Source organism: Nicotiana tabacum, chromosome 3 (genome assembly GCF_000715075.1).
Source record: "Nicotiana tabacum cultivar K326 chromosome 3, ASM71507v2, whole genome shotgun sequence".
Classification (NCBI taxonomy): domain Eukaryota; kingdom Viridiplantae; phylum Streptophyta; class Magnoliopsida; order Solanales; family Solanaceae; genus Nicotiana; species Nicotiana tabacum.
The window spans coordinates 203,553,131-203,625,219 of NC_134082.1; the positions used below are offsets into that span (position 1 = coordinate 203,553,131).

Sequence of the window (72,089 nt, forward strand, 5' to 3'; positions counted from 1 at the left end):
CATATCCTCACAGCTACTACACTTCATCGCGATGTAGTTGGTGACCCTTTTGACTCGCTCTCTTATGACGCCCTTCTCTTGCAACAAACGCCCAATTTGTTCGGTTCTGGCTTCCAAAGTTCGTTCGGCTACCTGGTTCTCCTCTTGGAGTTGTTGCAAGTCTCTTTCTAGCCGTGCTATTAAGGCGTAACGGTGTTCTCTTTCAGGCTTAAAATTTTTGGCTTGTTTAGCCATTTCACCCTCGAGGTTGTCAATTGCCTTTTTCCCAACCTGTGACCCCTTTTTCATATCTTTCTTTCATCTGTTGGACGAAAGCTGCATGCCCTTAGGCGCTTTTAGCCAACCTCGCCCGTGTTTTTGCAAGTTCAGACTCAACTTTCTACAGGTCATCTTCATAGTCACGTACCTTTTGAGTAAGGTTATAAATGATCCTTTCATCTTTCATGCTTCGGCCTAGGTTCTCAGCTTCAATTTTCAACTGTCGAACCTGAGCTCTGAGGGATTCGTTTTCTTGCACCAATCTTCTCCTTTCACCTTCGGCCTCTTGTGCATGCAAATCATTGTTGAAGGTAAACATTTCTCAACTCTTCTCGTAGACCATGGATGATGGCTTTATATTCCTTTTCCTTCTCCCCCCAAGCTAACCTCTCCTGAATTTTATCATCAAATGATTGAACATGAGGCCTTTTTACGGGCCTTTCGGGCTCTGGCTCATTGTTTACATAAGACATTTTCTCAAACCAAGCAGCATAATTTGGATCTACTTCCCCCTTGGCGATGTCTGGTACCTGGGTTCCATTTTTTAGATACCGATAGCTACTCCAATCCTGTTGAACTACAGCCTCGGGAAATGTAGCTTCTGGATGTAACTCTATGACCTGGGTGCTTAGATCTTCATCTTTAGGCACAATCTGATACCTTCCCAATTGCCTCAAGACCCTCTGCGGTGCATATGGCTGGATACTCCTCACACCCATTAACCTTAGGTAGCCTTTGGTAGAAGTCATATAGATGGCTTCTGTCCTTGGGAGCCATCCTATAGTCCACTCGACCTGACCTACGTTAAGAACCTTCAAGTGAGAGACCCATGCTTCAAACCCTTCTGGCGCATTATAATCTTTTATCCTCTCCTCATAACTAGTGATAAAGTTATTCGGGCTCGAACCATAACTCATGAATTTAGGATACTGGCGAAGGTGCTCGATCAACCACATTTACAGAAGGATGCCGCAACCTTCAAAAAATTGAGCCCCTGCTTTGCATAGAGTCAATGCTCGATAAATATCCGCCAGCACCAACGGGGCAAGTGTATGATCTTCCTTGGTAGTAAGGATTTGTGCAATTCTAGCCATACGAATATCCACCGTCCCTTTCTCATTTGGAAAAACCATGATCCCCAAGAATGCCACAATAAATGCGAACCGGCGATGAATTTGCCAAAGGCCCTTGTCTTGTTTGTTGCTCAGACCTTTATCATGCGTTTCAAAACCAGCAGAGTGCCCGAACCTAAAGTATAAGAAATGGAAAGCACAACACTCGTTGCTCACATGTTCTTTATTCGTCTGTTTACTAATATTCAGGAGGTCAAAGAACTTGTGCACTGATAGAGCCCTTGGAAATATAAGTCGTTGCTTCCTCAAATCCCGTCCGAATTCAATGTACCCGGCTATTTCCTCCAAAGTAGGGGTGATCTCAAAATCTGAGAAATGAAAGACATTGTGGACAGGATCCCAGAAAGTTACCAAAGCCTTGATCAAATCTTCCTATGGTTTGATCTCAAAAATGTTTATAAGAGCACCCAACTACTTTTTCACCCATTTCTGACCATCTTCGTCTAAATCATTCCACCACATAAGCAAGTGTAGCTGAGCCTGTTCCCTGACCACTTCAGGCGGTTCCTGGATGGTATTCATTTGTTCCTGTGGAAGATTAAGGTTAGGGTTGACTCGAGTGGACCCTTTTGTAAACAGTTTTTTAAAGAACAAACAGAAAAAGAAAGGGAAAAGAAAAGAAGAAAAGAACCATAATTTCTTCCCCTATATGCCAACTTTAGCCAAGTGACTGTTTTTGCAAATGCGGTCCCTTCCCAATTTCACGCGAATTTTGAGGTCGGGGGGAATTATTTTATGACCCTTCACAAACTTGTCCATTCTTTTACGAAAATAGCCTTTTGACAACTGAAGAATACTCTGAGGCTATCTCGGCAAGAACGGTTTAAAACATTGCCGAAGCTGGATCGGCTTATTTTGACCAAAAATCAAGATTGCATTCACTCGACCACCGACTCTCTTTTCTTGTTTTTATTTCTCTTTTTTCAAAAATAAGGCCGAAACTTATGTAGGTTGCCTATGTATCCCACATCCGGTGAGAATCAGACCTGCGTAGTTCGTTCAGTTTTGACACATTTGAAAGAACACAGTGTTTGACTCTCTTGAAATAACTCTTTTTGAAAAATTTTGGGCATAGTTTCAGGACGTTTTTCAAATACCGGGATTGTTAGAACCGGGCCTTATTTCCTTCCCTATATCACTCTTGGTTTTCCTTTTTCGCTTTATTTTCCCTGGTCGGTCAGCATGCAAGCCAAAACAAATAAATGTTCACATAGCACGTAGAATGCATCAGGATGGTCTGTTATTTCGGGCATACCTGTCCTAGATGGACCCAACCCCTGTGTTGAGTTCCCTAAGTCAAATGCACATGATGAAAACAAACGTTCCTACTAGGGATCCGGCATGAGGCTATGTTTTTCTAGGTTTAAATCCTGGGGTTTTGGTCTAGACTTGGGGTACCCGAGCGGACAACTGGGGCCGAGGAGGGGGCGACGTACCGGGAGCACTGAAGTCTACCCGGTCTTGTCGCTTGTCGGGCCTCGTTCTATTTGGTATAACTTCTACAGAAAAATCAGGCTACGCGAACGTATACACCATTTCCAGAAGACTCAGATGGGTAGCGTAAGAAGACAGTTATATACAATTCAAATAATACTAAAGCGGTAAACAAATAGTATTTAGCACAAAAGATTCACAGAATATAGTATATTAACAATAAAGCCAAACAAAATTATATTAACAAGCTCGAATTCTTGAACCCTGAACCAGAGATTCTAGGTTCGGTCCCCAGCAGAGTCGTCAGAGCTGTTACACCTCCGTTTTCACTACACCTCGTAAGGGGTATATATATAAGGGAGTTTTTTCAATTAAAGGACAATCGAAACTGGATTGTTTATTTATTAAAAATCAGAGTCGCCAATTGGGAGATTTATGGTGTCCCAAGTCACCGGTTCAAATTCCGAGTCGAGGAAAAGATTGACTTTGTATTACAGTCTGCGAACCAGAAATTCGAGTAAGGAATTCTGTTAACCCGAGAGAAGGTGTTAGGCATTCCCGAGTTCCGTGGTTCTAGCATGGTCGTTTTGATCATACTTGGCTTATTAAAATTGTTTAATTATTGACTTTAGATCCTATGTGCATTTACCCTTTACCGCTTTTTAATTAAGAAAATTATCTTGAAACGGGTCACGCGTACGTGTACCCATTTGTTTGGCGCGTCAAAAAATTATGTCACGCGAACGTGTCCACAATTAATAAAGCTTTATTATTATTAATAACTTTTGGCCGAAGTTGCGCGAACGCATACTCCGGTTTTATTTTTAGAAATCGCAATCATGTCACGCGAACGTGTCCACAACCACGATAGTATATTGAATGTGCCTAAAGCAAACTACGAACATTTGTCATTTTTGTATCTAAATCATAAGAACTTAATAAGAGGACCATACATGATTTAATTGTGGATGGCACACCTCGACTAATTAAAAGAAATTAATCGGTTAAACATTAAAGGTAACTGAATTCTACCTTATGCTAATGTCTGAACTAATTAATAGAAGAAAATTTTAGGCCATCAACACCCTGCAGAAGATGAGTAAAATTGAGCCCAAATTACAAGATGTCCAATCATGACGAGAACAGAAGGCCCAAAACAATTCAGGGCTATGTATTCATGCCTAGGGTTGATCCCGCTACTTGGGCCAGCTTTGGACCCAGATTTTCATAAGCCAACAATTGCATATAATCCATTGGAAACCAGTCAACTAAATTATATGGAACACACGATTATACAAACATTCCAACCTCTGAATTCTTGATTATTTAAAAGTAGTGCAATTAAACTGAATTTCTGATTTGTTAGCATACTTTGGGTCCAAATCTATTTCAAATTCACATGGCCATATCACTTAGATAAATAAGCTTTGGGTCTGAAGAGCCCAGTTCTGCTTTCAAGGTCGATTGCTGGAGCTGGGGACTCATGATCGAGTCCCTTCGGGGGAATACAACGGATGTTTCGGCTCCAAACCCCACACTTCCAAACTTCAGAGTTCAAGAACTCATCTCCCCTTGACTAAGCGTGTAGAGGCCTCAAGTAAGACCAATACACAATTTAACTGTTTAAACAAATTAAGCTAATAATGAACAGATTAAACTATGTCTCAGATATCAAATTATTCCTAACATGGATCTGCAAATCACTACGACCAATCCACATTCAGGCTAAATATCTCATCTTTGCAGATTTTAAAGTCATGCAACTCAACAAACATTAGGCCTTTCCAATCACAGTTCATGCACAACAAACACCAAAACCAAACCCACATTAAATATGGCTAACCTACGATTTGCTTTATATTACAAACCAAGTTCACAACCAATCAGTGAATAAGTTTGAATATAACAGGGTAATCAGATTAACTACATGAATAGGTGATTAGCAAGAAATGACATTCAGTAAATGAGATATTTCAACTTCAATCAATCATATTGTATTCCTCCATTTCACATATCAAGGGTGTGAGGGATACCTGGAAATGAGAAAAGAAACAGAACAAAGAGGGATTAGTGGATAGCAGCAGCAAAAGAAAATGAAATTCAACAGCTTAATCACAGCAGACCCAGCTTTCTCAGACCATTTCAAACCCAGCAAAATCAGAATTACTTCAAGCTTTCAATAAAACCCCAAAAAAATGCACAACTTCAAAGAAATAGTACTTTCTGGTGCTTTTTCTTCTGATTTCTTCAAACTTTTCTGTTTTTTCTTTTTTTTTAACCCAATGTAGTTTTCCAGATTTTTTCTATCTTTTCCTTTTTCTAGTCTCTGAAATTCCCCCCCCCCCCCGGAACCCTAAGTAACTATGCCTTTATAGGTAAGTTACTAGGGCAGCCTTAAGGGTTCAATTTTTTCATTTTAGTCCTTTTCAAATTTTCTTTTTTGCTGCTTAGTTCTTCAATTACTAACTTGTTGGTCAAGTTAGTCTGTTTTTTCAGCTTCTAGGCAGCTTCTTAGGTGGTTATTGCAAGATTCCCTTAAGTGACTTACCCAATTTACCCCTATTACCTCTATATTTTGCCTTGAAGCCCAACCAGACTTGAACATGGGCTGTGAATCCCCGAACAGGATCAATGATTAAATACGCATGGGCTCAGACTCAAACCAAATAGAATTCCTTTAACATGAGGTCTTAGGCTGACCTCATAGCCCAAAGATGAAACCCAAACAAATTCAGAAAACTTAAAAACCAAACAAATCAACTAATTAACGATCACAAACAGGCGGGGAACTAATTAAGCTCAGTGACCAAACCAAAAATTCTAGCAGGACAGTTAATAAATCAGAAAACAAATTAAAAGAGAGGAACGGAACAGAGGTGACACATAGACGATTTTGAAAACAAAGATGAACGGGACTTACCAGCTAAACTTAAAATCAAAAACTGAGGCACTAATTCGACCCAACACAGTGGCAAACATTTGTTCTTGGTGACGAACAAACGAGTGTCACTATTTTGTGTCAAAACCGACTTGAAACAACCGGAAAATTCCTGAAAATGCTTGCATGCATGATTCCAACCTTAGGCTCTCATGGCTCAACTCTTCGATTTGATATTCGAGGAGTTCCAAAGATGTTTGAAGAAATCTGAGTGAGGATTCGGGATGAGGGAGAGAGGACGGTCCTAGGGTGTTAATTTGGGGTTGAACAGAAGTTGCGCCGCCACCAGAGAGAACAAGGGCGACGCTAGGGTTTCGATCTTTAATCTGAAATTCGAGTAGTTCTAGAAGGATTTGAGAGGAGTTGTTTGGGGATCTGGGATGTGGAGGCAGAGGAGAGTGTGGGGTGTTAAATCTCAGGGTGATTGGTGGTGGCGCCACCACCGGAAGTAATAGGGATTTTGGGCGGCGGATTAGGGTTAGGCGATTCTCTGATGGTGAAGGAGATGAAGTGAGATGGAATAAGAGGGTAGGGGTCGGTAGGACAGTTATAAGTAATTTGGGGCTCAGTTCCGGACCGTTTGATCAAACGAGATCAACGATCCAGATCACGGGTAGTTTAAACGGGGTCGTTTGGTTTATTGGTGGGGCAGACCAGGTTGGACCCGGGTTTTGGGACGGGTTTGGGCCAATTTTAACGGGTAATGGGCGTTTAACACTTGGGCCTGGGGAAAATTAAATTGTAACAACCCAAAATCGGATTTTCTTTTATTTCTTTTCTTTTTCTTTTTCAATTTCAAATTCTTTTCTTTTCAAATTAAAATAAAACCTAAATTAATTTTTTTAAACAAAATTAACCTACCCAATTAGATTAATCACTCATCATGGTATTTACAATAATTAATTAAATCCTAAATTTAAAGAAAAACTATACAATTCAAAATTAAAGAGTTAAAATGCAAAAAGAACTATTTTTGTGATTTTCATATTTTATAAAACAAACTAATTTACTAATTAATCTAAAAAATATAAAATTAAATCCTAATGCGGTGTGTGATATTTTTGTATTTTCATGAATTAAATAAAATAAACGTGCACAGACAAATGCAAATAATTAACAGAAAATGCCACAAAATCCAACAACATTGCAAACACTGAAAGAAATTATTTTGTTTTGAATTTGTTGGAATAATTCATATAGGGCAAAAATCACGTTCTCACAATATCTGTTGCGGCGTGCAACTCGATCCACATATAATATCTGTTGCGGCGTGCAACCTGATCCACATATATAACTATTGCGGCGTGTAACCAATCCACATATATAGTTGTTGCAGCGTGCAACCTGATCCAACATAATATTTGTTGCGGCGTGCAACCCGATCCACATATATAGTTGTTGCGGCGTGCAACCCGATCCAACATAATATCTGTTGTGGTGTGCAACCTGATCCACATATATAGCTGTTGCGGCGTGCAACCCGATCCAATATAATATCTAATAATGTTGTGGCACGCAACCCGTTCCAAATATACAGTCCACAATAATCATAATTAATCGTCCCAGCAAGGGAACAACAATAGACTACACTATCTCGGCAAGGAAACTCAACAGTACAAGTATATACGTCCCGGCAAGGAAGAAACAGCCCTAACCAAACTTGTTTCAACATCTAACTATCTCAACTATAACTCAACTAGTTTCAACATCTAACTACCTCAGCTATAACTAAAATTGTTACAACACCTAACTACCCAGCTATAACCAAACTTGTTACAACACCTAACACGAAGAATCATCAACCTAAGTGTCTGTAGTATCAATTAAGAACACAATGCAAGGAAACCTCAACTCAACAATAGCCCGGCAAGGGGGCAACACAATGATATCTTCTCTTTCTCACTTTTACTTCACAATTCACTTCACAACTCGAGCCAATGCTCTAGAGTTTCGATTATCACTTATACTTTCACAATTCGTTATACAACTGGAGCTAACACTCCTCAATGTTCATAGGTCACAACTCTTTCCACAACTTTACACAACAAATAGAAATCTTCACCAAGGCATGAATAATACAACGAGATCTTGAAAATCACAATATAAGACTCACGGTCATGCTTGACACCAACGTATAGATACTCGTCACCATGCCTATACGTCGTACTCGACAAGAAGCAAATAGCAAATAGGACACAACTCCTAATCCCTCAAGCTAAGGTTAGACCAAACACTTACCTCGATGTCTCGAACACAACTCAAGCTTCAATTATAGCTTTACCCCTTGATTCCACCACCAATTCGCTTGTATCTAGTCACAAATTACTTAATTACATCAATAAACGCTAAATGAATTAACCCCAATGCATGAAAATGAGTTTTTCAAAGTTTTACCCAAAAAATCAAAAATCTCCCCCGGGCCCACATGATCAAAACTCGAGGTTTGAACCAAAACCTGTTTACCCATTCCCCCACGAACCCAAACATATGATTTGTTTTGAAATCGGACCTCAAATCGAGGTCCAAATCCCCAATTTTTAAAAAACCTGGGTTCTACCAAAACACCCAATTTCCCCTAGGGGTGGGCATCGGTCGGTTCGGTTCGGTTTTGAACATTATCGGTTTTGCCTATCGGTTATTGGTTTACAAATATCATAACCCGATAACCAAACCGATAAGATATTGGTTATCGGTTATCGGTTAATCGGTTGTATATCGTTATCGGTTCGGTTATCGGTTTACCCGATAAGATAAAACAACTAAAAAAATTTGCAATAAATAAAACAAAGAAATCAAACTGCCAGAACGTGTAAACTGCCAATTTTTGTTGTTTCTTAACAAAAGCACGCTCCCACTTCTGTGCAGTATCTACTGATATCTGGCGGAGAACTGGTGGTGAGTCTTGCGTCTTAACTCTTGGGGGCTGCGACGGAAACAAGAATGAGAACTGAGAGACAAACGACTGAAGACTGAAGAGTGAAGAGGGAATTGGGAAAATAAATAACCCTAGTATATACTTAAGGGTAAACTAGTAAATTACGTCATTCTTATTGGGTTATCGGTTTTTACCCAATAACAAAAATGCAAATCGAGCCCGAACCAATAACCCAATAAAACAAAATTTAACCCGTTACCAAACCGTTAACCCAATAAAGAATTAACGGTTCGGGTTATCGGTTTTACCCGATATATGCCCACCCCTAATTTTCCCCATGAAAATCATTGATTTGAAGTTGAAATCATGTTAAAAGATGTTAATAATTGAATAAAACTAGTTAAAAATGACTTACAATTGATTTGGAAAAGAAATGTTGTTTGAAAAAATCGCTTCTTATATTTTTGGGGTTTTGAAAAATGAAAAATGACTGAAAATCCCGTCTATTTATACCCCTCTCAGACCCCCTGTGCGGACCGCACAAAATGGACCGCGGCCGCACAGGCCTTCCTGAGGTTACTGCGGTCCAGTGCCCTGTGCGGACCGCACAAAGTTGACTGCGGCCGCACAGCCTCCACCGCGCACCGCACGCAACCGACCGTGGACCGCACTAGTGGGGTTCAGAGACCTGCAATTTTTTCTGGTTTTAAGCCTAAAACATCCCGAAGCCTACCCGAAACTCACCCGAGCCCTCGGAACTCCAAAACAAGCACACGTACTAACTCAACAACATCGTACGAACTTATCCGTGCGATCAAATCGCCAAAATAACCTCAATAACAATGAATCAAACCTCAAAATCAAGAACTTTTTCTCAAACTTCATCAAGTATCAAATTTAGCAATTTAGGTCCGAATCACGTCAAACGACATCCATTTTCAACCAAACTTTACAGAAATGACTTAAACCATATATATGATCTGTTTCGGGTGCCGGAACCAAAATACAGGCCCGATACCATCATGTTCTAAGCAAATCTCATTTCAATTTTCCTTAAACAGTTTTAGAAAATAATTTCTTTTAAAAAATTCATTTCTCGGGCTTGGGACTTCAAAATTCAATTTCGGGCATACGCCCAAGTCCCATATTTCCCTACGGACCTCCCGGGATCATCAAATTACGGGTCCGGGTCCGTTTACCCAAAACGTTGTCCGAAGTCAAATTAACTCATTTTTATAATCAAAATTTTATCATTTTTCACAGAATTTCATATTTAAGCTTTCCAACTACGCGCCCGGACTGTGCACGCAAATCGAGGTAATTTTAAATGAGGTTTTTCAAGGCCTTAGAACACGGAATTTAATTTAAAGCAAGTGATGACCCAAAGGTCATCACATCACCCTTTAGACAGTAAAAATGTCTAGAGAGTTTTGCTAAATCCTATAAAAGAACGTATGTTATTGCATTCTATTTCTACCAGTAAATTTTATATGATATTTTAAAAAATACCGAAAATTAACCGAACCGTATTGATACCTACGAGAAACCGGCATGATTGGGGCGGTTTCGAAAAGTCGAATTTTGGTTATACATAATAGAATAACCGAAAAATGGTATGGTACAAATTTTATAAAATAACCGTCTCAACTGAGCCATTGACACCCCTAGGGTTAACGACTTAACTTAGGGGAACAGATTGAGATTTTTTTATTAACGGCTTATCGGTTTGGGGGCGAATTATTCAATTTTCTTAATGGATAATCCGTTAACCCGTTAAGAATATATATATATATATATATATATATATATATAAAAAAAGACAAAAACCCTTGACTTTAGTTTCCACTTTCCAGTACTCTGTCTGTCTAAGACTAACGTTCCGCACCTAAGGTCCCAATTCCCAAACGGCTAAACCTAATTCCTAGAAACCCTAATGCCTAAACCAGCAGCCACCACATCAGTCCTTGTCAACTTCCACCAGCCACCACCACACCAACTGAATATTATGGTTGTTTATTTGAATGTTGTTGTTTCTAGAACTGAAACCTTTTTACCTGCAAGACAAAAGATTATGCAATCCCTCTGCTATTTTATGTGACGAGATTTACTGTTTGGGAAGTAAATATTTTTCTTTGTTGACTATGATTTTCTACAAACTTAGTAAAAATGTGGAATCATTAGTTATGGTAACTTGTTAATTGATGTGTTTATTTAAAAATTATAAATAATCCACATCTGAATTTGCATAGAAAATTAGGTCTTTTGATCTTTGTACTCTGTACTCCGTACTCCTTACATAAATGTGAACTTCTTTGCATAAATTGGGACACATGGAGTATGCTATTTCCTTTTCTGCCCAAGTTCCTTAATGGCAGACTAGCTCCTTCGTCTCGCGTGATTTACATTTTCGGCATATCAACTGATGCATTTTGGATTCTATCCCTCCTATTGTAAAACTTAATTTTCTATTTCAGATGCTTTAAGATAATGAATTGCTGGAATTATTCTACAGCTTCTCAAGTTAAATGTTTTTCTTGCATTTGTTGTATACAATTCACGTTTTATAAAATGATGAAACATGGGAATGTTCTCAGTTTCAACCTTTTAGAAGTAAGTTGCTTTGAAGTGAACCAAAAGATGAAAACCTAAAACGGTGTAATGGTGAACTTGAAATATGTGGGATAATCAGTGGTTAAACATTTGAATGACTTCAGTACCTAGTTGAGGATAATCATTGGATAAACATTGAATGGTAGAATGTTGCTGGATCATTACTTCTTTTTAACAGACATGTATGTCTGGTGTAGTTTCGATTTGTGAATATATATGCTAGGCCGATAAACCGTCCGATAACCGCCGATAAGAGCTAAACCGATTCCAGTCCGCCCCGATATCTTATCTGGTGGCTAACGGATTAATATATTTAAAAGCCGATAATCGTTAAGCCAAACCGTTAAGAGTAAATAACCGCCCAATCCGCCCGATAAGTAGCCCTAGTTAAAACAAACCAATTTATCTATATCTATATCTATATTAAAAGCACGAAAGCCCTTAGCAAAATGTCGTTCGCCTTTTTTACCCTTTTAAAATAGAGTTCATATTAGATAAAATAGTAATTTGATCATTTTCCTAATATTTAGGAATAGTCATTTATTATTTTCCAAATATTTAACACTTTAAAATACTAAAATTTGGATTACTAAATCTTTCCTTGTTTAAATTATATAAGAACTTCTAATATTTAGAAAATTTACAATCAAGTTATTTTTAACTTCACAATTATTTTCTTTGTTATTTGTTTAGGCTTAGTTTCTCCCGTCTACAGTTATTTGATGTATTATATTGACTTAGGTTAGGTTCAAAAATAATAAAAAATAATAAACATCATGTCTATATCATTCATCTTGTCTTCTTTAATTTTAATAACATCACAATTTTGGTAAATAAATAAATTTTATTTAGGTGAAACACAATAATTAATTCTGAGTACAGATTTTAGAGTCATTTATTTGAATACTTGGAAAGAGTAGTCTAAACCAAACATGTCGTTTACTCATTTATAACTCTTAGTCTCCTACTTAAATAATATTTTTTTTGTCCATCTATTTTTTGTATGATATTAGAAAATTACATTCAATAATATAAATAAATAAAATTTAAAATTTATAAAAGAGAGAGAATAACACAAATAATTCTACAAAACAAAGATTTAAAAGTAAAATGTGAGGAAGATATTTATTTGTACCCTTTGGAAATATAACTCTTCATAGATAAAGTTATTTACAGTTAAATATTTAAAATTGGGGAGGATTTTATATTAATATTTAAATCATAAAATATAAATTATTTTCTTTAGTAACAAATTATTAAGTTTTTGAAACAACTTATTAGACAAAAAAACTTACTCAATTATTTTTAAATTCATCATATAAAAAGAATTATTTTTTAAGTTGAAAAAATCCTTAATATAGTATTAATACTCAAATTGATGAAAGTGCTAACTTGATGTAACAATGATGAAATAGTAGAGACAAAATATATCCTAAATGAGCTGTCGTATCGGTAGCTTTCGATCTCCTTCTCCAGAAAGCTTTGAAGTTTTGTCGTATTTTAGTTCCTTGGTTACATCAGCTTTTCCTTTATCTATTAAAATCCATATCTTCATCTGAAGCTTGAAGTTCCAAGCTTCAACAATGCTGGTGATATCTCTAATGGGTTCAACATTGTCATAATTCAATTTGTGGAATAGGGCAGTGTTAAGATTTTGGTCCCTCTTTTGTATCGGTAGAAGAAGGTTTGGAAACCAGTATTTTGCTTTAACCAGTATTTTGTATCGGTGCTTTAACTAGGATCTCATTACTGGGTTCAAGGGTCTTTTGCTTCTTCTCGCGAATTTAATTTCTCTGGTAAGTCTTCATAGGAAACATATTTTTTGTTTTCGCCCTGTTTCTTCTTCTTCAGAATATAGATCCATTACTGCTCGCAAGAGGAATATAGATCTGAAGTCGACGACGCCTCAGTTCGCTGCTCTGAAGCAGAATTTTTCCGGCGACCTCCGTTCCGTGAAATAATCGGTGGTCCTGCATACCGTCGAAACTGTGAAGATTTTAGCAGAAGCTTTTCAGTTTTTGCTTTGCTACCTTCCGATCTCGCTTTTAGGTCAAAGTTTGAGGTTTGGTTGAGTCCTCGATGCTCCGGCCGTCGTGGATTTTCATTTCCAAAACCGAAATTGCTGGCTTTTCTGTACGTAGCAAAAGATTTGTTTGGTTTGCTCTGTTTTCTTTGGTTTTACTTACTGATTTTCAGTTTTCCTTTACTAGCTTACAACTGCAATTTAATGGTAGTAGTTATGCTTTAGATTCTATTTGGTCACCGGTTTGTTGTTGTTATGTTGCCGGATATCCTCGCATATTTCAGAAGCTTGCTTGTTATTTTTCTTCAGTTAATTTCGGCTGCTAGTTACTTTCGGTGCTACACCAGTGGTAGCGGTGATAGCCCTTTTTGGTCTTTGGGTCGTGGTATTTTCTGTGTTTTCAGGGAAATTCTCAAAGTGGTTGGAGACAAGTTGGGCGCACGAGCACTAGCAAAGGAGAGCAACCTGGACGAGCGTCAGCAAAGGGCGGTGGGAAGCGGTGCGTGAGCTTGCAAGTATATCGAGGGCTGCAAATCAACACAGGTTTGGTTCTCGGGAATTGGTACCTCCCGATCTACTGGTGTTAGCTAAATTGATGTTACTTTAGTTCACAATAGTTAAATCATTCAATAGGTGTACAGGTAGTCACTTGTTTCCGTCTAGTTTGATTCGTTGTCCATTGTGCACTAGCGAGTCTTTTGTAGATCTGTCATTAGGTGTAGTGGCGGCAGTCTGGGATGATAGATTAAGGGCATGTCCTCAGGTGGGGCAGAGTGTGGGGCAAAGAGTGGGCCCGGGGTTAGGGGGTGGGTCGGGAGGCAGGGGAGGAAGAGGGGGCAAGGGAGCCTATAGGTTGAGAATCGGGTCATGGAACATAGGTTCGCTAACGAGTAAGTCTATAGAGTTGGCGAAGATCCTTCAGAAGAGGAAGATTAATATAGCGTGTGTCCAGGAGACTAGGTGGGTCGGATCGAGGGCAAGAAATATGGATGGGTATAAGTTGTGGTACTCTGGAGTCGTGAGGGGTAAGAATGGAGTGGGTATCCTAGTAGATAGCCATCTTAGGGAGTCGGTGGTAGAGGTCAGGCGTGTGAATGATAGACTAATGACTATTAAATTGGTGGTGGGTGAGTGTACTTTAAACGTCGTTAGCGCGTACGCACCGCAAGTAGGTTGTGAGGAGGAGATTAAAAGGCGTTTTTGGGAAGGGTTGGATGACATTGTTCGTAGTATTCCGCCTTCCGAGAGGCTATTCATAGGAGGCGATTTCAATGGCCATATTGGGTCGTCTGCAGGTGGTTATACTGAGGTGCATGGCGGCTTTGGTTTCGGGGAACGGAATGGAGAGGGCATCTCACTGCTGGATTTTGCCAAGGCATTCGATCTAGTGATTGCAAACTCGAGTTTTCCGAAGCGAGAGGAGCATTTGGTTACTTACCAAAGTTCGGTGGCGAAGACTCAAATTGACTATCTCCTCCTCAGGAGATGCGACAGAAGGTTGTGCGAGGATTGCAAAGTTATCCCAGGTGAGACCCTTGCAACGCAACATAGGCTCTTGGTGATGGACGTTAGTATTAGGATAAGAAGGAAACAGAGGTCAGTACGAGGCCGCCCGAGGATTAGGTGGGACGCCTTGACTAAGGTTAAAGCCCAGGAGTTGGAAGGAAGGTTGTCGGCAATGGGAGCTTGGAGAAGTAGTGGGGACGCAAACACTATGTGGTCGACGACGGCGGACTATATAAGGAAGGCGGCGAGAGAGGTGTTAGGGGTATCTTCAGGCCGCACCGGTGGCCACAAAGGAGACTGGTGGTGGAATGCAGTTGTACAAGGTAAAGTGGAAGCGAAGAAGGTGGCTTACCTGCGGTTAGTGGGGAGCACTGGAGAGGAGGAGAAGAGAGCGAACATTGCGAGATATAAGGTAGCTAGGAAAGAGGCAAAGATGGCAGTGACGGAGGCAAAGACGGCAGCTTTTGCTCGTTTGTATGAGGAACTAGGGAACAAAGGCGGGGAGAAGAAGTTACTCCGACTCGCTAAGGCGAGAGAGAGGACGGCTCGGGATTTGGATCAAGTGAGGTGCATAAAAGATGAGGACGACAAAGTTTTGTTGGGGGATGACCAGATAAAGAGGAGATGGCAGACCTACTTTCATAAACTTCTAAATGAGGAAGGGGATCAGGATATTGTACTAGGTGAATTGAGGAACGCAGACAGCCCCCATGAACTAAGTGATTGTCGGGACATTGAGGTCGATGAGGTCATGGAGGCAATGCGTAAGATGAGAAGGGGCAGAGCTACCGGACCAGATGAAATTCCGGTTGAGCTTTGGAGGTGTGTGGGTAGAGCAGGCTTGGAATGGCTTACTAAGTTGCTTAATGTTATATCCAAGACTAATAGGATGCCCGAAGAGTGGAGGTGGAGTACAATGGTCCCGTTGTATAAGAACAAAGGCGATATCCAGATATGTAACAACTATAGGGGTATTAAATTACTAAGTCATACCATGAAAGTCTGGGAGAGAGTGGTAGAAATGAGAGTGCGAAGGACGGTGTCTATTTCAGACAACCAGTTCGGGTTCATGCCGGGGCGATCTACCACAGAAGCTATCCACCTTATTAGGAGGATGGTGGAACAATACAGGGATAAGAAGAAGGATCTCCACATGGTGTTTATCGATCTAGAGAAAGCGTACGACAGGGTTCCTAGGGAGGTCTTATGGAGATGCTTAGAGGCTAAAGGGGTCCCGGTTGCCTACATTAGGGCGATTAAGGACATGTATGATGGAGCTAAGACTCGGGTTAGGACAGCAGGAGGCGATTCAGATTATTTTCCGGTTATTACGGGGTTGCACCAAGGGTCTGCGTTCAGCCCTTTCCTATTTGCCCTGGTGATGGATGCTATGACGCATCATATTCAGGGGAAGGTGCCATGGTGCATGCTATTTGCTGATGACATAGTCCTAATCGACGAGACACGACGCGGCGTCAGCGAGAGGTTAGAGGTTTGGAGACATACCCTTGAGTCCAAAGGTTTCAGGTTGAGCAGGACAAAGACGGAATACCTTGAGTGCAAATTTGGGGCAGAGCCGACGGAAGCGGGAGTGGAAGTGAGGCTTGATTCTCAAGTCATCCCTAAGAGGGGTAGTTTCAAGTACCTGGGGTCGTTTATTCAGGGGTCCGGGGAGATCGACGAGGATGTCACACACCGTATAGGGGTGGGGTGGATGAAATGGAGGTTAGCTACGGGAGTCCTGTGTGACAAGAAAGTGCCTCTGTTACTGAAAGGTAAATTTTATAGGGCAGTGGTTAGGCCTGCTATGTTGTATGGAACCGAGTGTTGGCCGGTGAAGATCTCACACATCCAAAGGATGAAAGTTGCAGAGATGAGGATGTTGAGGTGGATGTGCGGGCATACAAGGAAGGATAAGATTAGAAATGAAGATATTCGAGATAAGGTGGGTGTGGCCCCCATGGAGGACAAGATGCGGGAAGCAAGACTCAGATGGTTCGGGCACATTCAGAGGAGGAACACTGATGCACCGGTGAGAAGGTGTGAACGACTGGCGGTGGTGGGTATGAGGAGAGGTAGAGGGAGACCTAAGAAGTATTGGGGAGAGGTGATCAGGCAGGATATGACGCGACTTAGGGTTACTGAGGACATGGCCCTAAACAGGGAATTGTGGAGATCGAGCATTAAGGTTGTAGGTTAGGGAAAATTGTGATGTCTTTTTTACAGCGCACTAGAGTGAGACTAGCTAGTTAGGAATTAGTCTTAGGATGCTATTGATCAACTACTAATGATGGGCTTTATCTTCTGTGTATTAATACCCTACATATTCTCGTATTTCCTATATCTCTTATATTGTTGTTACTCTGTTACTTTGTTTGTATGCTATTTATGTTATGTTATGGATTTTATGGTATTTTATGGTGTTTTATTATGAGACTATTGATAGTACTAATATAGTGTCTCTTGTTGCCTCTTGTTGCCTTTTTGAGCCGAGGGTCTTCTGGAAACAGCCTCTCTGCCCCTCGGGGTAGAGGTAAGGTCTGCGTACATATTACCTTCCTCAGACCCCACTTGTGGGATTACACTGGGTTGTTGTTGTTGTTGTTGTTGTTGTTGTATTCATCCTAACAAACAATAACTTGTTGTAAACTATTAACTCAACATTAGTCATTTTTAGGCTTCATATTTTTATTTTATCAATTTTCTTCTATGAGCGATAGCACCACCTCTTATTCACAAATTTTAAAGATCAAAAGATTCAATTTTCAATTTAGAGTTACGGAAAAAGGCTCAAATGCTATCAAACTTTAAAAAATGGCATATTTATGCCACCCGTTAAAAATGGGATGTATTCATGCCACTGATGTTACACTATTGGTTCATTTGTGCCATTATTCATTAACGGTTCTCACACCCAGTATTTACATTATAAACCATTATTTTTTTAACTTTACACTTGTCATGCATGTGTCGTTTAATTAGACCCCTTCCAATAACTACATCATAATAAAAGTATAGTTGATCATATTTATGTATTCTCGAATGAATTTGAGTACAACTTTCCAAAAATTTGCACAAAAACTCTTAAATATTCAAGGGCTATGTGTCTTAGCTAAACTAAAATAGAATAATTTGATAATTTGTGAAATTGAAGCAAAAAAATTATAAAACTCACACAAAGTTTAAGGTGACTACATTAAATAGTGATTGAGAACTTTTACGTGACAAAGTTTCTTCCTTCTTCGAGTTACCTATTTAGGTCCAATGTTATCATTTACAGAGCTTACACTTAATATTTTATAATTTAAATATAACTTTAATATAATATTTATGTGATGATGTACACGCGCAACATGCGTACACTAAGATTAGTATTATATTAAAAGTACGAAGGCCCTTAGCGAAATATCGTTCGTCTTTTCTACCATTTTAAAATAGAGTTCGCACTGAATAAAAAAATCATTTAATTATTTTTCTAATATTTAAGAATAGTTTAGTTTAATTAATTTCCTACTATTTAGGAATAATTACCTTTTAGGTTTGGGAGAATTTTCTTTAGTTGATAAATTAGGAAACTTTAAAATAGGGATGTGTGGTGGGCTTCCTTCACCTTCTTTAGTCGAGAGTTATTTGGAAATAGTTTTTCTACACTTCCAGGATAGGAGTAAGGTTGCGTACATTCTATCCTCCCCAGACCCCACTTGATGAAATTATACTGGGTAATTATTGTTGTTGATAAATTAGGAAACTTTTTATATTTTGAAATAACTATGTTTCGTTTATTTTCTAACTTTATTTATATTTAGGAGTATGAAATTTCTCCTATTAGGTTTAGGAGGGGTTTTTTAGTTAATAAAATCCGTGGTTCTTTTTAGTTAATAAAAATTGACAGATTTGTGAACTCCTTTTCGATTTAGGAGTTTTAATTTTTTAGTAATTAATTGTTGTGGTCTATTTGAACTATATACAATTTGACCTTATATAATTAATTTCAAACTATATATGAGTACTTCTAAAAAAAATAGCTACAATTCCACGTTTTCATCATTACTTTGTTGTTCGAGCAACATCAACAAAATTAAGGGGTTTCAGGGTGTTTTCTTTTTTAATTTTTTTTTGTATTTTTATTAGTATTTAAAATTTGTATTAATGTTCAATTAATCCTTATTTTGGTGTTCTTGATTGTGAACCTTCGTTGAACATGACAGTCGCTATATTGCATTAGACTTTATGCTTCTACTTTTTGTCAAGCTATCTCTTCTACTATTTTTTCGTGCTTGCATATAATAAATATTATAAAATTTATATATTTGACGCAGTACATGCGCGCAACGCACGTATACTAAAACTAGTACATTACAAAATATATGTAGCTCGCCTCCAAAAAAAAAAAATCGATTGAACTTTGACTTTTAATACACCTCGAATTTGTTCACCAACCTAGAAACCTTTTTTGGTCCTTTGAAATATGAAGAATTAACCCAAATAGCCGCCCATCCAACAGCTTAAACTAAAAATAGCCAGTGAACGTATAATATATGCATAATTTATGTATTATATGTGAAAATTGTGTATAATCAATATATAATCTATGTATATGACTAGAAAAAATAAACAATGAATATGACCGGCTATTTATGTAAAGATCACCCAGTTTTTACATATTTGGAGGGCTCCCTTGCATGGGCTTTGCATATGTCGTGATTAACCGGACCATCCAAGTCCTATCCATCAAGCCCAAAGTCCATATCATAAACTTGCGTACTACTAAACCAAAATCATACGTTCTTTCCTATAATAAACATTGCATGTTCACCAGTAGCCACTTTTAAGGCTGTCATTTCAAACATAGCCAGTAGTTTTTGCAGTTCAAACATTAGGACAATGCGCTAACATTCAGTCAGTGCAATTTGAACTTCGGAAAACTGTCTTGGAGTTCAGTTCTTGCAGTTTAAACTTCAGGTCATTATTATGAATTTCAAACTGTAAGTTGACTCAATTCTAGCTTGTGGTAAAATTTAAATTTTTCTTCTGTAATATTAAGATTTATAGACTAAACAAGAATAATATTTTACTAAATAAATATAATAGTTAGGTTTTCATTATTTTAGATTTGTGGCATGTTAAAAATTAATAAAAAAGATGACATAATCTTTTAAGAAATTGATGACATAATCTCTCGAGACAATCTAAAGAGATAAGTGAGAGAATTAATGTGGAGAAGAATAAAATTTATAATACGCTTTACTTTTATTAATGATATTTACTAAAAACGCTCATCAACTAATTTTATAAATGGTAATTTATATTATTTGGATTCTGCTATTATTATGGTTTGACCACTATGCATTTTTTGTACGCCTCGATTGAACCTTAATTTAATAAACAGAAAAAAGCAGAAAATATTTATTATATATAAAATGTTTAAAAAAAAAATCTCCTCTTATGAATTCTAACGTGTACTAGGGTTTTCGCCTTAGCATATTATATCCTTCTCTTTCATTGGAAAGGAAAAAAAAAACTGCTCTAACAGAAACGGCTGATAATGGGAGACGAAGAGAAATAGTAGAACGGACGTGGCATATCCTAATCCTTTCCACTAACTTTGAAAATGCATACTTACTCTTTGAAGATGCAATTGTTATTGTTAGTTTAATTATAATTAGAATTAGAATAATCAAAATATGAGTATTAATATCTTTTGATAAACACGTAAATTTAAGAAAAAATACCATCTATGTCCATTTATAAGTAGTTTATTAAAAAAATTGATCAATTCATAAAATATCACTAATATTAGCCAAATAGTTATTTGTAGCCAAAAAAGGGTCAAATTTTTGCTTCTTTTGAGTGGGTGTTATTAGAATAGATTGAGTATATCTTAATAAGCTTGAATCTTAGTTTTGGGATGATTTGGTGGAGTTTTGAGGTGGTTTGAATTGAAAATTCGAAGTAAAAGATGAATATGAAAAAAATAATAATAGGTGTATCACTTGTGTATCATATTTGTATCAAATGTGTATCACATGTATATCCATGTATACTTGCGTGTGAGATACATCGATGATACATGTGTCACAGAAGAATTTGCTGAACTCGACTTTAACTATGGATTTTGATATCAAATCAGTCCAAATCACCTCCAATCTTCCCAAAATTTTGTATATTGACTCATCTGTATGTTTTCAATGAAATTCAACCATACCCATTGAAAAAAGTCTTTTTTGCTTAAATTTTTGGAATCTTGTGTGTGTGTGTGTATATTGTATTTCATCACCTTATTTGTTACTTCATCCATGAAATTTCCTTTCCGTCTTGCATCTAATGTTGCTAATCACGCTTAAAATATGAAAGGAGATCTTTGTGTGTGATTTTTGAAGAGAAAAAACCTTATTTCTCTGGATTTTTAATTTTTATATGTGTTTGGTTAATTTTAGTAAGTTTATGATTAATGACTAGAGGTTGGTAAGTTAGGACTTTTTTGGGACATTTCTATAAGATTCCCTAAATTTAAACCATATCTTAGCTTGTATTGTAGACATAACGTACATTTAATTTTCTTAAACTAGAAGATTGGTGAGTATCCTGAGGCAATCTAAAAAGTTAAGAGAATTAGTTTGAAAAAGAAGAATAAAATCTATAATATGATTTAATTTCATTAGGGACAATTTCATACTGAAAAATGAACAATCTATATATAAATATAAAGCCGGGCAAAAAAATCAGTGACGTGGCATCATTCCTAGAGCAGAAATGATATTTATCTTTCTTGCTTTTTTTTTTTTGTTGCATTTTCCTCTTACTTTATTATAAAAAATGCTTTATTTAACTTAAATATCCAACAAGGAATGTTGGTTGCAATTGTAAATTTATAGGAATGCAACGGCTGCAAAATGTGACGGTTGCAATTGTTACTTTATAGGAATGCAACGGCAAAACTCTTAATTAATGAAAATAATGGCGATATTTAGATTAGAAACATATACTAGCTTACGGTTACAAGTAGCAATTAAGGTATCAACAATTGCACTCTTACTCTTTAAACCCCATCTTTCGCTTCATTGTTTTGGATGGTCAAGCTCAGCACAAATAACGTACTTTAACTCAGTAAAGAAAGTTCATTTCAACATGGAATTGATCTTTAAGAGAAGTCAATGTATAATTTGGGAGTTAAACTGAGGAGGACGATAAGATTCATATTGTGTTCTTTGTGTAAGTCAAAATTTCAGATATTAGAATTGTAACCTTTTTCATTTCTTCTTTCCTTTTCTTTCACTATTTAATATATCTCATATTGTGCTGTTTAGTGTGGTTTTTTCTTGTGATACGAAATTCCTTGCACTAAATTGTATTGGAATGATAGAATTTATTGCATGTGAAACTTTATTAATTTGAAAAAAAACTGATTATTTTAGATATAAAGTTTTAGGACACGACTCTGCCATTATAGATCTTCAAAAACTTATGTGATACTTTTATTTTAATATGTATTTTACTATACAATTTTTCAATATATAAAATTAATCATTTTAATATTCACTAAATTTATAAAATATGTTGTTCGACTGCGCGAAGCGCGGGCAAATTAACTAGTCAATTTAATAAATTGTAGAAACTTTTGAATTTTTTTGTACAACTCATACATTTAGCTCTAGTTTGACCATAGAATTTGCCTTTATATAAAAAAAATTAAAAATATTTTTTGTTTATGAAATATGATCATATTTTGAAAAAAAAAATCAAATTTTTTTTCAAGTTCACAAAAACTAGTTTAGGGCAATTTTTGGGTGAAATTTTTTCTTCAATTCCTAAACTTAAACTTTTTATCAAATAAAATGCATGTCCAAACACAACTTTAATTTTTAAAAATTATTTTTCAACATAATTTTAAAAACATTTTTTTTTCATGTTTCAATAAAATTTATGTCTAAACGCTACCATAAAACTTTTGTTAACCGTAATTTGACAAAAAGTTCCATTCAAAAGCAAATAAAAAAGAAAAAAAAAACCTTGTACAAAAAATATTAAAAAATCCCGCACAGCAACTGCCCAACACCCAAATTCAGGAGCACTAGGGTTTTTGCTCTCACTAAGCGTGGTGTATTCGCATATTTAAACTCGGCAGTTTCATTCGCTATTTCCCAAAAAAACCTTAAACTGTTCATCTTTATTTGCCCATCATCGGCGTTTATTTGGCCATTATCCCACAGGAAACCGTCGACAATGGGGGCTGAGAACAAAACTGATGAAGAGAAGCAGAACGGAGACGGCACATTATTTGATCTCAATGATTACACCATCATCAAAGAAGGAGATGCTGAGATTCTTATGCATGCTAAAAATGAAGTTTTTTACAACAAAACTCAGGTCCTCCTTTTTTTCTTTTCCTTTATGTATTGTGTAACTTAGTTTCACTGTGTTACTTTTCAAGAAAAAAGCTGTTTCCATAGTTCAAAGCTTTAATTTTTATAATTACCTTGATTTATAGTGCCAAATATTTTTCAAGTTTTAAGCTTTGTAAAAGTGCTTCATTAATTCTTGCTATTTGGCTAAGCCTTGATGAACAGAGTAGAGTTACCCGATACTTGCTGATGGGAATCATAGCAAGTTGCCCGGGCATGACAACAACAACAACAATCAAGTATAATCCCACTTAGTGGGCTGTGGTGAGCGTAGTGTGTACGCAGACCTCACCCCTACCCTGGGGTAGAGAGTCTGTTTCCAAATAGACCCTCGGCATCCTTCCATCCAAGAACTTCCCACCTTGCTCTTGGAGAGACTCGAACTCACAACCTCTTTGGTTGGAAGTGGAGGTTGCTTACCATCAGAGCAACCCCTCTTGTCTGCCCGGGCATGACTTTTATCAAAATAAAAGAGTGCTTCACTAACAATAGTTCCCTGATTTTTCTATTGCAGTAAGACATGTTTTTAATTAAAAATATTTTTTTTGGGAAAATTTCACAAAACACAATGATTCGCTAATTTGAGTGTAATAGTTGCGTTGTCAAAAACAAAAATTTCCACAGAGGTCAATAGTTTATTTTGTTTGCCACTTGACCAGCTATAACTGTGTTGTGCTTATTGTATTCACCCCGATAGTCTTTATCGCTCCTGAACTCCATGGCGAATTCAGCTAGTAATTGAAATGGACAGGGATATAGGTGTAGGATCTCTGTTAGATACTTTGGGATAAACTTAAATACAGCATGTACGGATGGGAGAGGGATAAGGATCAACTCTGCTTTAGCACTCTCTTGAGAACCAACTATTTGTTCATTAGGAAGTTTTACTTTCCCTCTATAGCATTGTCTTATTAGAGAGTACATTGAGAAGTTTTCACTAAGTTCTAATATCTCTAGAATTTGCAATGTCTAGAGTGTAGGTGCTTCTTGAGTCAGTGCTCTTGCCTCTTGTAATGTGTGTGAGAGGGAGAACAACATTGTCAAAAGTGAAAAGCGTAGAAAAGCATTAAGGTCAAGTTCTGTTAGTTATTTAAACACAAAACACAATTAAAGTGCAATCTATGGTGAAAAATCTGTAGATGAAGGAAAAATTAGTAAAAATTTATATGTGACTAATTTTTTTCTAAAAATAATACAAAACATCTACTAATACATTATGCAATTGTATGGAGCATGAAAAGAAAAAATAATGTGCCTGGGGGCTTTACCAGGACTAACAAATAAAAAGCCTATGACTGGAAGTGATATTAGAGACCAATTGCATTCTGGAAAAAAAGGTCAATATCAGATTCATCTAGAATGGACCTTGTTATGCACTTGGCCGACTCTGACGGAAAGAGCAGACTCAATGGTCATTGTGAGTGCGAAAACAAAGATTCGTTTTCAACTTCTCATTATGGTTTTACAGAACTAAAATGACTTGAATTCGTTTATATGCCAGAAAGCCAAGGGTTCAGCAAGACAAGTTTTACTACAATTACTTGAATGGCTTTTGGATAACATCCTTTTACGAAGTGTGTTCCTTTTATAAAGCATCCTTTTCCCATTGTGTTTGGCTTCAACTATTCCCACAGCCCATCAATTAGTTAATTATTGACATATTTTAGCTAATGGTCATATAGTAAATATATTGGTTATCGCTATAAACCTTGAGATACTATTACGGCAAAGGATGAATATAAACATCCAGAGTTGTGATACAAAAATTTCATGATTCATCCCTTCATGAGGAATTACCAAACCATTTGACTCTTTGCTCAACTCTATGTTGCATTTGGCAAAAAATAATTGCGTCAAGCCAACTTCTTCTTATTACTTTTTTGGTTAACTTCCTTCCTGATGAAGAGGAGGTAGTTGGGAACGATATTACATTAAATCTATGTTGGTGATATGTATCTACCATTTGCGAGTAATTCTCCAACATGGGTACATTCGTTTAGTAAATTTCTTGTGTTTTACAAAGGATCTCTGCACATGTCGTACTTGTTACATGTCTACATCTTCATGTAACATGGTTCGGAATGTAATTACTATCATATTTTAGGATAATTGTGGACATTTCCTTTCTTTTTGACTTTATGACAGCTCGGTTCATGTTAAATTCCAACCATTAAATATTTAGGAGAGGGTAATTTAGTCTTTTCAAGATGTCTGTTGCAACTTGTACTAAAAATCTAGTACTCAATGGTCTCTGGCATGCCAAGTTGAGCAGTTTTTGCTTGTACAACACTTTGTGGTTTATTGATAGCAGTCAAGTTACATCCTTTTATACTTTTCTCTTTATGGTAACATTTGAGACAGTGGTAGCCACCTTATTATAGCTCATCTTTGTTATTTTGGTGTACATAAGATTCAAAATCTAACAGTTTAAAACCATCTCCACCAGGTGAATAACAGAGATATGTCTGTAGCTGTTTTGAGGACCTTTATATCACAACGAAAGCAGGAGCATGAAGCAATGTTGACCAGGCGACGAACCAAGGCTGGAAATAAGGTACCTGATGCTAAAGCGGAAATCCCGGATGATTCAGGGCAGCATAATGGTGAATCCAATGATGGATCTGAAGTTTTGGAAGATGCATCCCATAATGAATCATGTAGCAAACCAGAGGAAGAGACTAAAAACCTACGGGGAAAAGGCCGAGAAGAACTAAAGCCTCCACGAGTTCTCGAGGTTTCTTGCCATTTTTGTGTTGATTATTATAGGTTTATCAGAAATGAGGTATTTGCTGTGGTTGATTAACTGTTTTATTTCAATGTGACTTAACAGGCTCTCTCAGCTTCTGGGTTGAGGGCTTTAAGGTATGCGCGTGAAGTCGAAGGAATTAGTCAGGTTGTGGCCCTTGACAATGATAAAGGTAATTCTGTCTCAGTTAGGTGTTGCAGTACAAAGTATCTAGTGCTGTTGCAACTCTAACCCTCACTGCCAACCATGGTAAAAGAAAAAGGAAAGCATCTTTTGGGTTAAGAGTTCACTTACAAAAAAAAGTAAAAATGTCTGATGGAATAGACTAAAACCATCGACCTTAGAGTGCGTAATATGTAATCATTCAGGGACTGACTTTACTGCCTAGGTATTAAAGCTGCTAAATAAATGCAAGGATTAAAGTGAATTCCTTGTAGTAGTGATAATATGAGATAAACCCTGTGAAAAATTCAGAGGATTGTATGTAGCTTTAACCGACACATTTGCCTGTCTTGTTTCAAAACATCTGTATAATAACTTGATACAGATATTATTTCCAATGTCCTATCCAGTATTTGACAGTGCTATCAAAGGTGCACTTAAAGCGCCCTTAAGCCCTAAAGCGAGGCTCAAAACAGGTTGAACATTTCGCCTCACTTAACGGGCGCTTTAGTGTTGTCATCAAGGCTCTAAGGCATACTTTTCCTTGCCAATGAGTATAATCCTGAAGAGTCGACACTAAACAATTGATATTTCACTTTATCATAAATTTTCTTCTATTTCTTTGTCCATATATTTCATATTTGTTATTCATGCTTATAAATATTATCTTGGACAACACATACATATTTGTAGTTTTTCTCAATTGTACCTTTCTTCATTAAAGCCCATGCTTTATTTTCGCTTTGCGCTTAAATCCCCAATAGACCTTAGAGTTTTTTTTTTGCGCTTTTCGCCTTTGATAACACTGGTATTTGACTGGTATTCTCTCTGATTGCAGCCTCTGTGGAAGCTTGCAGGAGAAACATAAAATTTAATGGTTCAGTAGCATGCTCTAAGGTGGAGTCTCACCTTGCTGATGCGAGAGTTTATATGCTTACCCACCCAAAAGAATTTGATGTGGTATGAATATACAATATTTCATCATATTTATGTTCTTCTGCACAGGGGTGTGTCTAGTAACCACCTGTAATGAGTAAAAACTGTTCTTTGGTGTTGAATTAATAAGGCAAACACGTGCAGGATACTTACTTTACACGTTTAAGTTCCTTATCCTAGTTAATTGTATGTTTAAATAATTTTGTTAATATCTATTCTAAGCTGAGCTATCATTCATACATTTTTGGTTAGTGTTGTTTCAGGTTGATCTTGATCCTTATGGAGCACCTTCTGTGTTCCTGGACTCAGCAGTTCAATCTGTTGCTGATGGAGGGATGTTGATGTGTACCGCTACTGATATGGCAGTGTTATGTGGAGGAAATGGAGAAGTTTGCTATTCCAAGTAACCAAAATAATCCCTTTGCTTCTGGCATTACATAACTCTATTTGTCATTATATCCTGCTTACGTGATATCATCTGCAACTAGATATGGCTCCTATCCTTTGAGAGGAAAATATTGCCATGAAATGGCTTTGCGCATCCTTCTTGCATCTATTGAGGTACTTCATCTGTGAACTTTTTGTTTTTAGTTTTTTTTAAGCAGTCAGATAATGATTTCTGGCTATATTCATGCACTTTCTTTCTTTACATTCTTTTAGCATTATTCTAAAATTAGCAGCTACCCTTAGCATATTGAAGTTCCATTCCACCAACAGACTGGAAAAATTCGCCACTTATAATTTAATAATGTAGAAATTAGGAGCATCATTATCGTCTTTTTGTTGATCCTATACCATAAACAACAGGGCGCTTCTTTAATTTTTCTTAGCTTGTAACTTTTTTTTATTTGTTATTTTGTTTCAGAGCCATGCAAATCGATATAAAAGATATATAGTTCCGGTATTATCTGTTCAGATGGATTTCTATGTTCGTGTTTTTGTTCGTATATACACGTAAGTGTTTGTTTTTTCTACAATCTAGCCAATTTTGCTTAGGTTATTTTCTCTCTGTAGATTTGAGCTTTCGAATAATTGCTTGCAGTTCTGCAAGTGATATGAAAAGCACTCCTTTGAAGCTCTCATATGTCTATCAGTGCACTGGCTGTGACTCCTTCCATCTTCAGCCAGTTGGGAGGACCGTCTCAAAGGTATTTCTTCCTTCACAATCTTTGAATATCTTAATTGTAGAAGATGGTATGTGCTGGATTGAACAGCTTATACTCTAATCTAGAAATCTTGGTAGATGGAAGGAGTGCCTAAAGACGCAGATACATGTTACTTGTAATATTCTTCATCAGCCACTAATCTCACAAGCTTTATCAAGCTAGATGTGGTTGAGACGTATTTGGCATAATTATCACAAAACAAGGAAGAGTGAATTTGAAAGATGGGACTTTTCTTTACCACAAAACGGGAAAAAGTTAATTTAAAAGATGGGGCTTTTGAACAAAAGAAAAGAACCCTAAACCACACTGGAGACGATATCGTGTCTATAGGTGTTGACTAGTACTAATTTTGCTAATATGCACCAATTGCAAGAATGGTTTGTTGGCCCTCATCACTGGAGGAGGAACACCAACTACCTGTACTTGTGCATACCACTAGATTTCACTCTTGTTGTGCTGGAAATTTTAACTCTCCTACTGCAGCTTAAATAGTGATAACCTGATGCACTTTGTTTTCTGAATTCACGGTATTTATCTTTTGGAGCACTGAACTGACAGTCTCACTCACTCGTTTTGGGGGTTTGTTTTTCCTCTATTAACGAAGAAGACAACGTCAAGAAAATAGAACATTTTAATCGACTTTAACAGGCATCAATATCGGCTGTTCTGTTACTGCAAGTGTAACAGGATGTAAATCATACTTGCATGCATGTTTCTTCAATTGTGGTTTCTTTCATGTTGTTGCCAGAATGATTACATGTTCATTGGTTGCTAGGAAATTGGAGGAATCCCTTTGGACTCTTGTATGTTCAATGGGGAAATTTCTCCTCTTTGCTATAGATCATGGATTCAGTTCATTGTACTTCTAAATCCTTACTTGATACTGTTTTAACACATATTTCAAGTATGGCCCATTTATATGTTTTAACTTTTTCTGCATCTTTAGAACAACAGTGTCAGATACCTTCCTGGATTTGGCCCTGCCGTTTCTCAAGAGTGCAGTGATTGTGGTAAAAAATTTAACATGGGTGGACCCATCTGGTCTGCCCCCATCCATGATCAAGAATGGGTAGCTGCCATTCTCGCAGATGTGAAGTCAATGAAGGATCGCTATCCTGCTTATGAGCGAATCTCTGCTGTGTTGACAACTGTCTCGGAGGTGTGGTTTGCCTTAAAATCGATATCATGCTCATTTTTCTTTTGTCCATACGACTCTTTCTTTCCTTTTTTTTTTGTATCCAGAAGCTATTTAGGTAACCTAGACCACGTTACTTATACAGTCCAGATCATATTGTTGAGAATCATTTCCAGTTATTTTCAGAGGACATTCTCTAAATGCCTGACCGATGAGTGTGCTTTTGCAGGAATTACCTGATATTCCTCTGTTTCTGAGTCTGCACAATCTCTGTGCAACGCTGAAATGTACATCTCCCTCAGCAGTAATATTTCGCTCTGCTGTGATCAACGCAGGATATCGCATATCAGGGACTCATGTGAATCCTTTGGGGTTGAAAACAGATGCTCCTATGGATGTCATTTGGGATATCATGCGTTGCTGGGTAAGTGTATCCTGTGCTTGTTTCTGGCAGCTCTTGCTATGATTTTCTTCGCGTTGAAAGGCAGAGCAGTACAAGTTGCTAAAAACCATGCTTTAGCTTATTCCATATGCTGAGAATAAAGGCCCCTTCACATCCACCATCTGAGTTGATAACGTCGTATGTGCAGATTAAAAATCATCCTGTGAAAGCTCAACCATCTGACCAAGCTGGAAGTGTGATTCTTGCTAAGGAACCTGTACTGCAGGTGAACTTTGATCTTCTGAAATGTGACCTAATTTTACCAAATCTTTATCACTGGCATAGAAGGGTAGTGTTTTGTCCAAAGGAAGTTAGAAATATGAAGTTCCGACTCTAATTATAAAATAAATGAATTATATATGTTCTTGGCCTCCAATCTTTACTAGCCATGTCTAGTGTGAAAATTGAAATGCGAGATTCTGGTTTCCATTCTTAATTCCTGTCTCCTGTGTCTATTGTCCCCTTGACTTCAATTGTCCAGGGATCATTTATTACAAGGCACCAAAAGTCTGTGGCACATGGTCTGCTTTTGCGTGTCAATCTGTTGCACTTGTGACAAAACTACAATCGCTGTATTTTTAAGCTTCTAAATTCTTCCGCTCTTTAAAAGAAATAGATTTACCACTCTATGCTCCTTCCGTTAAGGTCAATGATTTTCGGGTAACACCTACATACGACAGTCATGAAAAATTTAGCTATCTGCACACATTCAAGTTATCTACATGTGTTTATTTGTACGGTGACTTACTCTTTCTTTTCAATCAAGAATAAGATATTTCAAAACTTATCAAGAAAAAGATCTTTGAATTCTTACAGAAGACAACACCTGACTTCTAGTATGTGGTATGTCTTTTTCAGTCTTTTATCTGGAATTTTGATCTCGGCGTCTGTACTTATTTCAGGCTAATTTTTCTCGGGCTGTTGCATCCCTTAGCAAGGCACAGGCGAAGAAGGTTGCTCGTTTCCTCCCTAATCCGGAAAGGCATTGGGGTCCAAAACTAAGGGCAGGCCGACAGATCACCAGCAAGCACGTGTCTCTTTTGGGTCCCAAAGCTTTGAATGGAATTAACAACCATGAGAATGGTGATGGTAGCAACCATGAGGATGTTGAGGAGCCTGCAGCCAAGCGTAAGAAGACCGAAGAATCTGATTCATAACTTCTATCTTGGCCAAATATGTCTGCCGTTTTTATCCCATCATAATCCATCTCTTCTGCTGCATTTTCTTGCAGAGTGAGATCCATCCTCTTTCTGATAATTGTCAAAATGCCTATCGGTAATGGGGAGGATGTTATCTGTCAGTTCTTTTTATTCTTAAAGGAGGTAGGGGTATTTATATTTATTTTGTTTTGTCATTTTTAACTTTATTTAAATCTTAGTCCCAGTTGCTGTATTAAATTTTGTTTTTCATTTGTGAGAAAACTACTACTTATGTAACATGGCTTTGCCTAGTTGGTCTAAATTCTAAAATGTCCACAAATATTTGTTGTTGTGACTTGACTCTGGACAGTCTCAGCTGCTAACGGGTGATTTTTTTTTTTATTTTTTTTTAAATTTTTCTTCTGGCACCTGACGTTTAAGGTAAACATTCTGCATTATTGACAAAAAAACAATACTAAACACAAGAACCAAATGCTGGGAAATTTGCAATATATCCTGTCTGATCAAAGCCTCTAATGTTCCTGGTAGTAATTGTTTGTGTCTTCAAAGCTCGTGATTCATGAGAATTCTTAATTAATATCTGAATAATGATTTAGGATTGCTAAATTCAAAACATGCAAGTGACATTATTTATAATCGTTGTTAGATTATTTGGTCATCTAATATGAAAAGCGAGATGCTGTAAAAGTCTTCTTCTAACAGGTTTTGTAGGAAAATGATACCAGAATATTTACACGCTAAATTAGTAACGGCACTTTACACTGGCGCAGATGTTCTTATTTTCGTTAATTAAGCAAAAAAGAAAAGAACAAGAATTGAAAGAGAAGTAACAGAAAATTATTTCATCTGATCCTCGCATCAGAGTGTTATGACCAAATGGCTTATTACAGTTTACGAGAATTTAATGGAAGTTCTACATCCATTTCTTCCAAATTATGGCTACATCTACAAAAAGGATATAGATGACAGAATTACATAAAAGCAAAGCTATAAATTCTGCAAATAAACTAAAATGTCTCAAATAACTATGAAATATTTTATTTGGAAGCACCATTGGGAATCTTGGCAGAGTCTTTAGTAGCAGGATTGAGTTCATCCCAAGCTTCAATCCAAGTGACCATAGCATCAGCAAGCTTCACAAAATAAGGATCAATTTTGCCAAGTTTTTCATTAACCTGTTTGGCCATTTCCACATAGCACTTCTGGACAGTAGTGGATTCTTTGGAGAGGTTCAAATTCTGGAAAAATGGAATGATTTCTTCTTGCCAGAAAATCCCATTGTACTCTTTCTTCAAGTTTACAAATGGATTGCTAGCCTTGCTGTGGTAAATGTAGGGTAATCCAGTCTTGATTCCCAATCCCAAGTGATCACATATAACCTACCAATTGGTTCAGGAGTTTAAGTTATGTAAAAAATAAATCCGGTCACTTAAAAAGTAAATGCAGCCAAGTCGATTGATAACATAAAATAAATGATAAATAGCCTGTTAATGAGGTAAAATAATTTTATATTGTCAGTTTATATAACAAGAAAGTGGCTAACCTTGCAGCACCAACCAGCCCACATATCATCGTATCGTCCTATAGGCTGGCCATCTCCCATGAGTCCAAAGTACATAGCTGGACCAATAAGGTCACGATCAAATGCCAGATTCATTCCACACATAGGGAAGAGAGTACCCTTTGGGATTGTCAACACCATATCAACATACCTGTTGCATCAAACTAGTCACTTAGGAAATGAAATTAAAAAACAAGAGTTTAACTTTGATATGCCAATAGTTTGAATTTTTTTTCACATTTCAGGTCGGGGCGGATTCACAACTTAAACTTGATATTCAAGCATTGAACTTGGTGTACTTTTTAAGATTGTGGATTTCAAAATCTAATATTTTTCGAAAAGTTTCACATAGACATCTTATGTTTCACATGGAATAGCACACAAGCTCCATCCGCCACTGCTGTCAGGTCAATTAGAAGGTAACTACATGTAGCCACGGGCTAAGGTATGTAGCCCTAAGGGTGGTCAGTGGACTACTCTTCATCGAAAAATTACATTGTATATATTGGTAAAATATTAGATTCTAGTGGTATATAATATATATTGAACACCCTTTATCGGAGATTTTTTTCATTATTATTTCAAGTTTGGACACCCTAGATAAAAGTTTTGGCTTCGTCACTGCATAGAACAATCATGATTATGTAACCCTAGAATAGGGGCAATGACGCGCTACAATGGGTTAAGTTATACTGATAGTCTAAAATGATTAACACTGTCTGTGTATATAAGTAAAAAATTCATTAAAATAAATAAATAAAGAAACCTAGTGTTCCTCTCGAGAGGCTTGACAAGTTGGGTAGGAGCATCATAATCAGGGATATTGAGCCAGAGGCCATGGGAGACTGCCGTTGGCACGCCCTCACGTAGGCTGAAAGGGTAACCACGCACAAAATCTGCGCCATCTCTGAATGGATCATACAGAGTGTTGAAGAAATAAGGAGTTGATGGGCAAAGAAGATTCTTTATGTGCTGTTGCAGCGCGTTGATGTCTTTCCCACTTGGGTCCTTAGCAACCTACACTCAGGGTCAGATTTTGTTGCAAAAATGAAACAAAGTCAAAATACTAAAAAAAAAAAAAAGTGATGATTAAGGGGAAGATTAAAAACAAATATACAAAGTATTCATTGAGCAGCAAATCAACATTTCGTTCTGTTGGTTTTCTCCATTCTATTTTTAGCTTTATACTTGTAAGACTAGTTAATATCTGCTGCCGCTAAGTAAGCCTCATCAAGCCACATGAATTCAGTGATACACATTTATTGAGATCCATATGTCAAATAACACTAGCATAGACATAAATTTAAAGGATTTAATCTGTACACACAGCCGATTAATAACTTATTATGAGCAGTTACTTTTAGTTATCTTTTAGATGACTTGATAGTGTAAAAATTCTTTTGTGTCGTGAGTGTTCACATGCATAAAATCATGGTAAACACAAATAAAGTCCATACTCTTAAATCTATCATATAAGTAAAATATGCTAGTAATACTCTTGAACGTTCAAAGATATTGACTTTTAGCAATAAAGAGAAGAAAGAATTATATTAAGGAGGAAAGCGATCTCACGAAGCAATCATCGTCAATGGTGTAGATATACTTCTTCTTGGAGACCATGTAACCAAAGCAGCGACAAGCAGAGTCCTTGAATGAAATGCAAGAGGCCCTAGGACCTAAGATCTTGTTAATGTCATTTCGATTATAGAGCTCATAATCAAAACCATCAGGGACCTTAATGGTCTTAGAAGGATCACCATCTTGGACAATAATAAGATGGTATTGCTCAAAAAACGGTCTCCACATTTCAAGAAAATCAAGGTTTCTAATTGTGGGAATCACAATGTCTAGCTCATCTTTCAGTGGGGGTGCAGCTGCAGCCATGTTAGAGACTCGAAATTTTTTACAATCAAACGTTATGAGTGTTTTATTTTATTTTTTGCTTTGCAATGGAAACAATTTAGTGAGAAAGGCAAAGAGGACGAGCTTTTTATACTATAGAGTTTGAGTAAGGGTGGTGACAAGTGTGGGGTGTGGAAAAGGGGGTTAATATGGTTAAGGACTTTGTCAAAAGGTGCAATATTTGCCCGTCCCCGGCGTTTTTGGGAACATGGCCCTATGCTTATTTATCGCATTGGGTGCGTGTACACCTATTAATCGAACATAAAATTTCGTACAAGATAATATACTCTTCGATTGACCGCAGAAGAAAAAAGTAATAGCCACATTGCAGTCTTAAATTATAACCATGTTAAGTTATGTGTGTATCGATATATTATTTATGCGGGATAATAAAATATAAAATAAGAATACATGTATTAACAGTGCAAGGATTAAATTATTTAAAGACAAATAGACCTTTAAATATAAGTAATTTATGTTTAACAATATCTTCATTATTAATCACTGTATAGATACCTCTTCATTATTAATTACCGCCCAAACAACCCTGCATTATAATCCCGAACCCAACCACCCCTTAAAGTATATGTACATTTTTTTTTGATTAGTTGCCTACGGAGTACTATCACAAAAGAATAATAGGTATAAGTCTCTTTTCGCTCGAGTATGGCTCTTTTGCCATCTTAAGATACTAATTACAGAGAAGTATTTTACTTATTAAAAAGTTAGAGCTGTTGGCTACATATTAACGAAAGGGAAACGTAATGTTTAATGCTTTTTAAACTAAGAGTTGAGATTAAGGAAAGGTGCAAAAGTGCGTTGAAATTGAGCTTTTGAAGTTCTTTAGTCTGATTTAAGTCCCAAAAGTAACATCCAGAGCTACTTTAGCTGCAGTCTACAATTTCTGGGAGCGTATATAATAAATTTAGAACACATAATCATACATTATTTATATATACAACAAACGTGAAAATTTGTTTTCTTTAACTGCAACTAAATTTGGAAGATCCACCGTTACCGATTACACGAAAGAAAACAGCAGTTGTTAATGGGCATTGAATCCAAATGGCCGGCCCACATTTTGCAACGTAGAATAAGTTCAGTTCAGCCCATTATATATGGGCTCTCCTGACTGTAAAACATGGGTAAAATTCATAAATAGCCACATTTTAGACTTTATAACAGTGGCTATTTTTAAATTACAGGGCCAAAAAGCAACAAGTGGGTGCTATTTCTACGTTGATCATTGATTTTTAATGAATTTCATTTTCATTTTTATTTGTTAACTTGCATATATTTGTGCTATATGAAGGTTACTTTGAAGTAATTGGTCGTAATTGCACAGTAATATCTCTGCAAAAAATGTGTTTAATTCATCATCGTGTTAGCGGGAACAATAAGATATACATCCCTGTTACTCTCAGATTACTGCCTACAAATTTTTTTCGGGGCCTTTTTTTTTTTTTTTGCCTCTGTACATTCATGCAATAATAGTTAGTAAGTTGAAACTCTAATCCGTAGACCATTTGGTGCTTCAACTCTGGGAAATTTCATCAGTTTATCTCCTCCTACTTCTTCCCATTTGTATTTTGTAACAAAGTAATGAAGAAATGTAGAAATTTCTGCTACACCAAGTTCTTTCCCAGGACATTGTCTAGTACCTCCACCAAATACCAAGAACGAATTTTGGTTTTCCAGGCTCTTATCCTACAATTAGCAACACAAATATTTGTTAATTCCAATTAAAAATTAATTTAAACATAATTCTCTCTTTTTTTTTGGTCGCGCAATTAATTAATACTAACCAGCCATCTCCATGGGTTGAATGCATAAGGATCAGGATAAAGCCTTGGATCATAATTCAACTCCCTCGTGTATACGTATATTCTCCATCCTTTGGGAATAATGTATCCTAAAAAAATACACATTAAAATTAGAAAAGTTTGATAGGAAATAATAATGGGGGAATTATACTATTTTCTTTTTCACAAAAAGTTTACAGATTAGAACTACTCATTAAGACGACATATGGGTCATGAGGGGAACTGTATAGGCTGGAATGGTAGGTGTGCCATGTGGAACTTTGGTATTATAGGGTCCATAACAAAAAGATGATCATATATTATACATCCTTCATTATTTTAAAGATTTTAATGAGTCTAAATTAGAAAAATATTTAGCCTTGCACCTGATGCCCATAATTAAAGCAAACACTCAAAAAATAATAATAATACTAATAATAATATGCATGAGATTTTACTTAAAATTCTTACCATTTATTTCCATATCTTGAGTGGTTTTCCTTAGAACTCCATTTACTATTGTTGCTAATCTGGAGGTCTCAAGGATCACCTGCACCACCAAAAAACGTATAGATTTAATATGCTGACATTTAGTTGACAAACTGTCTCAACTAAAGTAAGGATTTATTTTATATACAGTAACAACCAAAGGTCTATCGGAAACAGCCTCTTTGTTCCATTGAGTAAAGATAAGGTCTGCGCACACATTACCTTCCTCAGACTCCACTTATGAGATTTTACTGGATTGATGTTATTGCTTATATACAGTAACAATATCGTAATATAGTGCCATTTAATCTATTATAGAATGTTGCGTGACTATTTGTCTGCAAACATGTTTCACTTATTACTGACAATTATAATCTTTTTTTAAGTGATTTGATCGTGTAAATATTTTTTTGCACGATTAATGTACAGAAGGAATCAAAATAACGTAGACACTTACTGCTCGTGTGAACCGCATTGCCTTGTAATCATTGTAATCAATAGGATCCTCCGGTTTTTTCTTTTCTCTAATAGCCAAGTGTTCTTTCTGTAGCATTAAAAATCAAGGTAATTAATAAATAAATAAAAACAACAAATGTAGAAAATTAAGTGCTAATTAAATCTCAGCATTTGGGACTTACTCTTAGTTCTTCAAGAACTTTAGGATGATCATGAAGATATTTAACAGCCATCATTGAAGTAGTGGAAACAGTTTCATATCCAGAATACAAAATGGTTATGATTAAATCAATCATTTCATCATCTGTTAATTTATATCTATTTGCTTCTTCATTCATAAGGTAACCAAGCATATCATGTTGGATTTCTTTTGAAGCTCTTCTCTCTTCTATTAGTGTCCTTAGTAGGCTGACAATAATTTTCCTTGCCTGAGGAAAACACAATTTAAAATTTAGATTCCCTCTAAAACTTCTCATAATTACAACGTGTAGTTATAAAGTTTTAATAAAATAAAATAGTTCTGTGACTTTATTGTTACGACGAGTAAATTTACCTGCAATCCGCGTCCGTAGTTGGTGTTGGGAAGGTTGATAGGAAGTGAAAGAGTCCCTAAAACTAGCTTGAAGAATTCAGGCATGAATTCTTGAGCTAAAGAGGTAGATTCAATCCCAGCAATTTGCTTCAATGATGACAAAAATGCCATCTGAGGAGAAAAAAAGAGAGAAAGTATTAGCAAAAGTTAGATTCAGAGCAGAGGAAAAACAGAGATTTTTCTTAACATAGTATTGTTTCCTATGTTGCTCGAACTCTCCAAAGATGTTGCCAAGTGCGTGTCGGATCCTTCAAAAGTAGTGTATTTTTGAAGGATCCGACACGGGTGCGGCAACATTTTGGAGAGTCCACACAACATAGATTATTTCATAGACTGACCTTATTGGTTTTTTCTTGTATGTCAATGACTTTGCTATCCCAATTGGTTAAGTGGGATCTCATAAACTCATCAATTTTAGGCAAAAGTTGGTCTCTGATCATAGTAGGGCTAATTAGAGATAACAATGCACCCCTCATGTACTTGTGAGCAGAACCATGTACAGCTGCAATATTACATTTTCCTAATATATCTAACATAGACTGTGGATATCCTGGGACCAGTCCTTTTGCCTCATTCACCAATATGTATCTATTTAACTCTGAATCCATTGATACTATTGTTGGACATCCAAGTATGTGTGATTTGAAAAAACTCCCAAATCTGGTACCAAAAATGCAAATTCAAGTAAATCAAAATCATATAGTAAATATTTTATCAGAATTTAACAAGAAGTCATGTTTAAGTGCTATAATAAAGTTGTACCTGGCTCTTTGATTTTTCATGAAGCTTGGACCTTGCTTAAGAAATTCTGTAGTCTCACCAAAAAGTGGCCAACCCATAGTACCAGGAGGAAGGCTTTTCTTGTTATATTTGACCTGATTCCATCTCAATAAAGCAGTACTGAAGATACACAGCCCAAAAAAGAAAGCAAGAAAAACTAAGATGAAAGCCATTGATGTAGAGCTACCAATGAAGTTCCAACCACCTCACAGACAAAGTCTAAATGGTATGGACTTCCTTTAGTTCTGAGAATTTTAAGTCATAATAGCTGGCCAAGCGTGTGCTGTGTTTATATAGACTGTCGTAGATGAGGAGGAGATGGGTTTTGGAGTTAAAAAGAACTGATGGACCACTAAAGGTTGTGGTGTAATGGTTATTTTCATTGTCTTTAATTAGAAGTCTCGGATTCAAAAATTTGAAAATAAAATACTTTTTTATATGGAGTGTATACCCTTTCACGGACTTACTCGTAAACAAAGGCAAAGTCAGAATTTAAAGTTTATGGGGTCACGATTCAAGTTCTTTTAAGTTATTAGATCTAACTTAATGATTTGTGCATATTCAATGAATTTCTTAAGACAAACATAAGGTTTGAATCAAAGCTATCGGGTTCGGCCGAATCCATAACTGAAGGGCCGGCTTCGCCCCTACTCGTAGAGACGGATTCGATATTTTAATTTGATGAGTTTAATCTTTAAGTTCTTATTATTGAACTCATCATATGTTTAAAACTATGAATTCAAATTTATTATTTATTAAAATTTTAGTTATTTTCATAAATAAATTTATACTCTGCGTCGAAAACATAGTGCTTAGGTTCTCCTTCCACCCCTGCTTATATGGTGCAAATTTTGATTAATCGGGCAAATAAGCTTTGTGTTACGAACATCAAACTTGAAAGAAGTAAAAAAATGATGAGGGAGTTAAGCCCCGAAAATAGAGAACTTAATTGATAGGAAATGTTCTATCCTTATCATCCGACGCGAATTCTAATTAGTTAAATCAGAAATCTTCTAATAAAGGATAGCTAAATCAAAAAAAAAAGAAGGAAAAAGACGGGGGAAGTTGTGGGGGTGGTGGCCTAATACGCCAAAACCCCACGCCCTACACTGGAAAGGGGTCTATGTATGCAGCCTCGAGTAACAAAAATTTCATAAATGGCAATATTTTTACTGTAGAGTAACTTTTAGTACTTCTATTTCATGCAAACCAATTGACTTAAGTAACTAGTCAAGATCTGAAGAACTCCTTATTTGCAACTTATTTTTTATTTAATCTATGATCACCGACTCCTTTTTGGTTATTAGCCATTTGTTTAACAAGAAAGAATTTGCCTGGCCTGGCAATAGTTTTTTGTTTTTATCCTTTGAGGGGTGTGGATGTAGATTGTTAAAACAGATGAAAACAAAGTAACTATTCAGCTGCAGCACTTAGAATGATCCTTTTTTCCTTAATCATTAGGGTATTGATGTATATTTTTGAATGAAGAAAAGGAATTTAAAATAATTAAGAATTATGTAGACTTAAGTGAAGAAAGCACATGCATTCCACCCTATTGGAGGTAGAAGAAAAAAAAAAGGCACTCAAAGACTAAGTGGTTCACATGTCCATCAAATAGATCTGCTGCCTAAGGGAATTACTTAAGTCGCTACAGGACACATTCTAGGTTACCATGTGAATAAGTGGACACACACACAGAGGCTATGGCCAAGGAAATATACATGAAATATGTTTGGCTGAATCCAGTAATTTTTATATAAAAAAATTTATGTGTAAAAATCACAAAGTTTTTATGAAGTGTTAAGTTATAAACTCTTAATTGCAGAAGTGTTGTCTGTTAGGTTGTGAAAATATAAACATTGAGCTCATCAAGTTTAAAGGTTAGATCAAGAATCCGCCCGTGGACACATAAGGACGAAAAGGTGGGGTGGGAATAGCAGTTTTAGTTACATCCTAACTGCAAGTTTGAAATTCCTAGACTGAATACTGAAGTTGTGTCTGAACCTCTTGACTGTAATAACTACTAAGACTTTCTTGTGACATTTAAACTTTGGTACTGTTTTCCCCATATGAACTTGCTGTTTTTTTATGTTGATAATATCTTAAATTTGAAGAACTTTTTGGACATTTCAGTATGGAGGCAAGCAATTATGTAAGGGAAAAGGAAAGAAAAGTAAACCCTACTGTTACTTTCTTTCTAATTAGTGTTAATTCACTAATAACATGATAAGATTGGATGCTTGTTATTGAATGAGATAATCTCCCACCCTAATCACATCAAGTGACTTGGAAATAACCATTACGTTCGTGTCAAATCTAAATGCATTTAAGGATATTTCATACGCAATGATTTAGAAATAATTGCTAATGCTTCTCCTGTGTAAATGCACCAAATCTCATATTCAAAGGGTGAAAAGAACTAGATATGAAAACAGCACTTTAACAAACCTTCAACAGGACACAGCCAAAACTATGACTGTGAGATTTTATATTCACAGTCCAAGATTTGTTATTTATGAATAGTTAAGGGAAAACGAGTTCTGAGCTGACGAGGCCAAGCAATAGCAGCATTGCACTTTCTGTATTTTATGTCAAATCCAGTTACCTATGTGTTCAATGTTTTGTCACATTGCTCGATGAATCTTTTAACTTTGACTGAAACTCACAGCACACGTGCGTCTGGATTGTTGGACAATGGGTTTGAATTTTGGAAACCAAAAAGTAGAAATTATGTACTCCTATTAATAAAGATTCTACCTACACCCTTGAGCTATTTAGGGTTGGGAATATCTCAAATCCCCAACGAAAACATTTGGCTCTGAGCTGGTTAGTAGAGACCTAAAAAAATCCTTGACCAACCTATTTTTTTTTATTTTTTTTAAAATCCGATATTTAAAATTTGCTGAACTAGAATAATTCAAAGTCACAGTGTGTATGTGATTATTAATAGACGAAACATTTCCTATCACGGGTTTTTCAATTGCTACGAATTATACCCGAGACAATTCTATTTTGAGGTGTAGAAATCCATTCCACTACACTCTTTTGGGTCAATATTATGCATAATCACTCGACCTTAATTTTACTACAACAACGTCACTAAACTATTTTTTTTAACGAAAAAATTCCTCAACTTTTTATAAATATCAAGAAAACCATTAGCCTATTTTAGTTAAAAAAAAAGTTACTCAACTATCGGGTAACCATCACAAAAAATTATTAAGAGAAAATAAACGAGACATATTTTATGATATTTAGCCAAAGATGAATGAATTTTTGGTAATGAAAAGATTATTTAATAACTTTAGGCAAAATAGAATAATTTTGGTGAAAATAATTAAACATTGAACAATCTCTTTTTTGGTGGTGGCCATATATTTAAAAGCACGTTATGATTTTCAATCAGTGAACATAGAGTATCATTATTTTATTTGTTTTGTTATACGCATTCACTGTCTAAAGTGTGCATCAACCCTGCGTGTACGATTAATAAAACTAAAACTAACATAGCTCCTTGTATTTGAAACTTCGTTATCTTACAGCTAGTGCCACCATTTGTAGAAACAAAGTTTGTGATTCGAATTACTTATTCATATCGAATGTAGTCGTAAAAAGACCAAACAGCTTACTACGTCTGTTACATGTCATTATCGTAAAACTATGTATCTTCAAATCGTTACACGTCATTAATGATGCAAAAAAGGGAAAAAAAAATTGGATGATAAAGATATGATAATGATAATTTAGTTCACATATATGGTGCACCAAATTAATTGCAATGTCCAAAACGAGGCTGTAAGCGTGGAGAGTTGCTATCCAATAGAACATGAAGCTAATTAAATGGAAACCATACAAATGAAAATCAATATAGGTGAGAGACCGTACACAAAGTGCGTACATGAACGACTAGTCTAATCAATAGGTGAGAGTGAGATTATTATGGATTGCAAAAGAGAGATGGATATGTATTTTTGTGAAATTTTTTCTAAATTAATATTGATTCTCTACTACTCCTATCATTTTGTTTATTGACTTTGTGCTGAAATTGATGGATTGTCTTGGTGTGGCACAAAAGGCTGATTGGGATTGTGACTTGAAGAAAAATGTAGATCTTTAGAGAGATCCTTGGATAGGGATTTGACAATATGGTGCGATCTCCCCCAACCCTGGCCTCCTTCTCTAATCTTTTCTGCAATTTTTTTTAAAATAATTTCAAAGATACTATTTGCTTATAATTTCAACTGACCCATAATTCTGTTTTCCCTCTTTTCTCATATAATTTTGAGAAGTGGTGGACGTGCAAATTAATACAATCAAACCTTTCTATAACAAATTTATTTGTTCTAATATTTTTTGTTATAAAGAACATATATTATAGCATAATGACTTGCTCGAAACACACATTTAAATTGTGCTCGCTAATCAAATATAGTATAATATAATATTCTATCCACATGAATTGGATAAGCAGTATTCTCGTAGTTTCTAACTTGATTGTTATCCAGGAAGATCAACAGTTGAGATTTATATGATTAATAACTAAAATTTACTAAAAATCTAAAGCTATCTGCTAGTGACTATCAAGACAAGGATTAAGCAAATTAAGTTATCAGTGGGAGAAGATAGTATTTTGATAGGATAGGCGCAAGATAATTGTTCAGGATTTAACTTTAGATAATTCACTTATAATTTTCAAGTGAGTCTCTCGAATTCACTCAATTATTAGTTCAAATGTTTAACAAAAACTCCTCTCTCGATTAAGTCTCAACCTCGCGAGATGAACCAATTTAAGCTCTGTGGAGATATGCAAGAATGCGTAGTGGATTGGTCTTTAGAAGAACCCCTCTCGATTATCCTCCTAACTAAGTTTAATCAATGATTCAACTAGCCTCTTTCGATTACTTAGTAGAATCTATGAACTAAAACACCAATATAATGAAAGCTATCACAAGTTATGCCTCTATCGATTACATGAACTAGTGAATATAGATGCAACTATTAATTCATCCAACATGTTTCAATACATAAAACTAGAGTTATAATCCATAAACAATCATCAATACACCAAACCCATCAAAACCTAAAGTGAACTACTCCAAAGGCATGGAATAAGTCATCACAAATATAATCAAAATGTAGGAAAACATAAATTCAATCAAAACTCGAGTCTTGAGTGAGAAAGGAATGATGAAATCCTCGTGCTTGTGTTCTTCCAACTCCTCCTTAGCCTCCTTAGGTCGAAAGTATGTCAAAAGTCCAGAAAATAATATTTTTTCATGTATTTATACCAAGTAGGGTCGGACCCAGATGAAACCACTCTTTCCTAGCCGAAATAGGACAATATCTCTGGCAAAAATACAGGCGCGCTGCATGGGGCGACGCGCCATGCAGGGCATTAGTGGGACTTATCGGGGAACCTTCAAAACTCAACAGGCAGCAAAAACACACTGCCAAGGCGCCCCATGCGCTGTGGCAGTGTAAAATCCTCAGAGTCTAGCTTCTTCCTTGATTTTTGATGTCCAAACGTGGTCCTCGACCCTGTAACACGATCCCAGCTTAACTTCTTGGGCTTTTACTCAGATTTCAAAGCTCCAAATAGCTCGAATTAGTTCCACAATATCTACATAACTCGGAATCACTCATACAAGGCATAAAATACACAATAAGTTCAATAACACTGCCAATTAAAACTCAACACAAGTAAAGTGCAGTGAATGAGTGCAATAAATGACTAAAATACGATATTATAGCCTACCATCACATAACATAAAAATCGGTTTCGGAATTTTATTTTGGCTTTTATAATGAATGACTGTTATATAGAGATATTGTTTTAAAGAGGTCCAACTGCAGGGGAAAGAGAAAACTAGAGAGCGGATATTGATATCAGTAATGTATACATCCTTCAATAAATGTATCATCAAATATACACACCTATTTGTTTGAGATTTACGATGAATTCGAAACAAGAAATAAAGTTTTAGAACCGCTATAATCCCAAATTCGAACTATATGTAAGTTGAATTGTAATAATAAATCGATATCTCTTGAGTTGAGACATAGAGTCCCACGTAAATCACACTACTTATGTCACTTGAATACAATGTAAAAATTGCAATCAATAAGCTGCAAATTCAATTAATCTCACCATAAAATAATATATACGTACAAATTAATAAATGCGTACATCTTAAAATTTCACTTGACATAACTGTCTTATCACTTTTTACCATTTTCAGAAAAGTCAAGTTTTAATCCAAATTTGCTTCTTGTGTTTCGACAAAACGGCACGGGAAAAACCTCTTATTTCTTTGCATTGCTTTGCTGGTCATCTGTTTTTATTCTCTTCCGATTTTTCCCTGTAGTAGCAACGGCGACATTTACCTTATTTTTCATACCGAACATTTAGTGATGGCAAAATAAATTTAAAAAAAAATATTATCCACGAAAAAATGAGTTGTATAATGAACTTTTAAAAATGGTTTAATAGGGATAAGATCTGTATTATTCATTTAAAAGATGAATACTTAAAGAATAACTAATTTGTTTAACTTTTACATTTGCAAGGATTCTAATTGTGAGCTCCTTAAATTTGGTAGACTAAATTATTTTCAAAATAATGATACATTCAAAAAACTACTGATAATATAGGTACCCGTATTCTCCACCGATTAATATATTTTCTATTCGCATTAAATATGGACAAGTTGAATATTTTATTTGTTTTTGCATTATCCATTTTTGACCCACCCATATCTGACCCGACCCGTATGTTTGCCAACCTAACTAACACTAATAATCCTCTCTTGTTTGTTTATCCCTTTTCTATTTATTGTTATACTTTTCTAAGATGGAAAATCATCGTTATATTTACCAAATTAAATCAAGTGTGTGTATTGTATGGGTCCAAATTTGAAGAACTACGACCGTCGACGAGTACAACAAACGACGAGGTCCTCGTAACTCGACGTCTTGCGGAGGACGACCTTAAGGCAAACAAGAGATTGTACGACCCTTGTAATAATACAGACCCATTAGGGGATACTAGGAATATTCCTTATAACTTGTCTTTTATAACTTAGAAGGGTTTCACTCCTTATATATATAACAAACAACAACCTAGTAAAGGGGCACTTCTTGGCTGATCCATAACACTTGCTGTAAATTTGCTTATATAAACGAGTGAGAAAATTTATTGTGAAAGATTGGTTGATCTAGATAGATGAAGAAGTCTTAATTCGTATTCTCTTTATCCATCTTTCGTTCTAGAGATTATTATACTTAGCTAAGAATTACCCCTTCATTTTCTTTGATTGATTTGTTCAAAAAGGTTTCGATATCTTTTGAGTCAAACAATTTGGCGCCGTCTGTGGGGATTTTATAGCTAAGATCTTAGTTTCGTCTAGGTTCTTAAAAGAAATAATCGCCTCTTTTTAAGCCTCACAAAGGCCAATAATGGCAAGAAAGGGAGAAGCAAGGTCAAAGGCTATAGTAGGTGTCACGAACAACCCCATGAATTCCCTCAATGAAACCGGTGGGGAAGACAAACAAAAACGCAACGCCAAGTGCTACACCTGAGGCAGAGAACATACACAGCAAGAGAAGCACCACCGGCTATGAAAAGGCTATTAGAAGAATGGTTGACAAACACCATGAGCAACATGCTCGAAAAGCCCATTCAGAGAGATATCGAAGGCACAATACCCCCAGAAACCGCAGCTGTGGCCGATGAGCCAAAAACTCTACAAGCAGGTAACACCCACACTGTCATTATTGTAGGTAACATGCATTTACGACCATCTTAAAGAAAATGGAAGAGATGGAAAACGAGAACAAAACACTCCTCGACTAGATGAAAGAGCATCAGGAAAGTGTTGATAAAATACCGGGCGCTCCAAAGTTGCTGCCAAAATGCGATGTGGGTTGATTTGTCGAACAGTCGTACAACGAAGGGCAACTCCCCATTCTATTCCAAAGACCTTCAAAATGACGCCATATTTGAAAATATATGATGGAACCCCGGACCCGGAGGATCATTTAATCCATTACGTTACTACAGTAAAAGGTAACGATCTATCGAAAGAACAGGTGCCGTCACTACTGCTGAAAACGTTCGGCGAAACTCTGATAGGGGGAGCGTTGACATGGTATTCCCAACTACCAGCACGATCGATATCGACATTGGAAGAAATGGCAGATAAGTTCGTCACCGCTCACGCGGGAGCGAAAAAGGCAGAGGCCAAGGTAAATGATATCTTCGCCGTCAGGCAGACAACGGGAGAGGGACTTCGAGATTTCCTAGCCCGATTCAACAGGGTAAGGATGAGCCTACCAAATGTGTCATAAGGGATGGCGGTATCTGCCTTCCAAAATGGGTTAAACAGAAATGGGTCAAAAGCAACCAAAAAGCTGCTAAGTAGACTCATGAAGTATCCCCCCACCACGTGGGAAGAGATCCGCAATGCCTATTGCACCGAATTAAGGGCAGACGAGGATGAACTGAATGTCCCGATCCAATAGCTAACGTCGGTCCAAATCGAAACAAGGAGAGATCGCCAAAATGACGGCCGACGGGATCAACCACCCCGTTTCAATCGCAAAAGGCACCAGCCATATATCTGTATATCCTATCCACATCCTCCACAACATGTAAATACCGCGCCTCGACACACCGCACCATCCCGCAACGAAAGAGGTATGCCTCTACTATTATCTGCTCATAACTTTTGTGTTTCTCTTTCAGAAATAGTGTACACACTAGAAAAGCTCGGCACAAAGGTGCAGTGGCCACAAAAGATGTAGTCAGATCCGAGCACTAGGAGATCGAACGTTCTGTGTGAGTTTCACTAGGAAAGGGGACACAATATTGAGGACTGCATAGGTCTGCGACATGAGGTGGTGAGAATGTTAAACTAGACACCTGAAAGAACTGCTGAGCGACCGATGAGATACAATGTTCCACGTCATAGACCAGGAAACAGCTTACAACGCCATCATAGGGCGTCCATGGACACACACCATGCGAGCCGTTCCGTCAAGTTTCTATCAAGTAATCAAATTTCCGACTCCGTGGGGGATATTCAACAATCGAGGCGAGCAACACACCGCCCAAGAATGCTATCGGATCGCCCAAGATTGCACACACACCAAACAACTGAAAGGGGAAAGTGCGGAATCATAGCAATCAGTCATATCGGGAACCAAATCCGACACATAGATTGAGGCCATTAAAGACCCGGATGTCATAGAGGCTTGCAAGGCTACCATAGAAGACCTCGACCCTGTTCAACTAGACAACACTAATAGCGCAAAAAGGCTTATATCGGACACAACATCTCAGAACCAGATAAATATCTTGACTTCTTAACTAACAACGCCGACTTGTTTGCCTTTTCCCATTCAGATATGCTAGGAATCCCAAGGGATATCGCCACACACAGGCTGAATGTCGATCCTCTTTACCAGCCAGTACGACAAATGAGGAGAAAATTTAACGCCGCCATCAATGAGGCGGTCAGCGAACAGGTTGATAAATTACTCGCTAATGGTTCCATCCGAGAGTCTAAATATCCTCAATGGGTCACCAACATGGTCATGGTAAAAAAGAAGAACGGGAAATGGCGGATGTGTGTCGACTTCACTGACCTGAACAAATCATGCCCGAAAGATTCCTTTCTATTACCACACATCGACCAGCTCATCGATGCAATAACAGGACACGAACTACTGAGCTTCTTAGATGCTTACTCTGGTTACAACCAAATTCTAATGGCTGAAGAAGATCAAGAAAAGACCACTTTCATCACCTACCGAGGAACGCACTGCTACAAGGTAATGTCGTTCGGACTCAAGAACGTAGGGATGACGTATCAAAGGTTAGTCACCAAAATGTTCAAAGAACAACTCGGTAATACCTGGAAGTCTACATCGACGACATGCTAGTTAAATCAAAAAAGAAAGATCACATTGGCCATTTGAAGGAAGCCTTCGAGATATTGAGGCGATACAGGATGAAACTGAATCTCGAAAAATATGCCTTCGGCGTTACCTCAGGAAAGTTACTTGGTTTTTTGGTGTCACAAAGGGGTATCGAGGTCAACCTGGATCAGAACAGGGCCATCGAAGGAATACCGGAGATATTGACCAGCATAAAGCCAGTGCAGAAATTAACAGGACGAATAGCTTCCCTGTCGAGGTTTATCTTACGATCATCAGACATATGTCATAAATTCTTTAATGTGCTAAGGAAAGACCACGAACTGCTATCCAATACAGAATGCGTCGACGCCCTAAGAAAGCTGAAAATATATCTATCCTCGCCACCTCTACTCGTCAAGGCAGACCCATATGAATGCCTACTTATGTACCTAGCCGTCTCTGAAGTTGTAGTAAGTGCAATTTTGATCCGTGAAAACAAAGGTACACAATATCCGATTTACTATATCAGCAAAACCTTAATCGATACCAAAATAAGGTACCCTCACCTTGAAAAACTAGCTTTGGCATTAGTCGTAGCTTCAGGAAAGCTTAAACCATATTTTTAATGTCACCCCATAAAAGTGGTGACAACCTTCCCCCTAAGGGGCATCCTACACAAACCCGAACTATCGGGTAGATTGGCCAAATTGGCCATAGAATTAAGCGAGCATGACATGACATACCAACCGCGAACTGCCATTAAGTTGCAGGTGCTCGCCGATTTCGTCGCTGATTTTAGCGCGGAAATATTTCCTGAAGTAGAGCAGGAGGTGCTCCGCGCTTCCACATATTCCGACCTCTGGGTCCTCTACACTGACGGTGCATCTAATGCATCAGGATTGGGACTGGTACTCGTCCTCGAAGTTCCTACGGGCGAAGTAATTTGCCAGTCCATACGATGCCCCAAGATGACTAACAACAAGGCCGAGTATGAAGCTGTGATTGCAGGATTGAAATTAGCCCTCAAATATGGCGTTCGACGACTTGTCCTCCATTGCGATTCTCAACTCATGATAAACCAAGTCACTGAGACTTTCCAAATCAACAAACAGAGGCTGCAAAAGTACCAGTCATAAATTCACAAACTGCTGCCAGAATTCGATGAATGTCGCCTCGACCAAATACCCAGGGCACAGAATATCGTAGCAGACAGCCTCGCCAAGCTACTGACAGCCACCAAAAATATCAGCAAGGAAAACGTTATCAATCTTCTCTATTCCGTAGTAGACCAAGTCGCGGTACATTCCATAAACCTAACTTGGGACTAGCGCAACCATCTCGTAACGTATTTGCAGGATGGAACGCTCCCACAAGATAAGAAAGAAGCCAAAAAACTTCGAATACAGGCAGCCAGATACAGTCTCGTAAACTGTGATATCTACAAGAGAACGTTCGGCGGCCCCCTGGACAAGTGTCTCGGGCCCAATCAAACAAGACAAGTGCTAGAAGAAGTACATGAGGGCATTGAGGTGCCCACACGGGAACCGCGCCCTCGTCCGATGCCTCATCCGCACCGGATACTACTGGCCCACCATGAAAAAGGAAACCGCGGACTATGTCAGAAAGTGTGAGCAGTGTCAAAAATATGCCCCTATGATACACCAAGCGGGAGAACTCCTACATTCTGTCACCTCACCATGGCTATTCATAAAGTGGGGGATGGATATTGTCGGACGCCTCCTGGCAGGACGAGGTAAGGTACGCTTCCTTTTGGTTTTAACTGATTATTTTTCTAAGTGGGTGGAAGCAGGTGCGTACACTTAAATACGCGAGCAAAAGGTCATCGCGTTCATATGAAAAAAACATAATATGCTTCTTCGGCATTCCCAAAGAAATCATCTGCGACAACGGACCTCAGCTCGTCAGAAAGAAAACGATCGAGTTTTTTGAAAAATGGCACATCAAGCGAATACTCTCCACACCATACCATCCTGCCGGCAATGGCCAAGCCGAATCCTCCAATAAAGTAATACTGAATATATTGAAATAGAAGCTAGAGGACGCCTAAGGGCTATGGCCTGAACTATTACCAGAAGTACTATGGGCACACCGCACCATACCAAAAACCAGTACAGGCGAGAAAACTCTTCGTGTTTCCAGTCAAAGAGGGGCAGCTGTAGACACCTGATTTTTGACCCTCCCCAAGAATTTTCACGTTTTTAGCGTGAATATGTGAAATTGGGTCTAATATAGCCATTTTAACTATTTTTATTTTATTTCGTTGCAAAAAGAAAAATTACAAAAAATATATATATAAATTTTAGTTTATGTATTTCTCATAAACTTGAAAAATACAAAAAAATGCACTTTATTTTTGTACTTTATATAATTTCGAAAATAACCAAAAATATAGTTTTATTAATGTTTTGTAGTCATTTTAATTTTTGAAAAATACAAAAAATATTACTTTATATTTTATCCTTATATAAAAACGAAAATTACAAAAAAAAATAGTTTTATTAATATTTTGTAGCTATTTTAAATCTTGAAAAATATACTTAAAAAGATATAGTTTTGTTTAAATATTAGTCTTATTTTTGTTAGTTATTTTGCTTACATAGGACTAGTTGAGCAACGTCGTGTTCATATTTCTCGGGTCTGAGAAAAAGAATAATATTCGGGTTCAAACTACCCGCTTTTAGGCCTAATTTTCGGGCCTAACCCATAAAAATCCGAGTCCACCACACGTGGGGAACACGGACGGAACACGATGCATGGGGAACCCCACCACGCGTGGGGGACACAAGCCTCGAACCCCACCACGCGTGGGGCTCATTTCCCTGGGCAAAGCCATGTCAAATACACGGACAAACATTTTTGAAGAGAGAGATTTTGAAATTTTGGGAAAAAGGACTATTCATCTCCTTCCTCCTTTAGAAAAAACAGAAGAAAAACCTGTAGCAACCCCACTGAAAAACCTTCACTCCCTCACGTCCGAAATGAAAAACAAAAAGCACTGTTCATTCGTCTTCCTCAAGGAGAACCAACAGAAAACCCTAAGGGACTTTTGAAAATTTGAAAACGGGAGGATTTGAAAATTTGGAAAAGGAAAAGGAGACTATTCATCTCCTTCCTCCTAAAGGAAGAAACGAGAAAACCTACTGTAGAAACCAACAAACCACCATCACCCTCGTCCCCAGCTGCTCGTCGCAGCTGCGTCTGCGTCGTCACTATCCCGTCGCCACCAGCTTCACCAACCTCACGTCCAAACGCGACCCCCCAACGCCTGAACCTAACCAAACCCTACCCCAAGACCACCTGCCGAGCCAAACAATCCAGCAACCAGTTCGCCGTCCAACCCGTCAACCACCCTAACCCCCCAGCTCGCGAGCTTCAGCTCCACTAAGACAGCCATGGCCACTGCACCATCTCGCCCAAACGACCCGCCATAACCATCGTCGTCACCCCCACCAAAACACCGCCTCCATCGTCGCAACCAGCTCCCACACCGTCTCACACAGTCACCAACCCCAGCCCATCAGCTTTCCCGCCATTGCAGCCTCACCACCTTGACCAAACGACCCTTCATCCCCCGTCGATCTGCAGCTATCGCTGCTGCATCGTCCAGCCAGTAGTCCACGCCCTCACGTCCAAACAAATGCCAGAAGAACCCTAAACCACCACGTTCTTCTCCTTCAAACAAAACCCTAAACCAGTCGCCACCCCCACGTCCAAACGATTGCCTGTAATGTCCAACCATGAACCACCCTCCCTCCTTTCCATGACTGACCAGAAAACACACGTACGCACAAGCTTAAGCTTAACCAAAAACGTTCAAAAAATAGCCCAGAAGTTCTGTCCGGGGTGAGGTCCGTTCGAGGTCGTCGTTGGGTTGTGCTCGAGGTCCGGTACGTTGAGCTTGACATCGAGGTTCCGATATTCCATCGTTGGAGAGGTTTCCGATAGTTGTCGGTCCAGTTCGGTTGTTGTTCATGCTTCGAACAGGTGCATACATATTTCCAAATTTGTGATATTTGTTTAAATGGAATGGAAAAATGATATGGATTTCCTATTAACTGTTTGTGTGTCGTTTTGGTTGAATTATTTTTTTTCATTTTTACCATGGATATTATTCCCTATTAAAATTGTTGCTTTAGTTTAACCTCGGATGACTTCATAAAAAAAAAATCATAGTTGTTTTTTTAGGTTCGCCTTTAATAAAATGAGACGAGCCTCGAAAATGCACAAGTTGCGGGGCCTTCTAAATGTATAAATTAAAATAATTAGAATTCGGGACATGCCGTTTAGCGAATTTTACGGCCTTCCCCAAAATAACAATGCGCTAGTTGCTTTAGGCGCGCCTTTAATAATGTTATCTCCCTAAACTCGGGTGCACATTTATGTGACCCAAATCCAAATCTCAACAAAATCGAAATGTGTCTCTAATCACGGGTACATTGACTGTGACGTGGTATGAGATGTATTTCCATGACGTTGCAAATTTATTTTTAAAATAATAAATGGGACGAGCCTCGACAAACAAAAAATGCAAATTGCGGGGCCCTCAGTAAATACTTGTTTTAAATTTACTTAGAATTCAGGAGGGCCGCTTAGCGAATTTCGTGGCCTTCCCAAAATAATAACACGATAGTCTCTTTAGGCGCGTGTTTAATAATCTACTTTCTTAAAACTCGGGTGTGCATTTCATGCGACCCAGATCCAAATTCCAAAACATCAAATAAAATATGTTCCGGATTGTGGGTGCATTTCATGGGACGCAGTCCAAAGACATGTTTTAAGCGATGTTCACATTCTTTTGAAATAATAATAATAATGCGGTAAAAAGTTAAAATTGGCACATTGGTTCATAATTGTATTTAAAATCAGATAAATAAGCCAAATATAACAGTTGAGCGACCGTGCTAGAACCACGGAACTCGGGAATGCCTAACACCTTCTCCCGGGTTAACAGAATTCCTTATCCGGATTTCTGGTACGCAGACTGTAATATAGAGTCATTCTTTTCCTCGATTCGGGATTAAAATTGGTGACTTGGGACACCCTAAATCTCCCAAGTGGCGACTCTGAAATAAATAAACCAATCCCGTTTCGATTGTCCTTTAATTGGAAAAAACTCCCTTGTACCCGCCCGGGTGCGGAAAAAGGAGGTGTGACAGCTCTGGCGACTCTGCTGGGGACTTGGCCCAGAACCACTGGTTCAGGGTTAAGAATTCGAGCTTAGAATAATTGTTATTATTTGGCTTTATTTATTATCTGATTGTTACATGTTTTGAGCCTAATGTGCTAAATGCTGCTTTTACCGCTTTGATATCATTTGAACTGTATATAAACTGTGCCGAAACCTTTCTCTTCTTACCTCCGGGGATGTGCTTATTGGTTGAGACTCCCTATTCTGTTAGTGTCATACCCTGAATAAAAGAGGCTCGGAAAGTTTCTAAGCCGGCTGGCCTTTTGGTTCCCGGAAAGGAGCTCCTTCCTCAGCTCGAGTTGTCCGCTCGGGTACACCGTCTAGAACATCGACCCAGGTTTTTGAACCTAGTATAACAAAGCCGCATGCCGGATGTGAGCACGTGATTTTTGCTTCACGGACAATCGCTCCAAAAGAAAATAAAAATAGTGACAAATGGCTTCGCTGTACGATTTTTTGATCTTTCCGGGACATGTGTTGTTAGTCATTTGTGGGTCTGTCCATTTTGCATTCAGTCACTATCAAACAAAAATACAAAAAATATATATGTCGTTAAAAGAAAATTCAAAAATATACATATGTATGCATCGTTCGTTCTAAGCTGTGATCTAACCATTTTCTTTATTTTTTATTTTTTATTTTTATTTTATTCCATTTATGTGTGTTTATTGTTGTAGGTGTTACACAATATGTGTGCAAGTTTATTTTAATTATGTACTTTATTTTAGGAATTTTTGGATTAATTGTTTGAAATAAAAAGGGAAAGGAAAATCTGTTTGGGCCCCAAAACGAGGCCCAAAACCAAAACACTGATCCAGCCCAAGACGAGCCTGCCCAAGCACGGACTCAAACGACGTCGTATCGGCGTCCCCATTTGAAGCCGTTGATCTGATTCAAAGGAACGGTCCAGATCAGGCTGTTCAACTCACCTGAAACGACGCCGTTTCAGGCAAATCAATCTGAGCCGTCCGTCCAGGCCAATCCAACGGCTCAGGACCTCTTTCAGCAACCCATTCTCAAACCCGACCCAAATAACCGGTCTGACCCAACCCCTCATTTAAACCAAACGACCCCGTTTAACTACCAAACGACCCCGTCTCATTTCTCACCCTCAGATCCAAGCCGTTGAGATCATCTGATCTAACGGCTCAGATCCAATCCCATAGACCATATATAAACCTTCCCTTACACCCCACGCCCCCTATACCAGCACCCCATCCCTTCGTCCCCAAGATCAAACCTGAAACCCCAAACCCTAGCAAGCCGCCCTAGTCTCCCTCGCCATTAAAGCCGGCGGCACGAACGCCGGTGGCCACCTCCTGAACACCCTAAGACCCCCTCACTGTCCTAAACATGGATCTGCTATCCATTTGCCTCGAATCATCTTCCTTCGTCTCGAATCTTCATTTGAAGATTTGAGTCGAACCCAGAACTATGCCAAACCACCCCATCTCCATACCAGACGCTCCCCTGACCTTCCTCGTGACCAAACCAAGCTTGGTTTGGTCCGAATCTACCCACAACTCCTAAAAATCCAGATCTGAAAATCCAGACCTTAGAACACATGCACCTGGGGAATCCAGCCGGTCTTGAAAGGGGTTTGAGGTTCAATGGATCTTAACCAAGGTGTTCTCATGTGAGAACACCCTGGTTAAAATTTGTTCGGCCTCAAATGGGCAGAGTTGAGTCGGATTTGGGTCTGTTTGATTTAAACATTTTTCGGTAAGTTTTCTTTCCCTTTTCGTTTATATTAATTGCTGATTAAGTCATTAGCATTGCTTTGTAGTAATTGTTTGTTATTTTCTGATAGTTTCTTAATTTCTTTCCTCTCTGTAAAGACCTTTTATTTGGTCGATTGTTTTCTGTGTATGATTTAAATGTATCCTATGGTAAGCATGTCCGATTAGTATAGTCGTCGCATGAATAACTTATATAGGCCCCAGTAATTGAACAAAAGTTGTCTGATACCCTTTAGGTCCCTGAACGTATTGTTTATATGAGCGACTGATTATTACCTGTTATAATTAGTATAGTCGACTCGATAAATGTCGTCGATTAGTTTTCTATAACTAATGAATCGAATGAGCTAATAATGTCGCATGACTAATTGAACTTTGCCACTGACTGAATGCCCCAGCATTGTTTGAAATGGTTTGTTTGCATTGTAAAAATGACTGAAAAAGTTCAGTCCAGGCAGTCTTGAATTTGAACTTTCATCAGTTCAGAAATTCCCTGATGCTGCAATAGGCAGGGCAGTAATAATCAAGGGTTAACAAGGGTATTCTGGGGTGTTAAAAAGGACAGAAAGATTAGTTTAAATGAGCTGACAAGCAGGGTACTAATTTGGGATTAAACTAATACCAATGGGGAACAAGACACAAGAGCATGGGGATTAAAATGAATAATAAAATGATGCCCATAATTCTTGATTAAACAAAAACCAAGCGTGGGGAACAAAGGGGCTGGCACCAAAGATGCTTAGGCATGGGTTTAAAGGGTATGGGCATTCTGCCAATTGGGGGGCAGGCAGCTTAGCTGCACTAGGTCGATTAGCTTATAAATAGGCCATTTGAGAACTTAAAGAGGGCTGGACTTTTGTTCTTCAGAGAGAGAGAAAAACAAAAGTGGCATTTTTAGTTTTAAGGCTGGGATTTTTAGTCTGAAGGCTGAAAACTTTTAGTCTGAAGAGAGGTTTTACTGAGTTTAAAGAAAACTGAAAGCATAAGGTAGTTTCCAGTAAACATTGTAACAAAACACTGTCTGAAAGTGGTATAAGAGTTCATATTGGTGAAGCTGCCTTGGCCAAGTTCTGTCTGTTTTGCATTGACTGAGCTGTTTGTGTTTGTTGAACTGTTGGTGTTGCTGCATCGAGTACTCTGTTGCTGCTGTTGTTTCCTTACTCTTTCCTGGGATTGGTGGTTTGGTGCTCGACTATTTGCTGGTATTCTTTTTCTAGGAAGTATTGTTGGTTGTCTGAGGGTTGTGGAAAACATTTGATTGTTGGTTTGTTGCTGTACTGTTGCTGTGTATCTGCTGTTGCTGTGTTTACTGCATACTGCCCAGCTGATCATTCCTTTCTTCTTTGTCCTCTATACCAGGTACACAATTAATACCACCAATGTAACTGAAAGTTTGAGCATGAATGCAAAAGAGAGGACCTGCAGATTGTTTTTTATATATACATGAACTGTTATATTAAATGTCATGAAATAGTTACATTTTCGTTTGGATAATAGAAGTAGCCTACATGCTCAGTATATCAATGTAGGTTAATGAATGCTAGTCATATATGTATGCTGTTAGGTGAAAATATTCCCAATGTAATAAGTTGTATTTTAGACTTAGTCTGATGGTGTAGTATATTCTCTAATGTAGGCCAAATAGGAAAACTATCCACTTTAGTTAAAGTTCTTTCCCCTTTTGCCAGATTGTCACATATAAATTGATAAACTCATTTCACAGAACAAAGAATCAGTTCTAGGCCTCAACCTCATGAAGGCCGAGCCCAAATCGAAACAAATCAGTTAGGCCCGTATCGGAAAAACAGGGGCCCAAGTCTGGCCATCTCGCATGAGCTAGGTTTGGGCCCATAATTTTCGACTAGTTGTCCATAAGTGTAGTCACGTTTTATTATTCTGTAAAAGCATTTTGAATCCTGTTATAAATAAGCTCGCAAGCATGTAATCGACTAAGGCTATTTACTGTTTTCAATTAGTAGAGACAAACGCGATAAGAAACGTAGTTGTTATAGGGCATCCTTTCAAAAATAAAGACAAGAAGAGCCTCGACAAACAAAAACGCATAAGATGCGGGGCCCTTGTTAAATGTATAGTATCGAAGCATTTAGTTTCCAGGACGGGTTGTTTATCAAATCTCACAACCCTCCTAAAATAACAATACGTTAGACTCTTTAGGCGCGCCTTTAATAAATTAATTTCCTTAAACTCGGGGGCACATTGATGTGACCCAAATCCAAATCTCAACGGAGTCAAAGTGTGTCGACGACCACGGGTACATTGATTGTAACGCGGTTCGAGATACATTTTTACAACGTTGCAATTCTTGATAAAAACAGTAAATGATAAAAGCGGTTAAAAGTTAAATTTTGCACATAAGTTCACACTTGTATAAAATCAGATAATCAAGCCGAATATAACAATTGAGCGACCGTGCTAGAACCACGGAACTCGGGAATGCCTAACACCTTCTCCCGGGTTAACAGAATTCCTTATCCGGATTTCTGGTACGCAGACTGTAATATAGAGTCATTCTTTTCCTCGATTCGGGATTAAAATTGGTGACTTGGGACACCCTAAATCTCCCAAGTGGCGACTCTGAAGTAAGTAACCAATCCCGTTTCGATTGTCCTTTAATTGGAAAAACTCCCCTGCGCCCCTCAGGCGCGGAAAAAGGAGGTGTGACAGCTCTGGCGACTCTGCTGGGGATCGCATAACCCAGAACCACTGGTTCAAGGTTAAGAATTCGAGCTTAGAATAATTGTTGTTATTTGGCTTTATTTATTATCTGATTTTTACATGATATATGCTTAATGTGCTAAATGATGCTTTTACCGCTTTAATATTATCTGAATTGTGTATATAATACTGCTACGAAACCCTTCTTTCTGAGTCTTCTGAATTTATGGTGTACACGTGCGCGTGACCCACCTTTCTGTTAAAGTCATACCAAATAAGACGGAGTTGGGACAAGTAACTAGGCCGGGCAGACTTTCGTGCTCCCGGTACGTTGCCCCCGCTTCGGCTCAAACTGTCCGTTTGGGTAAGCCAGGTTTAGAACAATCAACCTCAGGGTTACAATTAGAATAACTCAGCCATGTACCGGATCCCTAGTAGGAACGTTTATTTGCATCATGTGCATTTGACTTAGGGGACTCAACACAGGGGTTGGGTCTGTCTAAGACAGGTGAACCCGAAATAAAAAGACCATCCTGATGCATCCTACTTGCTATACGTGCATTCATTTGCCTCGAACATGCTTGCTGACCGGCTTAAATGAAATCATGGTAAGAGCTGAGGAATAAAATAGGTCTTCATAAATAAAAAGAAAATGAAAATAAAAAAATAGAATATATATATGCATAAAAAATAAAATGTAGTTTTCAAATCTTGGAATAAAGGTATTTAATCTTGAAAGGTATTTAGTCTTGAAAATAGTTGGAAAAATTCCAAAAAAATAGTTTTAAATCTTGAAATAGTTTTAACTGAAAACGATTGGAGTATGTTTTCAAAATGAGTCTTGACTTTATTAAATTAAATTTCAGATACAAAATGAGCACCACACAAAACCCCTCCTCCGCAAATACAGAAGAGTTTCTATTCCAGCTTCAAATGTGGTGGGGTGAATTAGGCGAAGATGGTCAAAAGTGGGTCATCAAGCATTTGGGAAATCTCCCGGACATTATGAAAGTTAAACCCCGTGAGGATCTGATTGCGGCATTAGTGACTTTTTGGGACCCTGTTCACAATGTCTTTCGTTTCTCTGACTTCGAGCTCACTCCTACATTAGAAGAGGTAGCTGGATATGTTGGTTTTGACGGAAGTTTAAGGAATCAAAGCTTGATATTCACGAAGGCTCCCTCGGTACATCGATTCTTCGGTCTTTTGAACATCAGCAGTCAAATCAGGAAAAGCAACGTCGTCAACGGATGTTGTTCTTTCAACTTTTTGTATTCAAGGTTCGGAAAGTCAGATGGGTTCGAAATTCATGAGAAAGGCCTTACTAACAAACAAGACAAAGACGCATGGCAGGTTCACCGTCGTTTCGCCTTCATGGTGGCTTTTCTAGGAATCATGGTCTTCCCAAACAAAGAACGAACAATCGATATTCGCACCGCAAAAGTTGTGCAAATCCTCACCTCCAAGGAAAACCACACCCTTGTCCCCATCATTCTCTCGGACATTTATCGGGCTTTGACTCTATGTAAAGCGGGAGCGAAAGTCTTCGAGGGATGCAAAATTTTGTTGCAAATGTGGCTGATTGAACATCTCCAACAACAGCCCAAGATCTCGGCTAAGGGCTCTAACGGCAAATCAAATTGAATGGACTCTGGGATGGCTATCAATGAGGGAAGTAATACATATGTCAAACTCAAATAGTTATCTGCTACTATTGGGATTGAGAAGCATCCAGCCATACGCGCCATTGAGAGTCCTAAGACAACTAGGAAGATATCAAGTAGTTCCTGATGATGAAGATTTGAGTGCGCAAGAAATCGAACTACACCCAGAGGCCACTATTCCTGAGGCGTTACTTCAGCAGATGTGGAATGGATGTCGATACTTAAAAATCGATACTCAAGTCCCAGACACTACAAAGGGTGAGATAAATCCTGGATATGCAAGGTGGTTCGAGAAACGGTCTCGCGTGGATGAGGAACCAGAACCTGAGCTGAGAAGGCCAACTAAAAGACCCCATATTCAAAACTTTAATGATAAAATCCAAGAGCGGTTGATCTGGGGAGAAAAAGAGAAGGGGTACAAAGCAACTATCCACGCCCTAAAGGAAAATCTAAGGAACCTCAGTCTGGAGAAGGATTTGCAAGCACAAGAAGCTGAAGGCGAGAAGAAGAGTCTAGCCTGTGAGAATGAAAGTCTTCATGCTCGATTTCTGAAAATGAAAAAGGCTTCTGAAACGCCAATGAGGAATTGGAAGGATCAAAAAACCATCGCCAATCTTTTTGAAAGAATGCAGGATTATGATTCCATTCTTGCTGCAAAAGAAAGGGCTTTGAGCAAAGCAAAAGAAAGGATCCAACAATTAAACGAAGAAGCCAGATCTGATAAGGAACGCCAAAATAGGCAATCCGAGAAAGACAGGGCACAATTCAAGAAGGAAAAAGACCATTGGATACGATCAGAAGACCAACTTCGCGCACAACTAGAAGAGGCAAGAAGGTACAGAGAGCATCAACAAGCGGACAATGATAGAGAAAGAGCGCAGATGAGATTAGAGCAGGCCAGACTCCGAGCTCTATTAGAGTCAGCCCTAGATCGTGAAGGCCGTATCCGAGATATAGCCACCACTCGCCAGCAGCAATTGCAGGTTCAAGGCCAACATCTCCAAAATTTCAGGGCACAGATCCACGACCTGGCGGTCTACACCTCTCAAAGTTATGTAAACTGCCAAGGAATGGATTATGAAAGGTTTACCGAGCATGCACCCACCTTTGCCCGTCATCTAGCAGTGGAGTTGGAAAGGATGTATCGAACATTGGGAGGACATCCGGGTCAAGCCCCGCCTTGAGCAAATGATCTAATAATTTACAACACAAGTGGAAAGTGGGGCACGTTATGAGATGTTAAGAATTGTATCTTTTATTTCAATTTGAATGTGTGCATTTCAAGACATTGTTTTTACAAAGTTTTCAAATGTAATGTTGTTCATTTTCTTTTGTGTGTATTTCAAGACATTGTTTTTACAAAGTTTTCAAATGTAATGTTTGTTCATTTTCTTTTTATAAATGTTAGCCTCGAGGCAGAACTACGCCGGGTCTGATTCACGCGGGGACATGATACGTATGCAATCCCCATAAGATTCGACCGCTTTTAATAAAGAAAGAAAATAAAGTACATAATAAAATAAAACACAGAGTTTCCAAAATACTTTAAAAGGACGAATGAGCAAACCGGGATGACGCATGTTGTTTGAAGCAAAGCATGTAGGAACGGTTAACTGCATAGGTGCATTGCATCCTCTATGTGTTATGGGCAAATCTGTTAAACTCTAACGCTAACGAAGTTTGTTATTGTCTGATTCAGACAAGTTAGTTGTTAAAGAACTCTGGCAACACACTCCTACCAAACCAGATCCAAAGGACCGGTAGCAACAAGCATGACTACTTCAGAGAATAGTAATGAGGAAGAAAGGCCGATGAGCCAGTTGCTAAAAGAAGCGATGGAAAAGATTGAAAGGATGGGACTAGAGATGAATGCAATGCAGCTAGCCCTAGCCAAAACACAAAAGAGCCCTGAGACACTAGGACACATGCCGGAATACCCTCACTCTGGCCCTTCCACAAGTCGTCCAAATCCCCTTTATCATCAAGAAAGAAGCCCTCAGGATTCCCAAGCTCCACCACCCCATCAACCTCTCCCAACACCCAATATTCCCATTTTTGTGGGACCAACATCGTCCCCTTTGCAAAGGATGACCAGTGAGCCATTGTTTCAGGCTCACGATACACAATACTATCCCCCTGAGCCTACATTTCATGCACCCGAGCCTCAAGCTTACAATCCACATGTGGAAGTGCCGGCAGAGATTGAAAACCCGGCTAAGGCCCCTGAACAGGATGAAGTATTGAGAAAGTTCAAAAGCCTGGAGCAGTCCTTCAGGAACTTGCACGGGCTAGGCAATCAAGTCAGCGTAGCATACAAAGATCTATGCCCTTTCCCAGACGTCCAACTCCCGGCTAGGTTCAAAATGCCTAAGTTTGATTTATATGAAGGGCACGGTGATCCCATGGCGCATTTGCGGGGATTCTGTAGCAAGATGAGAGGGGCAGGCGGCAAGGATGAGCTGTTGATAGCTTATTTCGGCCAAAGTTTGAGCGGATCTGCACTAGAATGGTATACCAGGCAGGATTCCAGCAAGTGGTACACGTGGGATGATCTGGCGCAGGCTTTTGCAGGTCATTTCCAGTACAATCTCGAGATAGTCCCTGACCGTCTCACATTATTGAGAACTGGGAAGAAACCCGGGGAAAGTTTTCGTGAGTTCGGGTTCCGCTGGAGAGAACAAGCAGCTAGAGTCGATCCTCCCATGAGAGAGGGAGAGATGGTGGACTATTTTTTGCAGACACTAGATCCAACCTACTTTGGTCACTTGGTGACAACAGTTGGAAAATCGTTCAACGAGGTGGTCAAGATAGGGGTCATGATAGAAGAGGGTCTGAGGTCTGACAAGATCTTGAACTATTCGGCACTCAAGGCCACGACCCAGGCTATTCAAAGCGGCACGGGAGGTGCGCTGAGAAGAAAGAAAGAAGAGGTTGCCACGATCGAGGCAGGCAGTTGGTCCAGGGCTGGCAGGCCACACTACAACCAACCCAGACCTCACAGGTCAGAATACCCATACAGCCCACCACAAAATTTCTATCCACCTCGAGAACCACATTGTTCCGTACACCAAGCCCAGGCATACACTCAGCCTCCGGTTCGCCCACAATGGCGCGCACCGGCCCCCCACAACACATACCCAGCTCCACACAATAACTACCCACCGCAAAACACCTACCCTCCACCAAGGGCATATAGAAACCCTTCAGGGATAGGCTTTCGGGGAAATCCAGATGCTAGGAATGACAGATTGCGGAAGCAGAGAACCTTCACGGAGCAGGGAGAAACCTACACCGCTTTGTTCCACAAGCTGCAGCAATTGGGTTTGGTTAGTCCTGTCCAGACTCGAGAACCAAATCCCCCACCTCAGAATTTGGATCGATCAATCAGTTGTGAATACTGTTCAGGGATACTCGGACATGATACTGAGAAGTGCTGGAAATTAAGGCATGCCATACAAGATCTTATTGACACCAATAAGATCGAGGTCCAGACACCAGAAGCTCCTAACATCAACCAAAACCCACTGCCAGCACACCACGAAACTCACATGATTGAGTTGGTGTGTGAAGGAGGAGAATTGAGAAACCTTCACAAACAGTAATGATGATCCAAGCCGCCCCGAAAGAAGTCTCAACCAGTGGAGGAACGAGTGTACAGTCGCAGGGAGAAGGCGTCAAGCCAGTAGTGATATTAGGAAAGAGTCCGTCCGCCATAACAAGCAAACCCGAGCCAAGCAAGTTGGTAGTACCAGGGATCCCGCCCACACCGGCGGTCGTGTTGAAAGGGGTATGTAGAGAACGGGTGACAATAAAGCCTGTGGTCCAGCTGCCGATGATTGACAGCAGGGCTGTGCCTTGGAAATATGAGAAGGCGGTGGTGTTGTACAAAGGAAAACAGGTGGAAGAAGTCAGTTGTGAAGCGCAAGGGCTGACTCGATCAGGTCGATGTTTTGCTCCGGTGGAGCTAAGAAGGACCAACCCAGTTGCAACCAAGAAACCTGTGTCCGAAGAAGAGGCTGAAGAGTTCCTGAGGAAGATGAAAGTACATGACTATTCTGTGGTCGAACAGCTGAGAAAAACACCGGCCCAGATCTCATTGTTGTCGTTACTGATCCATTCTGAGGAGCATCGTCGGGCCCTGCTAAAGATATTGAACGAAGCTCATGTACCCAGTGAGATTGCTGTAAACCACCTGGAAACCATTGCCAGCAAGATTTTTGAGGTAAACAGGGTAACATTCTCAGATGATGACCTACCGGTGGAGGGTACGGAGCATAATAAGGCTCTATACCTAGCTGTCAAATGTGAAGACTCGGTGGTAACTCGAGTATTGGTGGATAATGGCTCAAGCGCCAATATTTGTCCATTATCCACTCTGGACCAGTTAAAGATCGACCGCGGAAGAATCCAAAAGAATAGCATCTGTGTCCGAGGGTTTGACGGAAATGGAACAGCCACTGTAGGGGATGTTGTACTTGAATTGACCATTGGTCCTGTCCTGTTTACCATGGAATTCCAGGTGTTAGATGCCACAGTTTCTTATAACCTGCTGTTAGGACGACCCTGGATTCATGCAGCCAAAGCGGTGCCTTCCACTCTACATCAGACGGTGAAGTTTGAGTGGGAAAGACAAGAGGTCGTGTTACACGGCGAGGATACAACGTGCACCATGGGCGGAACCATTGTACCTTTCATAGAGACTGCTGATGACAAAGGTCCTTGGGTCTACCAGATTTTCGATACAGGGTCGGCCAACAAAATTTCTGAAGGAGAAATCATCCCGCACCCTAGGGTAGCTGCCGCGACAGTCATGATGGTCTCGGAAATGCTGGGTAACGGATTTGTGCCAGGAAAAGGCCTGGGAGTCGAGCTTCAAGGGATTGTCCAACCTGTCTCCCTTCCTAAAAATTTGGAAACTTTCGGATTGGGGTTCAAACCGACCGCAGCAGATAGGAAGCAAGCGCGAAAAATGAAGAAAAGGGTTTGGTCTCTGCCTAAACCAGTGCCACGCCTCGCAAAGTCTTTTGTCAGAGCAAGTGCCAAGGGGTCGCCGGTCCCAAAGATTCGAGGGCCTTTGATCGGTATAAATGAAGACCTGAATCAGAGTTTTGAGAGACTATTCGCGGATGTCAGTATGGTGGAAGCTGGAGAAAGTTCTAGCAGAGCAGAGATACAGTTTGTGGGGCCTGAGGCCAAGACCAACAATTGGACGGTTACTCCTCTTCCTATCCGAGGGGAGTCTTGGTAGTAGGCTTTGATTTATGTTTTGTGTGTTTTGTTTTGTCCAGATTATTCGAGGATGTAATCCAAATTTTACTTTCATTTTTGTAAAAGTGTGAACCCTTCTATCCCGCAAGTTTAATGGAGTTCTTTTCTTTTGTCCCATTTTAATTTTGTTTTGTTCTTTTTCTTTCTGAACAGTTCTCTTTTTACTGGTTTTAATGACATGGCATGCACAGCGGATCTTCGACCTAGTCTAATAAATCAATCTGAAACCGACTCAATGATGCAAGAGGTCGTTTGTGACGATGAATCTGAATGTGACGAAGGGGAAGCCTTCGAAGAGATAAACCGAGAACTGTGCCAATTTGAAGAGAAACCCAAGCCTAACCTAAATGACACCGAGGCTGTGAATCTAGGAGACGCTGATAACGTCCAAGAGACCAAAATTAGTATCCACATTGAGCCGAATGTCAGAGAAGAATTGATCAAAACCCTCATGGAATTCAAAGATGTTTTTGCATGGTCATATGACGATATGCCTGGATTAAGCACCAATTTAGTGGTTCACAAATTGCCCACTGACCCGGCATACCCTCCGGTCAAGCAAAAACTAAGGAAATTTAAAACAGAAATGAGTGTAAAAATCAAAGAAGAGGTGATTAAGCAGTTGCAAGCAAAGGTCATTCGGGTCACTCGATATCCCGAGTGGTTGGCCAATGTGGTACCAGTCCCAAAGAAGGATGGAAAAATCAGGGTGTGCGTCGACTACCGCAACCTCAATAAAGCAAGTCCCAAGGACAATTTTCCGTTACCCAACATTCATATCCTGATCGATAATTGCGCTGGGCGCGAGATCGGATCCTTTGTGGATTGCTATGCGGGTTATCATCAGATCCTAATGGACGAAGAGGATGCTGAGAAGACAGCATTTATTACGCCATGGGGAACCTACTGCTATCGGGTAATGCCGTTCGGGTTAAAGAACGCCGGGGCAACGTACATACGAGCAATGACTGCTGTGTTTCATGACATGATACACAAGGAAATCAAGGTGTACGTCGATGATGTGATCATCAAATCTTGGCGTCAGGAGGACCATGTAGCAGACCTAAGGAGATTTTTCCAAAGACTCCGGAGGTATGATATCAAGCTTAACCCGGCCAAATGCGTATTCGGGGTTCCATCAGGAAAGTTGCTAGGATTCATCGTCAGTCGACGGGTGATTGAGTTAGACCCATCCAAAATTGAATCCATCCGAGATTTCCCACCCCCAAGGAACAAAACAGAGGTAATGAGTTTGCTGGGTAGACTCAATTACATCAGCAGGTTCATCGCTCAACTCACAGCAACTTGTGAGCCCATATTTCGGCTGCTGAAAAAGGATGCTGCGGTAGGTTGGACGGCAGAATGTCAGGAGGCTTTCGACCAAATCAAAGGGTATCTGTCTAATCCACCCGTATTGGTCCCGCCTAAGCCCGGGAAGCCCCTAATTCTTTACCTGACGGTTTTGGAAAATTCATTTGGTTGTGTATTGGGGCAACATGATGACACAGGAAGGAAGGAGCAAGCCATCTACTATCTTAGCAAGAAATTCACAGTACATGAGGTCAAGTACACTCAACTCGAGAAAACATGTTGCGCCCTAACTTGGGTAGCTCAGAAGTTGAAACACTACCTGTCTTCGTATACTACTTATCTCATATCCCGCTTGGACCCATTGAAGTATATCTTTCAGAAACCTATGCCCACAGGAAGGTTGGCAAAATGGAAAATTCTGCTCACAGAGTTTGATATCGTCTATGTAACGAGGACAACCATGAAAGCCCAGGCGCTGGCAGACCATTTGGCAGAGAATCCCGTTGATGAAAAATACGAGCCCTTAAGAACGTATTTTCCCGACGAAGAGGTAATGCATACAAATGAGTTGGAATTGCCTGAGGAACCGGGTTGGAAGCTTTTCTTCGATGGAGCTGCAAACGCGAAAGGGGTTGGGATAGGAGCAGTACTCATTTCTGAAACAGGACGACATTATCCTGTTACAGCTCAACTACGCTTCTATTGCACCAACAATATGGCCGAGTATGAGGCTTGCATTCTGGGTCTGCGCTTGGCTGCTGACATGGATGTCCAAGACGTCTTGGTCTTGGGAGACTCGGACCTCTTGGTACATCAAATTCAGGGTGAATGGGAAACACGAGATCTAAAGCTCATACCATACCGACAATGCTTGCATGATCTGAGCAAGCAATTTCGATCGGTGAAGTTCAAACACATCCTGAGAGTTCACAATGAGGTTGTGGATGCCTTGGCCACCTTAGCATCAATGTTGCACCACCCTGACAAAATGTATGTTGATCCTCTACACATCCAGGTCCTTGATCAGCACGCTTACTGCAATGCCATAGAAAAAGAAGCAGATGGCGAACCCTGGTTTCATGATATCAAGGAATACCTCAGAATGGGGATATATCCAGAACATGCCTCTAGAGACCAAAAAAGAGCCCTTCGGCGTTTGTCGAATGGTTTCTTCCTCAGTGGAGGAGTATTGTACAAAAGAACCCCGGATTTGGGATTGTTGAGATGCATAGATGCCAGTCAAGCAACGACGGTTATGGCAGAGGTACATGCTGGAGTTTGTGGGCCCCACATGAGTGGATATGTATTGGCAAGAAAGATCCTTCGAACAGGGTGTTATTGGCTCACCATGGAACACGACTGTATCACTTTCGTGAGGAAATGCCACCAGTGCCAGATACATGGAGATCTGATTCATTCTCCGCCAACAGAGTTACATACGATATCAGCACCATGGCCGTTTGTGGCATGGGGCATGGATGTCATTGGGCCCATCGAGCCGGCAGCATCCAACGGTCATAGGTTCATCCTAGTGACCATTGATTACTTCACCAAATGGGTTGAGGCTAAAACCTTCAAATCAGTAACCAAGAAGGCAGTGGTGGACTTTGTTCACTCCCATATCATCTGCAGATTTGGGATCCCAAAAGTGATCATCACGGATAACGGTGTGAATCTTAATAGCAGCTTGATGAGAGAGGTATGCCGACATATCAAGATTACACACCGCAATTCCACCCCATATCGTCCCAAGGCGAATGGAGCAGTCGAAGCAGCCAATAAGAATATCAAGAAGATACTGCGAAAAATGGTGGAAGGGTCCAGACAATGGCACGAGAGATTACCCTTTGCCTTGTTGGGTTACCGCACTACCGTCCGGACTTCCATAGGCTCAACTCCTTATTTGTTGGTGTATGGAACTGAGGCCGTGATACCAGCGGAGGTCGAAATTCCGTCCCTCCGAATTGTCGCTGAAGCCGGGATTGATGATGATGAATGGGTCCAAGCTCGATTGGAACAGTTGAGCCTGATAGATGAGAAAAGATTGGCAGCAGTGTGCCATGGTCAGCTGTACCAGAAGAGAATGGCAAGAGCGTATAATAAGAAGGTGCGCCCCAGGAAGTTTGAAGTAGGGCAGCTGGTATTGAAGAAGATCCTCCCCCATCAGGTCGAGGCAAAAGGCAAATTCGCCCCAAATTGGCAAGGGCCTTATATCGTGACCAGAGTATTGTCCAACGGTACTTTGTGTTTGACAGATGTCGAAGGTAGATGTGTCAACATGGCTATCAATTCAGATGCGGTCAAGAGATATTATGCGTAATTTATTTAATTATGGCAATTTTTGGTTTACTTGTTTGTATTTGGCATTTATTGGATAATGAGATGACGGAGGCAATTCTTTCTTCTATCCAAACACTTTTTGACCCTTGTTTCCCCCTTTGAGCTTAAAGTCATTCTTTCATACCCCTCTTTTGGAATCACTAATGGAAAAGACATGAAAAGAAAAGAGCATGAAAAATAAAAAAAAAATAAAAAAAAAGAGAGAGAAAAAGGGGAAAAGAAAAAGAAAATGGAAAAAAGGAAAAAGAAAAAGAAGAAGATAAAATCATAAGAAATACAAAACCGTGGGAACTACGTTTGACCTGATTCCTCAAAGAGGATACGTAGGCGCCTCACGGCTCGGTCATAGTATGCATCATAGTAAATATAGGATGCATAATGTACATAGTGTGCATAATAGGCACAGCGTGCGTAACGCACATAGCACAACATAAGAGCAAAAAATAAATTCCCCAAGCAAGAAAACTGGGGCAGAGGTTATGTTTTAAGTTCCAACAAAGGTTTGATTCAAAAGTTGTAGCACATCACCCATCAAATTATTTTCAATTTCATAGCCTTTCTTTAACTCCACACCAAAACCAACATCAATGTCCAAAAGACCTCCCGATCAATGTTCAAGAGATGTCGAGTCAAGCAATGAGGCCGAGAATAATACACCAATCCCCAGCAAAGAAGAGGATCGTAAGACTGGGAATGAATTGATAGTCAAAGGAATCTCCAGAAGAGAGGGTCGTATCTACAACGCCCCGATTCCTCGAAAGAAATAAAATGAGAGAGTCTCATCGGTGAAAACCTTCGCAGGCACCGAGAGGCGATGTAAGATAAGGGATATGAAATGAGAGAGTCTTATTGGTGAAAACCTTCACAGGCACCATAAGGCGCCGGGAGATGAGAGAAAAGAGAGAGTCTCATTAGTGAAAACCCCTCGAAGGGCACTATGAGGCGACAAGACGAATAAGCAAAAGCTACCACATTTGCAACAGAATGGACAGTCATTTATCATCCCCAGCAAGTCAGACCATCCGGCAAATCGATTGATACAAATAGACTGGGTCAGGAATCTATGGTGCACGTCGTGATCACGGGGACCAGTCAGGTCCTCCAGATAAGTTCTTCTGAGTTTCTTCTCCCCACCAAATATGGGTTCAGAAAGATTTTCTTCTTCTAGCTTTTATCTTTTCTTCCTAAAATTTGTCTTGAAAAGAATTTTTCAAAGCTTACTACCAGAAACCAGAGGGGAATTCATCCAATGCAGAATAATACAAACAGTCTTAGAAGCCGATCCCAGGCAATGCAGTGATCGTGCCCGACAATTTTGGAGGAAGTAAGCTCCTAAAGGGAGTGGTGTCGGGAGTTAAAAGTAGACTCCCACAGAATATGCTTAAAGAGAAAACAGAAAAGGGGGATTAATTGAGAGCCAATCCCCAGCAGGCTAGAGACCCCCAACAGGTAACTTTGCCCACTAATCAATTGGGACATGGAGCAAGAAAAGAGAAAAAGGGAAAATCATCCGCCAGAAAGGTACCCTCTACCACCACGATAAAAACTAATTAAATCCTTTTGCAGGAAAACAAAGGATTGATGATGGCAGCAAGATGCAAAGCCAGGGAAGTCACCCAAAACCGGGGCAGAAAATTTTCTGCCGATTGTCAAAATTTTTTCGGAAGAACGGGGAAACAATTTTAAATACATTTAAGTTCTAGGTCGCCCACCAGTATAATGCGGGAATACTTTTAAGTTCTAGGTCGCCCACCAGTATAATGCGGGAATACATTTAAGTTCTAGGTCGCCCACCAGTATAATGCGGGAATACATTTAAGTTCTAGGTCGCCCACCAGTATAATGCGGGAATACATTTAAGTTCTAGGTCGCCCACCAGTATAATGCGGGAATACATTTAAGTTCTAGGTCGCCCACCAGTATAATGCGGGAATACATTTAAGTTCTAGGTCGCCCACCAGTATAATGCGGGAATACATTTAAGTTCTAGGTCGCCCACCAGTATAATGCGGGAATACATTTAAGTTCTAGGTCGCCCACCAGTATAATGCGGGAATACATTTAAGTTCTAGGTCGCCCACCAGTATAATGCGGGAATACATTCAGCTCTAGATTTTGGAATCAGTCACCCCACCTGAAGACGGAAGGGTACAACAGAGATCCCCAAACAGGAAACAATAAAATCCCCAGCGCCAAGAAGCAGAAGTCTGCCAAAGCAGTGCACATTCAAAAGGAAGAAGGAACGCGTCTCAGAAGAAGCAGTTCGGAACGTTATAGCATGCCCAACATAACAATTTTGATGAAAAGCCATACCACCAGAGAAACAATTGAAAGGCTTGAAGAAGAGGGCATGTTCCCAGCGGATCAAGCAAAGTGATGAAAACTGGCATTCAAACGTCAGCAAAGGACCAGCATCATCTCCCAAAGTCACAAGATAAAGGCATCGGAGGAAAGCGTTAGCCGACAAGAAAGCAAGGCAACAAGAACAAGTGGAAGATGGATAAGATTTCATGATCCTCAGTCTAGCTTAGCTTCTTGTTTTTCCTTTTAGAGCAATGTAACAGGGAGATCGGTTGAGCAGTAGCATCTTACAGCAGCATACAACAACGCACAACAACAGCAAACACTACGGTCACACGGTAGTCCCAGCTACCAAAATTTCCCGAACTACATTGACCTGATTCCTGTTCAGCCCAGGATATGTAGGAAACCTTTGAAGCAAAGGTTCGGTCAAATCTTTTTCAAAAACTGCTTCACACGGAGTAATTCGGACGGGCAAAAATCGCTCGCTTTATCTTTGCGCGAAAACCCTTCGTGTCTTCGTGCAAAGAGGGGCAGCTGTAAGCACGTGATCTTTGCTTCACGGACAATCGCTCCAAAAGAAAATAAAAATAGTGACAAATGGCTTCGCTGTACGATTTTTTGATCTTTCCGGGACATGTGTTGTTAGTCATTTGTGGGTCTGTCCATTTTGCATTCAGTCACTATCAAACAAAAATACAAAAAATATATATGTCGTTAAAAGAAAATTCAAAAATATACATATGTATGCATCGTTCGTTCTAAGCTGTGATCTAACCATTTTCTTTATTTTTTATTTTTTATTTTTATTTTATTCCATTTATGTGTGTTTATTGTTGTAGGTGTTACACAATATGTGTGCAAGTTTATTTTAATTATGTACTTTATTTTAGGAATTTTTGGATTAATTGTTTGAAATAAAAAGGGAAAGGAAAATCTGTTTGGGCCCCAAAACGAGGCCCAAAACCAAAACATTGATCCATCCCAAGACGAGCCTGCCCAAGCACGGACTCAAACGACGTCGTATCGGCGTCCCCATTTGAAGCCGTTGATCTGATTCAAAGGAACGGTCCAGATCAGGCTGTTCAACTCACCTGAAACGACGCCGTTTCAGGCAAATCAATCTGAGCCGTCCGTCCAGGCCAATCCAACGGC

General features: G+C 38.9%; 3 protein-coding genes across 4 annotated transcripts; 1 reads left to right on the forward strand and 2 right to left on the reverse strand.

The window, feature by feature from the left end:
• The first annotated feature begins 22,819 nt into the window (after positions 1 to 22,819).
• On the forward strand, positions 22,820 to 31,260 carry LOC107776095 (tRNA (guanine(26)-N(2))-dimethyltransferase 1). Of its 2 annotated transcripts, XM_016595916.2 has the most exons (13): positions 22,831 to 23,144; positions 25,626 to 25,913; positions 26,010 to 26,097; positions 26,926 to 27,047; positions 27,287 to 27,426; positions 27,512 to 27,584; positions 27,889 to 27,977; positions 28,066 to 28,171; positions 29,136 to 29,348; positions 29,554 to 29,748; positions 29,915 to 29,992; positions 30,669 to 30,894; positions 30,998 to 31,260. In XM_016595916.2, the coding sequence occupies exons 1-13, from the start codon at positions 23,001 to 23,003 to the stop codon at positions 31,000 to 31,002; spliced, it is 1,767 nt and encodes a 588-aa protein (XP_016451402.1). In that variant the 5' UTR covers positions 22,831 to 23,000; the 3' UTR covers positions 31,003 to 31,260. The 2 variants fall into 2 exon arrangements, with proteins under 2 accessions (XP_016451401.1, XP_016451402.1); XM_016595915.2 differs by having other exon boundaries at positions 22,820 to 23,144; positions 30,669 to 31,070.
• Positions 31,261 to 31,741: 481 nt separating this feature from the next.
• LOC107776097 (putative UDP-arabinopyranose mutase 1) lies at positions 31,742 to 34,455 on the reverse strand. The gene is made up of 4 exons (XM_016595919.2): positions 34,060 to 34,455; positions 33,254 to 33,504; positions 32,470 to 32,638; positions 31,742 to 32,305 (listed from the first exon to the last, which is right to left on the reverse strand). Exons 1-4 carry the CDS (start codon positions 34,369 to 34,371, stop codon positions 31,964 to 31,966), a joined length of 1,074 nt encoding a protein of 357 aa, XP_016451405.1. The 5' UTR covers positions 34,372 to 34,455; the 3' UTR covers positions 31,742 to 31,963.
• A 1,401-nt stretch (positions 34,456 to 35,856) lies between these two features.
• On the reverse strand, positions 35,857 to 38,681 carry LOC107776096 (cytochrome P450 85A1-like). The gene is made up of 8 exons (NM_001325207.1): positions 38,491 to 38,681; positions 38,067 to 38,388; positions 37,690 to 37,839; positions 37,319 to 37,564; positions 37,138 to 37,224; positions 36,663 to 36,741; positions 36,195 to 36,301; positions 35,857 to 36,096 (listed from the first exon to the last, which is right to left on the reverse strand). The coding sequence occupies exons 1-8, from the start codon at positions 38,679 to 38,681 to the stop codon at positions 35,884 to 35,886; spliced, it is 1,395 nt and encodes a 464-aa protein (NP_001312136.1). The 3' UTR covers positions 35,857 to 35,883.
• Positions 38,682 to 72,089: the final 33,408 nt, after the last annotated feature.

What these genes read in the sequence shown, in the direction of transcription:
- LOC107776095 (XM_016595915.2), top strand. Translation starts at nt 23,001, where the DNA reads ATGGGGGCTGAGAACAAAACTGATGAAGAGAAGCAGAACGGAGACGGC. An exon ending in GTTTTTGTTCGTATATACAC is followed by an intron (nt 27,978 to 28,065) that starts GTAAGTGTTTGT and finishes AATTGCTTGCAG; the next exon opens with TTCTGCAAGTGATATGAAAA. An exon ending in CTAAGGAACCTGTACTGCAG is followed by an intron (nt 29,993 to 30,668) that starts GTGAACTTTGAT and finishes TACTTATTTCAG; the next exon opens with GCTAATTTTTCTCGGGCTGT.
- LOC107776096 (NM_001325207.1), bottom strand. Translation starts at nt 38,681, where the DNA reads ATGGCTTTCATCTTAGTTTTTCTTGCTTTCTTTTTTGGGCTGTGTATC. An exon ending in ACTACGGACGCGGATTGCAG is followed by an intron (nt 37,565 to 37,689) that starts GTAAATTTACTC and finishes TGTTTTCCTCAG; the next exon opens with GCAAGGAAAATTATTGTCAG. An exon ending in TCAAGATATGGAAATAAATG is followed by an intron (nt 36,302 to 36,662) that starts GTAAGAATTTTA and finishes GTATTTTTTTAG; the next exon opens with GATACATTATTCCCAAAGGA.
- LOC107776097 (XM_016595919.2), bottom strand. Translation starts at nt 34,371, where the DNA reads ATGGCTGCAGCTGCACCCCCACTGAAAGATGAGCTAGACATTGTGATT. An exon ending in CCATTGACGATGATTGCTTC is followed by an intron (nt 33,505 to 34,059) that starts GTGAGATCGCTT and finishes CCCTGAGTGTAG; the next exon opens with GTTGCTAAGGACCCAAGTGG. An exon ending in CCTCTCGAGAGGAACACTAG is followed by an intron (nt 32,639 to 33,253) that starts GTTTCTTTATTT and finishes TTGATGCAACAG; the next exon opens with GTATGTTGATATGGTGTTGA.